The 72,089-nt window shown below is 43.6% G+C and overlaps 1 protein-coding gene across 2 annotated transcripts; it reads right to left on the reverse strand.

The window, feature by feature from the left end:
- Positions 1-11,437: 11,437 nt before the first annotated feature.
- Positions 11,438-58,087, reverse strand: LPIN1 (lipin 1). 2 transcript variants are annotated; one of them, XM_066611982.1, is made up of 21 exons: positions 57,908-58,087; positions 46,704-46,904; positions 46,080-46,175; positions 43,390-43,718; positions 42,249-42,356; positions 40,684-40,791; positions 34,999-35,128; positions 32,697-33,015; positions 30,084-30,177; positions 29,147-29,337; positions 27,796-27,889; positions 27,583-27,652; positions 25,304-25,396; positions 23,436-23,491; positions 21,359-21,503; positions 20,079-20,227; positions 19,294-19,380; positions 17,949-18,101; positions 16,034-16,148; positions 14,893-14,996; positions 11,438-13,944 (listed from the first exon to the last, which is right to left on the reverse strand). In XM_066611982.1, the coding sequence occupies exons 2-21, from the start codon at positions 46,893-46,895 to the stop codon at positions 13,785-13,787; spliced, it is 2,793 nt and encodes a 930-aa protein (XP_066468079.1). In that variant the 5' UTR covers positions 46,896-46,904; positions 57,908-58,087; the 3' UTR covers positions 11,438-13,784. The 2 variants fall into 2 exon arrangements, with proteins under 2 accessions (XP_066468079.1, XP_066468087.1); XM_066611990.1 differs by lacking the exon at positions 40,684-40,791.
- Positions 58,088-72,089: the final 14,002 nt, after the last annotated feature.

The following is a 72,089-nucleotide window of genomic DNA, read 5'->3' on the forward strand; positions in this document are numbered from 1 at the left end:
TCATGGCTGGAACTCCCTGCTGCTTTCTCCGTTGGAATGCTGGCCCCACAAGGATTTCCATGCCACAAAAACAGTAAGCAAGCATACTTAGACACGGTTGAGTCTGCACACATGGGGATGAGTGCCAAGTCAGGGAGCCTCTGACTCAAATGTTTTTCAGAGTCTTCCATGCATGTGACTCACAAGTCAACAAGTCACCAAAAATTATGTGTTTTTGCGACTTGAGTCCAAGTCACTGACTCGAGTTCCCATCCCTCTGACAAACCACCTCCACCAAACATCTCTCTTCTACACAACAGTTAAAGATACAAGAACCTTGCCCTCTTTTGGAAGCAATCACCCTTCTCATTGTCAAGAACAGGATACAATGTCATTGCAACAACAGGCCGAAAACCAGCACGGTGCTAAACACATATTAATTGTAGTAGGCTTATGTGCACCTATTTGCTGTTGGGGTTGCCAAATGATCATAAAAACTAATCTGGCCTGGTCCTATGCTTTTAACAGCAGGCTAATCTGCTGAAGCAACAGATGAAACATTTTATGACAGCGAGACCAGCATTACCAGTGGCTACGTTCTGGAAATGAATCTGCCGTTAAAGACACACTCAACAAAGTTGGCAATTCTAGTTGCCATAGATCTACACTACTAACTTATATTGGCTTTCTGCATTGTTAGTTGTGTCAACTTCCTCTGAAGCACCTTGGGAATTGTGGTCTGGTGAGAATAATCTGGCATTCTCTGTAAAAGGACTTTCCCCTTGTTGGCCCCTTCAGAACCAGGCCCTTTTGTGAAAAGACTACAACACTGGTGTCGCTAGGGCGGTGCGGGCCACACCGGGTGATGCGCCGGGGGAGGATGTGCTAACTTCACGGCGTCAGGCACTACGGCGTCATGCCATACACCATTGGATGCAGAATGGCCAGTGGAGTGCAGTGCAAAAACAGAATTGAAATAGCTCCTTTTGTTCAAAAGTTATGGCCAGAAAACCAGAAAGAAAAACTGCATGGAGCCCTATGGAAAGTGAAAGTGAGCCGTATTGCGCGTTTACTCATCAGTAGGCATACTTGCCATAGTCCGTCGGAAAGGGCAGGCTGAGAGGAATCCAATGACACCAGAATGGATTCGATCCAACGAATGCAGCCCCCAAAAACACAAAAGGGAGAAGGAGGTCCCTGCCTCACTCCCAGCTGCAGTCTATTGAGCCCTATGGAAAGCCAAGCAGCCTCAGGGTCGCTTTTCCTCACTAGTTGGTAGAAGTGCCTTGGCTGCTGGTCAGGCCAGGCAAAGGGGAATGTGAGGTCATCAGAATGGTCCGGATCCAATGGAGCTGGAGTGCAACTGATGCTCCAGAAGGCAGGCTCCCGCCCCCCACTAAAAAGTACAAAAAAAGAAGCTTGAACTGGTAAGAGGAAAGTTTTCTATTTTGCACTTGTAAAGCCAGGTGGGTCTTTGTATTGATGTGCCTGAAATAGGACAACTTTAAACTGGGCACTGGGAGGGTTGGAAATCTCACTGATTCTTTTTGGGGGGTGTTATTGCAGGTAGACTACAGAGTAAGCTCCATTGACCACTATGGGACTTACTTCAGTGTAGACATTCATAGGATTGGGCTCATAGGCTGCAATCCTACCCACACCTTCCTGAGAGTAAGCCCCATTGACTACAATAGGACTTACTTCAGAGTAGATTCACTTGGTGGAACAGGACTGGCTCCCGCTTATTTAATTATTTCTTTTATTTTAATTTAATTATTTATAATTATCTATTTTAATTTGCTTGATGATGTCACTTCTGGCCATGACATCACTTCCAATGAGTCCTGGACAGATTGTCATTCTAAAAAGTGGTCCCAGTGCTAAAAGTTTGAGAACTGCTGCAATAAGCTGTTAGTAAGTTGACACGTGTGTGTGTGTGTGTGTGTGTGTGTGTGTGTGTGTGTGTGTGAGAGAGAGAGAGAGAGAGAGAGAGAGACTCTACAAGTTTTCAAAATCACAAAAATCAGAGTTTGGAGGAATAAGACCATCATGTTATATATCAATCAATGCGTAATTTCATGCAGAATGCAATGAAACAAACCACATTGAAATATCCGTGTTCTAACAAAAAGTACAGCCAAAAAACCAGTGGGGGCGGGGCGATGGTATACCACCTTGCCCACCACCTGGGGCGTTGCCCCGCCCACTGCATGAGGTGACGCGCAGGCCTCCCACACCTGGTGACGTGAATCCTAGTGACGCCACTGCTCTACTTAAGACCCCTTGCCTGTCCTTTCTATTTCTAACCACTCTGGCAGGGCAAATAACATGTCCTGATTTTGTAAGCACTACCATCATGAGCATTTGACCCAGACTCCCCCCCCCCTTGGTTTTTGCTACTTTTCCTTGTCTACATCACCAGATCCCATGTGGTTTATGGGGGAAAGGCCTACATTCCCTCCAAGCCACAGGTACTGACCAGGCAAGCAACCTCATAGCTGGCTTCTCTCCTTTTCATCTTTACATACTAAAAACAGCCATACTATATGTGCGTCTTGCACTGCTGCAGTACAGGCAGGGTGCTTGCCGCATGTGTATGCTTCAGGGCCAATGTTGCAACACAGGAAATCTGCCTTTGCTTCTAACACCTGGTGTTGTTGTAGGCGGCCAGATGGCTTCAGCTCCAGGCTGCTGTGATTGATGAGCTCGCTTTTGTCTAGCCCAGTAACTGTCTCTCGCTTTGGGTGCAGATGTTGTCGCCATGTTCATGCTCCTGCCTTCCTCTTTGGCCTTGTAACTTCCAATACCTCAAAGAGCAGACCTCAAAGAGTCAGAAGCCACAGCTTTATTACAGTGCAGTCCCTATGCATGTCTACTGCAGTAAGTCTCATTGCTAGCAAACAATGCCAGACTTGTAGTCTTCAAGTTCACAGAGCCAGGTTGCAGGAACAGGTGGCAATGGTGTCACTTAGCAAATCTTCCCAGCAAACACGTAGAAGGAGGTTTGGATTCAGATGTCCCTTTGTACTTTGTATGTATGCAGCAATACAAACTATTGGCAGTGGGTGAGCCTCAGACACAAAGCCAGACTTGTTCTCTTGGGTTTGATATATGTTCCTCATTTGCTCTTTGTTCCCAGCAAAGTAATGATGCTCAGGTTATGGAAGACTGACTTTTGCAGAGAGATCTGGAGGCATCTTTTAGCAGAGCTTACAGGGATTAAAGCAGTCCCACACAGAGCAAAGTGACCTTGTTAAAAGCTTTCCTGAAACAAAGAAAAGGCTTCAGCCATTGCTACACTCAGGCAAAAAACAAGAATCAGGAAAAAGAAGCTGAACAGAGAACTTGTAGGAGAAATCAATCCAGAAGTCTTTAACCAAGAAAAGTTACCGTTTCGCCTACTGGTTTCGCCAACATTTACTGTGCACCCTTTCTGATAGTATCTAGGGTGGCTCTGCACTCAAGGTGTCCCTCTCCCCACAGCATGAGCTCCAGGTCATTCTTCGTTAGAACCGTGATCTTCAACCTTTTTCATCTCACAGCACACTGACAAGCCTCTAAAATTGTCTAGGCATACCATCAGTTTTTTGACAATTGACAAGGCACACTGCACTAACAGCAGGAGCTCGCATTCCCCAGTGGCCCTACTAACAAAATGATCCTTCCCCAAACTCCCCTGGCATACTTGCAGACCATCCGCGGCACACCAGTGTGCCATGTCACAGTTAGAAGGTTAAGGCTTCCCCACTGTGCCACAGGTGGGATGAAATCTTGTGGCAGGTTGGATGTGGCCCATGGGCTGTGGTCTGGAGACCCCTGACTTCTAGTCTAAGGCACTGCTCATTGTCCTGGCATCATTACTGATACAGTGGATGGGTAAGAGAGATAGAGCCTTTTTCAGTCACAGGGCCCCGAGTGTGGAATATCCTCCCCTTGAAGTCCCACTGGGGGCCTAGAAAAGACACTAGAAGATAGGTACTCAAGACTCACCTATTTATGCAGACTTTGGACTCAATGGTAGATGGCTGCTTGAGGCTGCAATCCTAACCTCACTTTCCTGGGAGTAAGTCCCATTGCACACAAAAAGACTTACTTCTGAGTAGACCTGGTTAGGCTTGTGCCATGAATGTGTTTTAATCTGATTTATTCTAATGCAGTGTCTGAGGTGTTTTAACTCGCTCAAGCAGTTTTGATTGTTGCTTTTATACATGTTTCTGACTGATTTACTGGTTTTAACGTTTTGATTTATTGTTAGCTGCTTTCAGTGTGCTTGCCTAGAAAAATAAGAGAGTCATGTATGGAGAAGAGCAAGTACCTCTGCAAGTACCTCTTTCACAGGCACTTCCTGTTATAGGGGCTTTCACCCTGCAACCATCACTACTAGGAGCTACATCTGCAAGTGACCTTGGCATGCAGATACAGAATACATCTTGTCCCTCAGAAAGTCTTATGATGGGACACCTGGAAACGAGCTGCGCAGATGGAGCAGTCTGTGTCGATGTGTGGAGGAGGAGACATATCTGACAACACACAGTAAATACACACCAGGGAGCATTAATTCACAACAGTAATAAACATAAGCTAATTTGATGCTTAAAATCGCCATTAATGCCATTATATTCAACTGAGAACGTTGATATATACAGCTTCCTTGTAATGCATAGCTATGTAATATTAGGGATTGCCATTTTTATCATTTCAAAAGACTTCCACCACCTTTCTGCGTCTCTTCCTGGCCTTTTCCCCACCCTTTTGGGGTAGAATTCTCTCAGAAAATTGCCCTTGGGAGCAGTGCTATCCAAGCACTGATGATCTGTTAGGAGGAGAGGATATTTGGACTGAGTGCAGATACCCACAGACCAATGGTGGCTCCTGATGAGGCTAGGACCTAGTAGGTCCACCTAATTTTTCATTGCTAGGACTAGCAATTAGCATGCGCACTGAAGGGCTACTCCAAGGCCAGTAAAGTGGAGCGCTACCACTGTCTTACTGCTCCTATGCCTTTTAGAAGCAGCGTGACATGAAATTTGTGCAACACTTTCTCCATACCCTCTGTATCCATACCAGGAAATACATGACCTGCTTAAATTCTATAGGCATGCCCTAGTCTACATTTAAGCTTTGATTGAAATGGAAGTTAAGCACATTCTTCCATGAAAGTCCCATTCACTGAAATGAAATGAATGGAACTTTAAAATCCTTAAGATTAGCTCATTAGATCCTATATGCTCATAGGGTCAGGCTGCTGTTAAGGCGCAGAAGCAGTATCAATACACCCCCCCCCCCCAAAAAAAAAGACAATTCTACCCAGGTGGCAAACTGGATACAATAGTATTTGACTGAAAAACCAGTTAACCGTAAGCCCATGGAGCTCACTCCCAGATAAATGTGCATAGGATTGCAGCCTTACAGTGTAATCCTAAACATGTTCATTCAGAAGTAACTTGCACTGATCCCAATTTTCTAATGACTGCTGAGCCTAAGTTCCTACTGAGGGCTGTTAGCAATAGAACAAAAACATACCCCTGTAGGGAAAACTTAAATTGCTGTTTTGTCATTTGCCTTTTTGCACACTTATTAGTTATAAATCAAAAAGATTTTTGACTCCGAGACAGCTTCATCAAAATATTTTGTTTTTCAACTGTTAAAAGCTCAACTACGAAACCAACCCATTATTTGAGCGCTTGACATCACCTCAGCTTGCACAGTTCTTTTTAACTGTCTTGGGAAAAGGATGTTTATGTAATTTGCTAAAGAAACCTGAACAACTGTTCTAGTCAATTTACATTGCTGTCTGCCAAAGAAAACAGTCACCTTGTGATGGTTCCAGCAGACAAGAGGAAAAGGGGCATCAGGATTCTTTTTTTCAATTGAAACTGAATACCACCGCAAGCTCCTGCTCCGAAAACAATGAATGAGTAACCGGAAGGGGCCACTTGCTCACAAACCTCGTTAAAAGCAAGGCAAGATGGATTTCCTGAATTGATAAATAGACTTTTGGCAGAGAGAACACATGACATTGCAAGAGGCTTTTAGAAAGCAGAGTCCAAATCACTCCTGAACCAAACCACTCTAGATAACATCCAACTTCTATTTCCCTCAATTATGCGCAATAATAGCTGCCAGTGGATTAGTTTTGTGTTTTTTTTTTAAGTATGTAGGTCCACTAATTGAGGGTGTAGTCCTAACCCACTTTCCAGCACTGACATAAGGGCAATGCAGCTCCTAGGTAAGGAAACAAACATTCCCCTACTTTGAGGAGGCCTCCGGGAGTGCCACCCAACTGCAGGATGCAGCACACGCCCCATTGGCACAGCTATGCCAGTGCTGGAAAGTTGGTTAGGATTTGGGCCTTAATCATTCTAGGACAGTACATGTACATATGTGTGGCATGTGGTAGAAGCATCCCATTCAAATTCAGAAATGGTTCTATGAATGGAAAAGCAGAAAGAAGGAGCCTCTCGAGAGTGTGGTGTGATCACCACAAGGTAGGCCCTTTCAGAGCAGTAGGATAAACAGATAGCCACATAAAAGCATGTTGTTTCTTGTTTCCTACAGTGGAAAACTGAGGCACTATTACAGCAAAGACCAGATCCATGAGACATTTAGGACCTTTCTTGACAGACAGATTACGCAGTCAGGAGAACCAACAGAGAAAGTTGTGTGTGCAATTTTTAGCATCAAAAACTGCTTTATTATTAAAAAAAACAACTTCAATTTAGTCAAAAGTAATACTGTGTTCAGTGGGGCTAACTTCCTCTAACAATCCAATCCTAAGCTGCGCTGGCACAGCAGGGCTGCCTGGCCTCCACTGTATTCAGCTCAGCTTAGAGCAGGCTGTGTAATGGAAGATCAGAAGATCATCAGGTGGATGCTGTGGTGTTGACAGCGATTCCATGTTTTGACAACTGGCTGACAGCTCTGGGAAGGGCAGGGCTGGCTCCACAGCTGTAATCAATACAATACAATACAATAATACCTTTATTGGCATATATACGGGAATACAACAATCAGGCAGGAGATATTTTGATGATTTGAGATAAAAAAACTAGCAACTGCTATAGTAATGTTAGCCTGGTTGTCGCCTAACAAAACAAAAAGGGGATCAATAAATGGCTTAGTAGGATGCTGTAGAAAAGGGTCCAAATACAACTTCCGAAGTGAACAGTGCGCTGGGCAATGAATCAAGATATGCTCTAGTGTGTCCGATTCGAGGTGACAGAAGGAGCATAACCTGCAGTTCCGAGGGAGGGGGGAAATTCTGCCGAGATGATATGAAGAGGGAAAAATATTAAAACGCGCAAGCATAAAAGCCCTTCTTAGAGAGGGGTTAGTTAGGGTAACAAAATATTAGGAGGGCTGACCTGGTAAAGGACAAAAACCAAAAGAAAGAGGGGAACAAACTGGGTTAAGATCAGCAAAAAGAGAGGAAAATTCAGCTTCCCAGAGCCTAGTTTGAATTAACTTATAGGCACTGTTGACATCAAGGCCCACTACAGATTCCAAAGAAAGATCTAGAGAATTCAATTTGGAATCAATTTTTTAAAACCAGCTAGACAAAAAAGGGTCTCTTAACAAATCATTAAGGAGGGAGTCAGATGGAAGGGACAGATGGAGTTGGAGCCAGAATTTAAATGTAATAGCCCATGCTATAGTTGAAGGGACACAGCTGTAATCAATCAAGGCCAATGGAGACCTGGTTCGACACCTGAGTTTCATTTGACCTTGATGGGACTTTGAATGAGCTAAGGAGGTAGCTCACAGCTGAGCTGCATTTGCACTTAATGGGACAACAAGGATAAAAGGCAGCTTCAGAAGGACCAAAGGCTACCCTGACCCAGAGGAGACCTGACCTGACCTGACCGGAATTTGACCTTGGACTGTGACCTGGCATATCATTTCGGGACTCTGATTTGGAACCTTGCATTGACTAACTGGCTTACCTGGACTTTGACCTTGGACTGTGACCCGGCATATTGACTTTGGACTGTGATTTGGCAATCTGCATTTATTGGACTGGGACTTGACTCTGACACGTGCTTACTACCTGGGTGAATTAGCACAGGGAAACTAACCAGCCTTAAGCGGGCACGATACCTAGTGGGGAGGAGCTGTGACACAACAGGCTGGAGGTCTCCTCAGGGTAAGAGGATATTTGCCCAATGGAGCTACTCAGATCTGTGCCAGCTATTTAGCTGGCACAAGTCAAAGCAGCCCAGTGTAGGGCATTCAGGCTTGGGAGGAAGGATAGGCTATGATGAAGGCCTGCTCCACCGATCCCATCCTCCTTGGGCCTGATCCACCCCTTGTTCCACCCTCCTCCCACTCAGAAATACCCCCTCCCCATTTCTTCCACCCTCCCACCACCCCTCCGCTGTATTTAGCAATGATGCCCAACTTCTATCAGTTTCAATGTCAGAGCTATGCCATGCACAGATATCTTTTTTTAAAACTAAAAATCTCACTTCACTCCTGAATTTTCAAAACATTTTTAATAGAATTGCAGTTATTACAATATATATTCTTTGCATTCAGCCCATCATCAAAATGAGATATTACTTTGTTTTCTATATTTCATTGCACCAGTGCATACTTATACAGAGGAAATAGTATCCAGAAACAAACTCATCAACAATCCTAAAATTAAAAAAAAAATACCCCTGTACTCTCAAATCACAACAGCAGTATTTGATTTACATCATGTTATGCATCTCCACTTCACATAGCACTGGTGGAGCTCAATGGCCATCACATGTATGAAAATAAACAGGGATTCACTTGCATATTCTAGTTTAGAAGACGGAAGAATATATAAACAGAGCCTATACTGGTTTTTTGTCTGTGCATTTATGGTACATTAGAAAAGGTACCTTTTTCTGTAACAGAAAACCACAGAAAGCAAAGTCATATAAATTTTTTTTTTCTTTCATAGAAAGAATAAGAATCCATTCAGCCATTTCATGCTTCTTGTGTTCTTTGGGAATTCAATGATGCAGTTTTAAATGTGCATTAAACCTGCTCAGCCAAAGTGAAACTATTTGGAAATTGTGTATTTGCAGCCAAATGTTTCTTCTTCAGTAACAGCAAAGCTTTAAAATGTCCAAACCATTCTCCTTAACGCCCATCAACCAGTGTCATAAATATACGTTCAGTGAAATGTACCTGCAGGTTCTCTGTGAGACTACATTCAAAGGTTGCTAGGGTAGCAACTTCAACAGAGTATATGCAGGTAGGACTTCAGATTTGCTTAAAATAGTGACACAAATGTGTTCACTGCAACTGCATTTATTAATAATCTAATAGTGGCTAGGTGTGCTAAGGTTTTTGTGAGATGCTTTACACGAACTGACAGCTTCACATCTTCACTCAGATAACATCACTGTGTTACTTCCCAGATGCAATCATTCTACTATCTCCTATAATCACATAAGACCTAAGTAGTTTCCAGTTCATTTGGAAGGTTATATGAGTACTAGAGTCTTACAAACATTTATTGGTGAAACTGAAAGAGTACTAAAAATATAGTGAAGGGCAATCAGCCTGCAAGACTCAAATGCTTTTTTTCTTCATAAATAAAGATGTTTTTTTCTTCATAAATAAGGCTACAAGGCAACCAAAGTAAAACAGTACTGAGCTGAGACCCACTAATCTGTTGGAAGAATTAAGAACCTCTCGTACTCTTAGAAGTAGTCAACTTTGGCTGGATCATGTTCAAATAGATCATGCCACTGTGAGAACAAAACTATTTTATAAGGTGGCAAGTCTATTTTTACAGTTCAACAATGAGCCATTAAACAATATCAAATAATATATGAACAAGAGGATGCAATAAGAGAAATGTCTCTCAAATTAACTGAGGTTATCCTTGCAGATGCTGCCCTTGGCTTCATGGTTCCCAGCCTTATATTCTTGATTTATAAAGTTCTGAAGTTTAAAACAATCACCTGAAATTTGAAAACTAGAAATTGTGTTCCTTCTTATTCCATTCTTACACAATTTATTTATTAGGTGTAGTATATGGAATAAGGTGTAGGTTTGTTTTCCAGGCAACAAAGAAAGGTTTCTATGGATATATCGCCAGCTGGAGGGGGAACTGCATGTGCAAATGGCATATGAACTGCCCCAGTCCAGTTCAATGACTTGCTAATTGGGTTAGAGGCACTTTTTCAAGTGGATGCTCCTCTTTTATTCAGCAGGGGGAGAGTAACTGGCCCTCCTCACCCTAGTACTGTCTTTTCTCATGGCTGTCTGTTGGTGTTTTACATCTTTTTAGATTGTGAGCCATATTGGGACAGGGAGCCATTAGTTATTTGATTTTTCTCTGTAAACCGCTTTGTGAACTTTGTGTTGAAAGGTGGTATATAAATACTGTTGATGATGATGATGACGACTTGGGCTACACATAAGGAACTCTTTCAGAAATGCAAAAATTCTGCCACAGTTTGAGAGAAAGAGCTGGATTTGGACTGCCCCCCCCCCCCAAATAGCTGATCATAGTGGGATATCAATTAATTTGAAAGGGCTCTGTGTACACTCCTTTGGAGTTGGGACTGCAAGCAACATGACAAGCAGATAATTTGCTTTAGGAAGTGGGCATCTATTCATAGATGACTACAAGAAAAACCCCACATCAAGCATTTACCTTCCAGCTAGGCTATCAGGGAAATAGGCTAAAAACTATTCTTGTGAAAACATTCAGTTCTGCCACTGCAGGCCAGCCTTTGGATCAACCTTAGCACTAATCCTGTAAAACCAGCACAGATTTTCTAAATAAATACATATATTTATGCACATACCTACACTAATAATGAATGCAGGTTAAGTTAATGAATGCACAATTAAACCTAGCAGGATAATCGTTTGGCAAGACTAGATAGCACAGAAGGCAAAGGTGACTTTACTCCATTAAGTTTCATGTAGCCTAGTGAGATTGTAAAGAGCTCACCAATCCTGAAACTAATTTTACTGTCAATGGAAAAAGCACTACTGATGTTGACAGGAAGACAAACTTTGATCACAATCTAGTACAGAGTTAGGCATGCCTAATTAGATCCCTGTATTTCAATGGATTGAGATGCACCTAACCTGCTGGATTGTGGTTTTTTCATCCCAATCCAGATAAAGTCAGTCATGATTTAGGGCACAATCCTAACCTTCCTTGGAACAGGCAGGCTAGCTGGCCTGCACTGTATCCAGCGTAGGTTTGGTGCAGGCTGGGGCATAGCTTGGAGTAAGGAGAAACACTTCCCTTTACCCCAAGCAACTTCTCAGGGCTACTCAGATTTGTGTCACCAATTTAGGTGGTGCAGAGTCAAGCAGCCTGTGTAACACCCGGGAGCAGGTTAGGATCCAGCCCAAGTGCCAGATTCTGGTACTACCCCCCGCCTTGTGTGCCCACCAATCTGCCTGCCGTCTACCCTACCCCTACCCCAGAATGCCCTCCCCACACCCTCCCCAAACCCTTGCACCGGCAGTATACTGCCAGCGCAAACTTACTCCACCTTGGCATGTCTCTGGTGCAGCATGTACCAGCCTCACCTCCTCCCGAGTCAGCACAAACATGCTTTATGGCACATTTGCAATGGCCAGAGCCTGCACAAGGGACTTGTGCCAGCTTGGGAAGGGGGGATAGGATTGCGCTGTAAGTCATACCTAAATTATTAGAACCCAACTAATATAACCAGTAGAAAACAACTTAAACACAAATAACTTAAGTCCTTTACAAAGTTATGGGGCAGTCACAATTAAGTGCAGCTGGATTGAGGCCATTGTATTTACTTAGGAGATACTGAAGTGTAATTATGAAGTACAATAAATAGAACACCAAGACATCCATATTAGATTGGATCTAAACATTGTGATGTTATCACCTGTCAGAATGTGGCTCATACTGAATCCAGAAAGGGTATCTGGGAATGGATTGCTCAATTCTCCCCAGATTGCACTTTCTCCCCTCTCCAGTCATTTCTCTGCCAGTGGGGATTACATCTGGTCTCATAGCCCAATCAGGAAAAAAATGGCAAGGGAGGAGTTTAGAGGACAAACTATGATTACAGGAAAGAGTCAGCAACTCCTTACATGCCCCCCACTGCGCTCTGCATCCCCCAAACTCACCTCCTTGCTTTTTGCAGGATCAAGACAACAAACTGATTACAATATACACATCCGCCACCTTCATATTCAGATCCCCTACGGTTTCTATCTGACAAATGTTATACTTAATCCGATCCTTCCAATAAATGCTGGCAAAAAGAATCAACTTAACAAACATATATTTGAGATATTTGGTATATGATCAGTAGAAGCCTGTGTTTTAAAGATGGCCTACAACTTGTCAAAGCAGTTCTCTGAAAAATTATCTAAAATTTTTACTCATAATACATACTGTTAAATCTCAAACCAGCCAAACATCAAAGGCAACAAAACAGAACCATAACTGATAGTAAATGTGCAAATCAGAGAAATACAGAGTTGAAAGGAAAAAGGGGGAAATTCTCCATGATGCCTGGTTGTGTTATATGTCCTCCCAAAGCATAACAATATAAAGCTGAAAAAAATACAGCAAGATACATTCTAAGAGCATCCACAACCAGCAGAACAGTTGCTATCATGGTTATGGATAGTGCAAATAAATTGTGTTGGCCCAATGTTGCAGCAATGAAGAGTCTATTCAGCAAATAAAAACTGTGTCCTGAAATCCATTTCCTTGCACTTAAGTATAGATACCCACACATGACATATTGTGCATTTAAATGGCTCCACTCATCTTTGTGAATGCACAGAAGGAACACCCCAACAAGGTACAAATCCATGTTTCTGCAAATCTTTCACTGATTGCAGAGCACGTATATCATTCTTATCTGATCCAAGGGTATATGTTCGATTCAAGTATCTATACCTTAGCACCAAAAAAAGAACACCACAAGGCATGTTCTTAAAGGTATTGAAATGCAGGACAACAGGTATGTCCAATTACTGCAGTGGGATAAATCCTTGAATAAGGACAGCAATTTCAGACCCAATTCTTACTGCCAACACAAGGATGGAGATGAGCCAACAGCAGCATCTTCATGCATCAGACAGCATAAGTGTACTCACTGCCTCTGCTCAACAGTACGTGTTGTTTTCTCTACAGTATTTCCCATACTGCTAACACACAGCTTTTAAAAGCCCCTCAAAGTATGCTGACAGTTCCACACTGGTCTATATCATTAGGGATGCTAGAAAATGGAGGACAGCCAATGCAAAGGTGTACAGCTCTAATGATTGCAGCCATGCTACATAAGTTCAGATGTTCTGAAGATAATAGACCACTTGACAGTCATTCAATAGATTTGATCATTTTTTGTGGATCAAATATTTATACTGGTTTTTTTTCCCCTTTATGAAAATGGGTATCTCAGCTCAGAGGCTAAAATTACTGCATTCTTCTCTATCCTGAACAGTTAGGATTACGAGACCCTGGTGATGCCTTCACCATTATCCCACCTTTGATACTGAAGTTAGCATGGAAAAAATTGAAGACTATATAGGATTTGCCACTGGGAATCCTGGTATCATGGCACTCAAAATGTCCTTTCATGATAAGACTATATGGTATATCTTGAGCATGATGCTGGAGAAGAGCTGGGAGTGCAGCATTCAGAAATGTTACTTGAAAGGACAAAAAGAAATTTCTGAACTGACGTTTAACAAGTGTTCACTACATCCCAAACTCCCAAGTGCATGGTCAGTGGCAAAATCCACTTAATTCACTGTTTCAAGGAGAAAACACTTGGTCCTTCTGCTGGGAAAATTCAAAAGCATTACGGCCCATTAGAATGAACATCCTGGTTTTCAAATGGTGGCAATGGTTCCCTCCAGTATGTGAACTGACTGTAGGTGTCAGAGCATGGAAAGTCTGAAGAATGGCTTCGTTTCAGCAAGGGAAATACATGATCTACCACTTCACAGAGTCTCACATACCTGGGAAAAAAACACACACACCAATATATTACTTAGCATTTTTGTACACACTGATCATAAAAATCTCAAGAATTGCAATTAATGTTTTTGCCCAACTTTTAGGATACAATAATTAGTAGGGAAAATACAATAGAACCATAGATCCATTGTGCTGGATACCAAACTTTCATGAAGCAGTAGTCCAGGGGTTCTCAAACTCCTGAGGAGTACAACTCCCAAAGTAAGTTCTTGCAGAGGAGGGGGAAGTTAGCGATTCAATCCCCAGAATTGTGCTGCTGTCAGGGGGCCCAGGGGCTGTTCTTTACTAACACAATTAAGTGGCAGCATCCCAGTTTGAAAAGTTCATATGAGGAAGCTCTTGCTTGCTTCTGTGTGTGTGTGTGTGTGTGTGTGTGTGTGTGTGTGTGTGTGTGTGTGCGCGCGCGCGTGCACACAATCTGGGAGTTAACCATTCATTCCCAAGAGTTTTTGATGCTACAGTTCTTTTGCCTGCCTAATTAAACAGAAGAATATCTTATCACTGTCATAAGATGTGGTGATGGCTTTCAAAAGGGACTGGACAAACTCATGGAATGCAAGTCTATGAATTGCTGCTAGGCATGATGGCTATACACTATCTCCAGGTTCAGAGGCAGTGTGCCTCTTCTTATGCTCTTACTATGTTCCTATATGTCATGCTAAGTAACTACAGATTATTTTTTAAAGAAATGTGTTCTTTTAAAATACTAATTCAAGTAAAGAAAATTGGGAATGCTGTAAGTAGGTACAATTTTTATAAATCAAAGATACATTGCTGGTAATCCTGTTGATATGTGGGTAATCTGAAGTACATTATTGCAATATGATTTCAAAACAGTCCTGTTAATTCTTGTTGTACCCTTCAGCTTCAAAGGGCTTACAAAAAGGGATATTTGGCCCGTGAGACATTAGAAGCCAGTGGATACTCACGAGGAGATGTTGGTTTTTGCATGCTCTTGAATTAGCTCTCCTTTAGGATTAACCGTGAATATTCTGTTTAGAGAAACTCCCACTTGTTTGTATGAATATACATCCTGAGTAAAATGAAAAAAAAGTTAGCTTTTCTGCCAGAACACAAGGCAAAATTAATCTTCATTCATACTAATCCATCAAAATATATAGTTTAGATAGTATATATTCAAAAGCTATGCATACATCTTACTGATCATCTTGTAATGTGTTATATATAATCCTATGTATGTCTACAAAACAAGGTCAACCCCTAGGCAGGGTCAAGACAGAAAATCAGTATACTTCCCAAAGCTTACTGACTTTTCTCTAACACAGTTTTCACTTCACTTTTCCATAACCATATTTAAGTCCATACAAGATTCTCAACACACAAGGGAGGAAACAATGGAAATGATAGGATTTTTACAAAATGGCTGCCATTTCTGATATTAGCCCCTTTTATCCTGAAGATCAAGCAATGTCCTTTGTCCCCAAGGTCCCCCCCCTCTCTCTCTCTCTCACACACACACACACACACACACACACAACCCTATAAGAACACATCCAATTAGCTCAACATTTGGAGAAATGAGTCAAAAAGAATCACTTTTGTACTAATCACATGGAGGTGTTTTGGAAGTGGAAAGAAGAAGCTTGGGCACCCAGATTCAGCATGACCAAGACTGACAAAACATACAGTGCTTGTGCTAACTAACTTCCCTGCTCGTCTTTTCTAATCCAAATGACAAGACCAGGAATTGATAGGTTGGCAAAGGGCCCAATCCTATCCAACTTTCCAGTGCTGATGCAGCCACAATGCAGCCCCAAGGTAAGTGAACAAACATTTCCTTACCTTGAGGAGGCCTCTGTGATTGCCCCTCAACTGCAGGAGGCAGCACGTGCCCCATTGGCACAGCTGCACCAACACTGGAAAACTGGATAGGATTGGGCCCAAAGTCCACAAAGACAAATGCTGTGTACACCCTACATATCATCTTACCATTCGTATTTGTATTTTTACAGGAACTGCTTCCAGTACTTCTAACTAAGGCAGGAACCAGAGTACAGGAAGTTGCCATTTGATGAGACCTGAAGAAATAATCTCATGACTGGTACTTACAGCAGGCCTGTTGCCAAAGGCAGCATAAAAGGGTTCTATGTTGGGGTGAAACAAGTTTTTGATATCAGTTAGACACTGAACTTTAAACTTCTCTGGCTTCTTCTCTATCACTTCTCTGAAATAAACCAGTACAGAAAAAGAGCTTGTTTTAGGAAATGCAGCTCAATCCATTTTCTTAGGCTGTATGAAAGATTTCAACTGATCAGGTTCCAGGAGCCAGAAACAGGATCTAGACCTTCATTTATTACACTCTGGCAAACTACCCTTCATGGGCTGTTTCCACCAGAGTCATTCTGTTACCACTTCATGAACTGTGGGCACAAAGGTGATCTTAGGGTTCAGCAGTGAGTCTTTCTGAGAGCACTAGTCTACAGGCAGTTGTCTGTCAGTGCTGAACCCTGGCAATGGCGCTGCCTCTGGAAGTTTCCTTAAGCTTCCACAGATAGATGACATGATCAGAAACCAGGAGCATAATCTAATCCATTCTTTTAAATCTGCCTCATTTCAATGAAAGAGAGTGAAATTTAATTAGTCCCCGGAAATTATGGGAATTTTAATGTGCCTCTTGGTTGAACTATGATGAAGGGCTCAATCTAAAGTACATATTTCACCTGTGTAAATAGATCTGTGTATTTCTAAGTAAGCCACCACATTGTTCAGAAAGAGGCACAAACAAGGTCTTTGACAGAACCACAAAATCAACGTTGAGTTCTAAGAGCTATTTCACAAATGTTTGTAGTTCACAAATGTGAAAAATCATGACTCAGAGAAAACATTATCAGTACTTGGGAGTACTTGGGTCTGTCCCTTTACGGGGAGGGGCCAGGGGGATTGCAGCAACACAATCCCCAGGGTCGCACTGCTGCTGGGGAAAGAAGGGAGGTTTCTCACTTATCTGAAGCTAGTGATGGGGTGGGGAACCCCAAGGACACCTCTACAGGGCTCTCTAAGCCTGGAAAATAAAGAAAATTGAGATTGGAAGTCACTTCCGGTTTCTGATTGCAAAATTGTGATTGTGATTTTCTTCATTTTCCAGGTTTGGGGGGCAATGCGAAGGTGTCTGTGGGGCTCCCCACACCCCCCAGATCCTGTCGCTGGCTTTAGGTAAGCCTAAACCCCTCCCCCTTTCCCCAGCAGTAGTGTGATCCTGGGGATCGTGTTGCTGCAATCCCCCACCCACACAAGCACTTAGGTGGTTCCCTCCTCCTAAGGAGGACTTTGAGAACCACTGCTATAGACCGGGGTGTCCAAACATTTTGGCAGGAGGGCCACATCATCTCTCTGACACTGTGTTGGGGGGGGGGGAAAGAATTAATTTACAATTTAAAATTTGAATAAATTTACATAAATGAATATATTAGAGATGGAACTTATATGAATGAATGAAGGTCTTGCAGTAGCAAGGCCAGCCTTTCCTTCGCTGCCACTGCTGAATCACACATGTGAAACAGCAAGTAGTGAAGGGAGCCCTCATCCCACAGCTCAGGTGAGAGGTTGAACAGTCATCCTCTTGCTGAGAGCAGTTGCATCAGACCAGCACAGGCTCCAGCAAATCTCTGGAGGGCCAGAGGCTCATTGGAGACTGGGGGCTCCCTGAGGGCATGACTGGGAGCCCCTTAGGGCCACAAGTGGCCCCCGGGCCAGGGTTTGGGTACCCCTGCTATAGACCAATGAGACAATAACTAGCAGTAGAGGCCATGCAGTCTGAAAGTTACATTGGTTTTTCAATTAATGGATGCCACAGGCATACTCAAGCCTCATCTTGTAATAAAAATGAACAATCTTTCTAGGTGAAATGATGCAAATATTTCAAACAATGGAAGCAAACAACAATGGAAATTGCAAACCAACAGGACAGTCACCTCATCACCATCCTGGGAATCTTCTAATGTTACAAGATTCAACATAATTGTACCTGTGGAAAGCTGAGAACAAACTGCTGGGACTCAGCAAGACAGGACCTTGAGGTAGCACTGTTCCTCGCTCATTCACCCAGTGCAAATATCCGCGGGTCATATCTGCCATTCCTATAGCACGTGCTGAACAGTACAGGAACTTGTACCCATTTCTGTTTTAAAAAGAAATAATTTGCTATCATTCATCTTCACAAAAATATTGAAAACACTTTTCACAATCAAACCACGAAAGCTATTTTTTATTTAATTCACAGCTATTATCAGCCACTTTAACACTTGTGGGCTAACACTGCCTTTTAATACCTACCATGTAAGGAATAAATTGTGTGAGGCATAGCAACATAGGGCACAAGCCTAACCAGGTCTACTCAGAAGTAAGTCCTATTTTGTTCAGTGGGGCTTACTCTCAGGAAAGTGTGATTAGGATTGCAGCCTTCCATCTCAGGGATGGCTCACAGCAATATGATGCTGGGGCACCTTGGTAGTCAGGCCCACATTACCACAAAGGCAGCAGTGCTATTCACAGACATGGGCATGAAAAGTCTATTTCCATGCTATTTAATTATACATGAAATTACAGCTCAGAAAACAGGGCTGGCCCTAACTTTAGGTAGTCATCTCAAACAGCAAATTTACCAGCACAATCCTTTGGGGGGGGGGAGTAAAGTGGGAAGCTTTAAATTCCTTTTCCCCTCCAAAGCCTCCCACTCCACTATGCCTGCAATTTCACTAGTGCAAATCTGAGGAGAAAATGCAGGCATGGAGGATACTGCCAGAAAAGATCAGATCTGGCATGTGCCATTGCTTTTGCTGCCTTATCCATTCCCTCCTGCAGCCTCCAAACCCTCCACACCCCCATTCTAGCAGAGCAGGTAAGTCTGGCACTTGGGGTGGAGGTAGGAAAGACAGGGAGGGGTGAAACAAGGTGGGGGAAAGGCAGATTGGGCCCGGGAGGAGGCAGGGTCTGCGGCACTGGTGAGTGCTGTGTCCTATCCCCCTTCCCGGGCCTGATCCATCAACAGGGGTCAACGCAGACTTGCAGCAACTATGTAGGTGGCACAGGTGTGAGTTGACCCATTCTGGCTGCTACAGCTTACCCCAGGGCAAGGGGACAAATTTCCCTTGACCTTGAGATCTGAAATCCAACTGAAATTCCCTTGCAGGATGTAGCAGAAGCCATGCTGGTGCCACTATATCAGCATGGGGGAACTTAAGTAGGATTGGGCTGTTTGAAGTATGTATTTTTTTTGTGGAATAGTAGTACTCTGTGTGCTGATGTCTGCAGAGGATACGAACATTCTCAGAAAAGCCTGGTTTCAGTAGCAGATGAGGTAATATACTCACTGGCTCACTTTATGGTACAACTTAGCAATGCCTTGATGCGTCCAGTCTTTGCCAAGAGTGGGTAAAATATGGCCTAAAGTATCTGACCTGGAAAGAGAGTAGATAAAACAAAACAAAAATAAATAGATTCGAAGAAATAAACTAGTGAGTTAAAACACAGAACAACATTATTTTGTCTTTGTGATTATTTTAAAGCAACAAGAATATTTCTTGTGCCATTTCAATCGTGATATATAGGCAAGTTCCTTACAAGGAATTTTTATATCAAAGAATGAGTCATGGTCAACCTAAATGTTACTGTAAGCATGCAATAGGGATGCCATGCTTTGTTTTTTTTCATAAAAATGAAGAAAACATGAAATGCCATGCTTCAATAAAATGAAATGAAATGCCATGCTTCAATAAAATGTCTGGTCAAATTAAAATGTTTTCAGCAAGCACAGAAAAGAACACAAAATGGTGTCTGGTGAACGTCTTTGGGGACAGTATTTCAAAGACAGCGTGCACAACTTTGGGCCTAATCCTATCCAATTTTCCAATACTGATACAGCCATGCCAATGGGGCAGGTGTTGCATCCTGCAGTGGGGGGGGGGGGGAGCTGTCACAGAGGCCTCCTCAAGATAAGGGAGTGTGTGTTGCCTTACCTTGGGGCTGCATTGCGGTGCATCAGTGCTGGAAATCTGGATAGGATTGGGCCCTTAATTTTTCTTGCTTTGTCAGAAGGTTTTTAAAAATTATTTATAGAAGAGAAACTTGGTAGCACTAAGCCATGATGCAAATATACCTTGTGATTGTGCCATCAATGTCAGAAATAATAACCTTGTCATCCCAGTTCCACAAGTAGATGGTGCCTTCACAGCGACAAGTTCCTTGATACTGAGTTGTTACGCTAAAAATCACATCGTTGGGACCATTCTTAAGATTTAAACTTTTCTGTTAAAACAACCACACACACACACACACAGGGAAAACAAAGTTATAGTTCAAACCACACATGATGACAAACCAGATGAATCATAATAATGTTAAAACAAATTCTCAATGCTGAATAATCAGTGGCCTGGTCTGAAATGTACAAGTCAGAAACAAACAAGTCTCAACAATGAGAATCTTACTGTTGGTTTTAACCTCCTGCCAGTATACTGACTAAATTTCTAAAATAAACATATTTTCCTAGGTTTGCTTTTTCATCCTTGCTGTCTTATGACACAATTAACAAAAAGGAATGTGGCAGCAAGGGGGTGGGGGTGAGTGGAGTGCGATGGCGATGGGGCGGAGGAAGGACAGATCAGCTCTGGGGTGGATTCAACAGCAGTTGTGGCTGCCAAATTCTAGCCCCCTTCCCAGATTTGATCCCGTGGCTTGCGTCCACACAGACCTGTGCCAGCAATTTCGCTACAGCAGGTCAGAGTAGACTCCAACACACTGTGGAAGTTTACACCCTTGGTAAAGGAATGAGGACACATCTGGAACTGTCCCCGTCCCGTCCCCCCACCGCAGGATGCAGCACAAGCCATTTTGGTGTCTTTGCATCAGTGGGGTGGAAAGGATAGGATTGGCTAAATTCTTGGAGCGTCTTTAACCAAAGAGTTTGTTTGTCTTTCTTGGCACCAAAACTGTCAGCACAAATAATTAAACCACTTTATAAAAAGGTTATAATATAACCACTTTATATAACAGGGAGGGCTCATAAGTCAGTGTTAGAGCAGATGTGCTTTGCATATATGACACTGCAGGTCCAATCTTTATTTCCAGATAAAGAATTTCAAGCAGCAAGAGCTCTTAGTATGTAGCCCTGGAAGACTGCTGCCAGTCAGCAGAGATAAGTTGAGCAAGATATCCTAGTGCTTGGCTCCTTATCTCTTCATACCATGGCAAGGGCAGGGGAAGTTTGCTATTTGGTACTGTAAAGCTGCAGTCCTATGCACACTTAACTGGGAGTAAGTGCCACTGAGCACAATGGAACTTGCTTCCAAGTAAACACACACAGCCTTGTATTGTAAGTCGCGTTACTGTCATATGCAAGTTCTGATCATATAAAAAGTTGACGTAAAAATAACTCACAAGCTGTTCTGAACTGAGCCGGAGAGTCTTTTTGTAACCTACTGCAGGCAATAATGAGATATGACTTGATGTTGCTGGCAATGACCCCAGGGCTTGTTTTGATGTTCTAAGTTCATCATCACTTGAGGAAGACTCATCTTTGATTCTGGAACATCACACACACAAATCTTTAGCAAACCTATTTTGGCACGTAGTAAAATGTATTAGAACAACAAAATGCATGAAATGATTTTCTGTACTGCCTCCTGAGTAAAGTCAGGTGTTTTGATCAATTTAGCTGTTATAATTCTTAGTTCTTCATACACACTATTATTTGATTATTCATAACTATTTTTCTCTAGGCCTTTAGGTCTTCATACGTATTATAAAAATTCCATAGACCTATGCATGTACACCCCAATATGCTAATGCAACAAAGAAGGAATTTCAATCTTAAGATAAATATAAAGAAAAATTCTAAAGCTCAGTAAGTATTTAATGGCCCAATCCTATCCAACTTTCCAGCTCCGGTGTAGCCACAATGCAGCCCTGTGGTAATGGAACACATGTTCTCATACCTTGAGAAGGCAACAGTGACTGCCCCTCTACCATAGGATGCAGCGCACACACCCTTGGCACAACTGCACCAGCACTGGAAAATTGGATAGGATTGGGCCCCAACTCATTAGAAAAAAACCTGTAGTATGCCTAATGGAACTTTCTAATAACCATCTATTTTTCATCCAGAGCTGAATTTAAATGATTTTTTGAATTTTTCTCTTTGAACAGATACAATTAAGTCTCACCAACTTGTCTGCTTGTATATACAATGCTAATTCAAATGAGTCATTGCTGAATGTTTGAAACTTGACAGAGGAAGAACCCTGGCTTTGTACAAGGAATGGTTTAATGACAAACAGGACTTTCATCTTAATAGCTCATTGATAAGTCCTGCTGAATTAGCAAAATAACTGTTCGAACCTGATGTTTCAACATCAGTTTAGCAATGCTTTGCAATGCAGGCAAAAGCTGCCTCCCAGTTCTAATGACAGAGTTCATGCAATAGAGGGAGAGACCCTTACCCTCTTAACATCCCAATGGTGAGCATTTTGCTAATAGGGATTAGGCCAGCATTTGAAGCAGGTGTGAGTACTCTGCTTGAATTGTTTCAAGCACAGTAAGCTTCAAGAAGTCCCCCCACTTCAATTCTGCTCACAACCCTGCCCTCTACTAACTGTTACCTCACCCACCAAAATGAGGCTCTTATGTCTTTAGGGGAGGTAGATAAGGTAGCAGATGATGAAAGGTTCAAATGTGCACTCTTCAAAGTTTGAAACCAAGTGCCTACAGAGTCACTTCAAGGCTTTCTGTGTGTTCAATTTTAATTGCATTCAAGGGGCACAGCTCATTTTCAGGACAAGCACAAAGCAGGTTACCTATCTCAATTTGCTAGGTTGTGATAGCAACCTTATGTTTACCCCCTGGATCATTTATTTATCCCCCTATCTATTTGTATAGATAAATAAATAAGAATTATCTATTTGTATAGATAATAAATAAGCTGGATCATTTATTTATCCCCCTATCTATTTGTTTTGTAAATCTGGTTTCAGCACTTCTAATGGTGTGACTAGTGATTTCTAAACTACATCCTAGAGGACATCCACAGTTCTTGGTCATTTGACTCTGGTTGAGGTGTTTGTTTCCAGTGAGTAAGATAGGGTTATATTCTTATATCTTACTGAATACAATGGGCTTACTTCAGAGTAAGATAAATAACACTATTTTCAAACACCCCTACTTGAGTGTATAAGGCACTATCCAAACACATCCGCCACCACAGGGAGGATGTTGACAGCATAGCAGCTATTATTAAGAATTTGTCACATCCTCAGACTGAGAAAGGGACTTCCCAAAGGGCAAACCTCATGAGGCCTTTACATGGTTTGGGCCTTTAAAAGGATCTGGTGCTTTGTCACAATGCATTCCTATGCATGTCTACTGAGGATTAAGTACTATTTTGCTCAATGGAACTTACTCCATATAGGCATGTATAGGATTGCAGCCCTCTGAAAGCTGAAAAGCACATGATTAATACCTGTCTGCAATGACCGAATCTTCTTTTCCACTCAGACGTTGAACTGGCTTGGTTTCCTATAAATGAAATATACGAAGACTAAGAATAGGATACATTTTGAAAACAACAGACATAAGTCATGTTCAAACTGTCCGGGTGCAAGGAAGAGATGAAACTGCGTCTCACGGTCACTCTGACTTTTGAATGGACAAATGGACAAAGCTCGAATGAGTAAAAACTGTGGCATGAGCCAAGACTAAGGTCCATTCTTACTGATGGACAATTGGTACTATCTAGTTAACATCAGGGTAAATGCAGAAGAGTAGCTTTGGGTTTGAGGAAATGCTTGGAAGTGCCCCTGGTATACCGCCCCACATATGCCCCCCCCCCCACAAGAATTGTGAGTTACCTTGGAAGCACCAGGGCTACTCATTTTTTCCCCTACTATGTACTTCCTGGGAATTGCATCCTTCTTCAGTATTGTTACAGAGATTTGTGAAGAAAAAATTGGCAGTTTCCAGTAGTGGGTGCCATTCTTTTCCTCCCTACAATGCCACAGAATGATGCTACATTAGTGGCATTGTGTGTGTGTGCGGGGGGGGGGGGGAGAGAATAGCAACCCTCAACAGCTGGACCAAATCCTCCCACATCATAGAAAACCATGGGCAGATGTCAGTGGTGAGTTTTATTGACCTCTGGGGCCCTGGCAACTGCCTGCCTCGTAGTGGCTAGGCCTAGTGCTGCATGATCACAATACACATATGTGGAAATGTAGGCATGGCTAAAAGTCACAGACAAACTCTCCCCTGTATATTTAATGAAGGAAATGTCTATCAATTTGGATAACCACTGCTGGAGACAGAGTGCTTGGTGAGATGAAACCTGTACTAAATTAGCAAATCAATTCCACAATGCAGAATTCAACTTAAAAAAAAGTTTCTGGTTCTTACAGCTCTAAGGGTAATTTTAAAACCATGTAGGCAAGACCTGACAAAGGATGCAATCCTATTCTGTGCTGGAACGGGCAAGCCAGGAGGCTTGCACGGTATCCAGCACAGGATAGGGGCCAAAAGTGGCTCAGCCAGAGGCAAGGGGAAACTTTTGCAATTGCTCCGATCTCCCCAGGAACTGGGGTTAAGATCTGGCATAACTGCCAGATCCCAGCCCTGCCTCCTGCTCCCTGCCCGTCCCTGGGGCCGCCTGCCCAAGAACGCCTCCCTCCCACCTCCTCCCTGCCCCCCGCCTACCTCAGATCCTTGCGTCGGCCCATGTGGGCTGACGCAAGCCTCGGTGCCTCAGTCGGTGCAGAGGCTTGTTCCAACCTCCACAGGCTGGTGCGCAGAGGCGTGCCTGCTTAGCCAACTCCCGAAAATGTGCTTGCGCTGGCCCAAGCCCAAGTCAGAATTTCACCCAAAGTCTCATAAGCCAGTGGGGTATATGAAGAAAGTTTCTAGTACTTGGGCCAGAACTTCAATGCCCTGCATCTTTATTTACTTATTACAGCTACAGTTTGCCATTCTTCCTTCATGGTTCTTAAGCCAGCATATATGGTGTTCTCAGACAACCTCTCATCCAAGCACAGGCCAAACCTAGTTTCATCAAACTATGTTATGCACCCTCAGACCTGGCTTATTTACAGCTCCTTGATACTCCTGATATTTTATTATTTTATTTTAAATATTTTATTTTTATACAGAATTTTACCTGCAATTTTTATCCATAAATCTGCACAATTTTATATGAGTTGCAGAATTCAGCTGTCTTTCTGCACAGTTTGGATTGCTTGGGTGCAGAAATGTGTGTTTTTGAAGCACGGGCTACACATGGCTCTGAATAGATGATGCTCTATGGTGGGAGAATAATTCAGTCCAACTAGTTTCCAGACTTACCTCTTTGATAGCGCTGTTCCTCCCTCGCCATGAAAACCACCATCTTCCACCTTTTTTCGGCATCTTATCCCTCATTATAGAATCCACAGTGGCCTGTGATAAATGGATGGGAACATAAATAATGGAACAGAACAAAAAAAAAAGCAATAATCCAACTCATGCAAACAAATGAGGAAAATAAAACAAACAAACCACACACAATTTAAACTCAGGCAAATAGAGTAAAAGGAAACATACTATCTGTGGACCACAAATCTTATCAAAGCAAAACCTAATGGTATCCAGAACTGCACTGAAGTAACTCAAACAAGAACACTTAGGAAATTGGAAAAGAAGGGGGGAAAAAAAAGAAAATGGGGAACAACCAAAAAGAAAAGCATAATATGATGTTAGTATAAGGCATAGGAGAGGGGAGAGAAAGAAGTGTCTACTTTGTTTAATAAAAATCATAAGTGGGATATTTTGGTAAAGGACAGGGGTGGACTTGCTAAAAACTAATTAAACGTAGCAGGTTGGATTAGCATTTCTTAAAGTCTATTTAGTTGAAGAAACAGGTTAAATAATGTAACTGAATCCATAGAGCATCCAAATATCCATAAGCCAATGATGAAAAAAGATAGAGAAATGTCTCTAACAACTGTTGCAACAAATATTTATAAGTACAGATACATATTGTCCTAACTAAAGCAAAAATCTGAAATAGTAACTTTGCACTTCTGTGGTCGTATATTAGTCTAGCTATAATTAATAGTCCCATTTATTCAAATGTACTCCCAAGCCATTTGGATGAATTCTGAAAAGGAATACTTTTTTCTGGACTAATTCAGAACCCAATCTTGAGCTCGGCGCGCTGGCTTCCTGACAGCACGCACTATCACAAACGTGCCATAAGGCACATCTGCGAGGCTTACGACCCAGCCAGCACCTGTGCTAGCCCAGCACTGGCTAGCGCTGGGCTAGCGCCGGGCACGCACCATCCTCTGCTGCTCAGCGGTCTCATAGACCGCTGAGCCGCAGCATGGTAAACGGGATGGGGAGGGGGTGGGGAGCAGGCGTTCCGGGGAGGAGGGAGGCAGGCGGAGGGTGGAGAGTGGGCAGGGGGGAGGTGTGGTGGGGAGGATGTGCCGGGGGGGAGCGAGCAGGGAGGCAGAGAGGCAGTCCATTGGTGCTCCGCTCCACTGGATCCTGTCTGTTTCAAAGCCCATTGTGGGGCTGCTTCCCTTAACCGGGAGAAGGAGATGAAAGTCCCCTTCTCCCAAGCTGCCGCACGCAGTAGCCTGAGGCATGCAGGATCCGTTGGCAGCCATTTTCAGTGCCACCGAAGCTGCGCACCCTGGGTAGCTCAGGATTGGGCTCACACACATACATGTTCATTATCTGAAGACTGTTACATAAGTGATGACCTACATGTGTGAAAGGGTCATCACTGAAGAATAAGGTTTTCTTCTCTCATATCCAAATGTGTTTCAAATGTGTCTACTTTCAAGGTGGAAGTCATCAAAATGCACAACAATAGTGCACAGAAACCAAGAGATGTACATGCTTGTGTGAAACAGCTCTAACTGTTCCATTACAAACAGTGGCACAGAAAAAGAATGTGGCACATAAAGTCCAAAAGTACAATTCAGCCCAAGGTTCCAGTAAATCCTAAATCAGTATTAATGATAGCCAACGATTAGTTAATGATTCCTCTCCTGCGCCAGAGCCTAATAAAAGGCAAGTGTTTTTCCTTTGTTCCAGTATCTGTTTGTGGAGATTAACCTTGTCTTATAAATGTATTTGCAGATTTTTGCACATTTTGAACATTAAAAATAAAAACAATTGGATATGAGAAGCTAAGACAATTCTTATTACTCATTTATCAAGTTTGCGAATAGGAAGATTACCAAAGTAGAACAGCCACATGGCTATGCAGTGTGTTTTTCTGTATGCTAGTCACGAGCAGGGGTGGGCAAACTTTCAACTTTACGGATCCTGGCCCCTTAACAATTGTATAGAAGAGGGAATTTCAGCAGGCGCAACTTGTCATATCACAGATGACAAGTTGCACCTGCTGAAATTCTCTTTCCGACACAATTGTTAAAGGCTTAGGATCCCTAAAGTTGAAAGTTTGCCCACCCCTGGTTAAGAGGATGGGGAAGCACAAAGCTGTCGGGTGTGATTTTTAGTGTACACTTGCACTGTCAAGCATATGGCCAATGCCTCTTTGTTCTTCCTTGGAAGCAGAAAAATGCACCTACTCTCCTTTTCTCCAGAAAGGCTCACATGGTCAGTCTCACCTTTGGCAATGGTTTCTGGAATGCTTGCATCGCCAGCAGGAGGGGAGCTGCTGTAGTCCAGTTGTAATATCTAGGAGGTCAAAACAATTCATGTAACATTGTTGGAGGTGTCTGAAAACAGTGTTATTTATTTTACTCAGTAGTAAGTCCATTGTGTTCAGGTAGCTTTTGATTTTCAGCAAAATACATTTCTTGCTACTGAGCTATACTTACTTGTTTCCAATCTTCACCACAAGGTTGGGGTCATCAATGAGTGCTGGATTGTCTACAAACTGCTGATATGTCACTTCATGTTCTAAAAACATTTCTGTTTGGAAGACAAATAAAATGCATGAAACCCAATAGGTGACCCAAGTGAGCACTGAACAATACAGCAGTCAACCCTATCCCTAAACTACTACTAGGGATAGGGGAACTAAGGAAGATCAACTTTAAAATAATGCATCCTTTAGAGAGGGATAAGGAGGGTTTGGAGAAAGTGAGGACCTTTTGTCATTATTGACAGTTGTCAAGGCACTGATTTGCTATGTGATTATCCTTGAGCCAGGCAGACTTGTCTCATGCAAAGTGAGCTAATGTTATTATTGTTATCTTGTGCAGAGCCCACAAGAAGTTGGTGGCCTGTTGAACATCGGGACCTTCTCAAGGACTTAAAATATGTCACATACATTTTTGTAATATGTAAGCTTTACTACTACTACTATGACAACAACAACAACAAAAGGGGCAGGAGGGAGAATGCTTTTTCTGAGAGAGAACCATGCAAACAACAATCCCTTAACAGTGCTAAAGAGTCAAAGGCTACACTCCTATATACTTATCCAGGATCAAGCCCAAGAGAAACTGAACAGCACTGATTGATTGGTGTTTGTAATCTCTCTCTCTCTCTCTCTCTCTCTCTCTCTCACACACACACACACACACACACACACACACACACACACACTGTGGAACCACTCTGAAAATCTTTAAATGGATGAAACAGACACACAAGAATAAACATTCACACAGCACTTAAATTAAAAATAATAATAATAAGGCACTAGGGGAGGAGCAAGATGGACAACTGAATCAACATTTGAATTGCTTAGTAATATGCCTATCAATGCACTGAGAATATGGAGAGAAGCCAGCTCACTCCACAAGAGAAACAGCCACAGTGAACCCTAGTTAAAGATACACTATACCGGATACTGGATACACTATAAACATGGCTAGGGTGTTTTTTTCCTCAGTAGCAGAAAACATTGTTTCTTATATAGCAATCTACCAAGAGCCTCAAATTTTAAATAAAAAGGCAATCTTAATGGCAATACAAAAGCCCAATGGAACCAACAATAGAAGATGTCAAAAACCCCTCTGATATCACAGGGATAAAAATTACAGTGTTTCAAATTCATCATTTAACCTTACTTGTAGCAAACAATGGACATTCTTTATGAGGTAATGGTCCATTGTGCCATAGCACTCGATAGCCACAAGAGGTCACTGTGCGGTTTTCCAGAAGCAAATCTGAGTATTAAATGGCAAGGCACTGTCAGGATGTGCAAGTACATTTGCAGACCTTTAGATATTTCTTTGTTGTCACTAAGTCCTCCACAAAGTGAAATGGCAATGGATGGCAGGTCTCTTATTCCATCTGAGGTGCTCTCTGCCCCACTGTCAACACCTGAGCTTCCAACCGACTGAGGGGACTGATTAGCTGAGCGATGTCCATTTTCACTTGTGCTTTTTGAATGGGCAATCTGTTCACCACTGAAGAGAAAGAAAAAAAAAACAATTAGCTGCCCCTACTACCTTTCAACTCATACAATTCACAAATGCCCTTATCTCACAAACAAAAAACTGCAATACTCTCAGCTCCTGGGTACTGCTACTGTATCAACCAAGGTGCTGATTATCTCTAATTTTCTATGATTAGTTTTCAAACAAGGTTCGTTTTCTGTTTACTTGTACACATCTGACAAAATGTGTTTTCCAGTACTTCTAGGTTTTCATTCCAATGTCTTTGGAATTCTCATTTATCAGATCATGTACAGTTCATAACCCTGCATCCCTGAGGTTCCACTGCAGAAATTTCTTGCCCTCATAATTACATAGATAAGTAGGGTGATGACAGCTGTTTCCTATGATGCTTTATAAGCAGAACAAGTTGCCCTGCCCTATCATGTCTACTTTTTCTTTAAACACAAGGCATCATAATTTAAAATGCAAACATCTGTCCCTGAGTTTTGTTTATTCCTATAACTGCCAAACGAGGACATGACACCCCCCCTAAAACAACCACCAAAACAACAATGGCAACATGAACTGGTAGAATTAGATTCTCTGCATAACTTCTCTCTTCCCACTGAAAAACAGTACAATAAAAAGATACAACATCTCCACCAAAGAATAAACACTACCCTAAAACAGCCACAACCACCTGAAAACTGTCTCCTTGTGCATGTACATTACGCAGTAGTGAGACCAGAGAGGTACATAATTTATACTGTGCATACTTTTTAGGAAAATAGAGTGCAGCAACCTCTGGATCCATGCCTGTGAGGTCATCTAAATAGACACCATCAGCACCAAGATGTCGGCTCCGCTTATCTGTGAAACGTAGAATAAATTTTGTTATTACTACTCCTACCACCACCACTAAAAATATATATTTATATACTGCTTTTCAACCCAACCTCCCCCCTGCCCAAAAGTTCACAATGCAGTTTACAGATATGGTTTTCTGTATCCCAATGCCTCCGAATCTAAAAACATGCAGAAGAGACACTGAATTGGGGTGAAGAGAGACAGGAACTCTTCCACTGCTAAATATAAGAACTACAAAAAGAGCCTCTTTTCCTCAATTAGCAGGGGAAAATATGAAAAGAAAGCACTCTAGACAAAAAATAGTCATTTTTCCCCCAGAAGAAGCCCCTGATTCTGTTGCCTCTTACTTTAAAAAACAAAAATAAGTGCTGTGTCAGTCAATTGGAAGACATCTAGTTTACAGGACTTCTCCAGCAGCCCAAATCTCCATCAAGGTCACCTTCACAACAGAGCTTGCCCTGGTGTGTGAATGTGAATCTTCCCTCCATGCTAGGATATTATCACAGAAGCTAAGGAAGACATCGCACAATTGTCTCAAAACTATTAAGAAAGGATGGTAAGTCAGAAATTTTGGGTGAGAGGGTCAACCAATGGCTATTAGCTGTGATACGAGCTAAGAATGGAACTGCCATGTGCTAACTCGCATTTAGCTAATGCGGGGGCTAACAGGTGAGGGCTGCCACCACTGCAGCCTCCTTGTGAACTTTCATGGGGCTGTCAGACTAGCCTGTGGGAATCAGAACTATAGGGCCCTTTAGGATGATCCAGCAAAACAATTTTCAGGCTCTTAAAAAAGTGAAATTTTCCTCATAGGGAAGCAGAAAAGTACAGTGGAACACCTATTGCACTGTGGGTAGAAACTGCCTTACTAAGGCAGACTATTGGTCACCTAACTCAGCACTGTCAAGGCTGACTGGCAGCAGTTTTCCAGGGTTAAAGACAATAATTTTTTTTTTGTCCTGCCTGGAGCTGCTGGAACTTGAACTGGAACCTTCTACATACAAAGCAGGTGCATTAGCTCTGGGCTATAGCACCTCCCTAAACCCTGGTGGTGCAGACTGGGGTCAGCAGAGGCGGCACAAACCATTCATTCCATGGAGAAGAGCCACTTAACAACTGAGAGCCCAATCCTGTGCTTGGCGGCACGTCTCTGTGCTGCCAAGCACAGTCGCAAACGTGCCGTAAGACACTTTGCAAGACTTACCGCCAGGCTCCTGCCTGTGCTAGCCCAGCGCCGGCCAGTGCTGGGTTAGAGGAGGGAGGTTGCCCAGTTTCCGCAGCTCAGCGGTATCCCAGACCACTGAGCAGCGGCATGGTAGGCAGGGGTGGGGAGGAGGCGTTCCAGGGAGGGGGAGGCCGGTGGGGGGCGGAGAGAGGGCGGGGGAGTGATGGGGGAGTGATGGGGAGATGTGGGAGTGATGGGGAGATGTGGCGTGGGGAGGAGGCGGGCTAGAGGCATGCTGGGGGGGAGGGAGGTGGGTCCATGGAGCTCCACTCCGCAGGATCCAAGGCGCTCGTGTAGGGCTCCACACCCTGTAAGAGTGCCTTTACCACAGGTGAAGTGGGTAGCCCCATTGCGGGGCTGCTTACCTTACCTGGGAGAAGGGGATGAAAGTCCCCTTCTCCCAAGGGGCCTCCCACGGTAGCCCGGGGTGCACAGGATCCGGCGGCAGCTGTTCTCGGTGCCACCGAGCCTGGGCGCCCCAGGCAGCTCAGGATTGGGCTGTGAGTCCAGTAACACTGCAATTCAATTGTCCAGTTTCACTGACTTTAATGCACTAGTACTCAAAATGGGCATTTTATTAGAAGAAAAACATAGCTATGTGGGGTGGAGGGAGTAGGTCAATTACATACAACTGCTATATATCTTTTCATTCTATAAATGCTGAAGATCAGCAAGAGTTGTTAGAGACAATTCCATTGAATTCAATGTGGCTTACGAAAATGCACATAGGGTTGTGCTGTAAGAAATGTTTTCAGCAGGCAGTTGCACATTTCTAGGTCACCTAAATTAAAATTTGAGACAAGTCTAGAGATTTCTGCTAGGACAAAACATCCAACAGAGTACAAGGAAACTAAAATATGCTTTGATATAAAATGGCAACATTTCTTAGGAGATCTGATAAGTGTCTCGTTGCAACTGAATGTTCTCTCTGCCAATTTAGAAGTACTGGCACAAGTCCAGGCAGCTCCAGATTATCTGAGTCCAGGCAGCTGGACTCAAATAATCCTTCTCAAATAATTGCTCCTCCCCTTCCTCCTAACTTTGCTACTTAGGACAGGGTTAATGAAGAAATCTCCTGTTCTTCCTTTGTCTTTCAGAGAAAGGTATCTTAATAAATACAGCCCTCAGTTCCACTACAAAGGTGGTTACAAGATGTAGAATTACTTTTTTCTGGATATCAAGGAAGTTACAATTAGGTTCTGTCTTCCAAACCCCTTAAACATTTACAGTACCTGAGAGTGCAAACAATGAAAAGACAGCCATACAAGCACTGGAGTGAAAAGAGCAGCTGTTATACCTTTTTTCCTGGAGGGAGAATCTGTTTTGCTCCCTTGCTGCATCAAACAAGTTGGAGCCTGTTTTATTTCTTCATTTGCAGGGGGTGGAGGTACAGCTGCCCCTATAGTTTCTGTGTTGGGCTCATTTATTTCGGCTCCTGACGCCCGAAGGTCAACTTCTTCCACGATCATCACAGTATCATCCTGACTAGGGAGAGGGACAGGAGACATGCTACCAAGCTCTTCTGTTGTATCACTCAGAATGACTCGAAAGTGGGTGCTGTTGGACGGATTCACATTCACTGCAATGGGTTCTTTTGGCTTAAGCATAGAAGTAGACTAGAGAGGACACATAAAACACATCAGTTTAGAAAATGTTCCCTGAAGAAAAGGTGTTAAACTGAATGGCGAGAGACAAGCTAAGCAGGGTCAGGCCTGGTTAGTACTTGGATGTGAGACCACCTGGGAATACTGGGTGCTGTAGGCTTATACCATAGTCTTTCGAGACTGAAGGTTGCCAACCAAGCTTGCTGTTACGTGCCACTCTGCACACGTGCTGTTGATATGATACTCAAGTCAAGAATTAGGATCTGGTCATACAATATACAATGAGATACCCAGTTTGCCACTGAAAGCAGGAACACAGCCAATTCCAACTCTCTGAGGAGTGTACCTTAATGAGTCATATGTTTTACAACAACTGTTTGCCACATTCACATCTTGCATCATTATGTATATACAGGTACTTGAGATTTTTTAAGTGTATGCCTCAGAAATGCAATATATGAAAAGTCCCTTGGTTGAGATAGTATACAGTGGATTGTAGGATGCAAGCCCTTGCATTCTCAAGTTTCATTTTTGGAGTACCTTCTTTGTTTACCCTGTAATCCAGTGCTCCGACCAGAGAATAGTGCTGGGCAGGCTTGCAAGAACCACACAAACATGGTGGCCATATAGATATATTAAAGTTCTAAGCCCAGTTGGGCTTGGCAGGAGGCCAAAATTCTAGTTTCTCTCACATTCACCAGAATCTTGTCATCTTTCACAGTCTCACTCTAAGGGGATCCAAGCAGGACTGGGATGGTGGAAGGTTTTCTAGCACCATCAAGATCCAGAATAAAAGAAAGCCCTTGAGAACTTTTCTCAGAAGTTGTGACAAGGTCAAAAATAGAGTAAATATGTTGGAATACTAATTTATTTCAATGTTATTCATAAATGTGTCAAAGCAGATTACAAAAGTAAGAACAGAAACAATAATAATATTATGCAATAAACTGAAACCCTAACAAAACAAGGAAAATCAGTGCAACAGAAACAAAACATAATACCAGAACCAGGGGACATCCACTAAAATTGAGTGTTGGGCGGGTTAGGACAGACAAAAGAAAATATTTCTTTACTCAGCGCGTGGTCGGTCTGTGGAATTCCTTGCCACAGGATGTGGTGCTGGCGTCTAGCCTAGACGCCTTTAAAAGGGGATTGGATGAGTTTCTGGAGGAAAAATCCATTATGGGGTACAAGCCATGATGTGTATGCGCAACCTCCTGATTTTAGGAATGGGTTAAGTCAGAATGCCAGATGTAGGGGAGAGCACCAGGATGAGGTCTCTTATTATCTGGTGTGCTCCCTGGGGCATTTGGTGGGCCACTGTGAGATACAGGAAGCTGGACTAGATGGGCCTATGGCCTGATCCAGTGGGGCTGTTCTTATGTAAAACAAAGTGAGGAAAAGAAGCAATCAATTCTCAACAGTCAACTGAAACAAAATTGCTTTTGCCTGTCTTTGGAAGGCTAACAGGGAAAACAAGGTACAGATCTTCTCCCTCACAAGGGAGTTTCATAGCTTCCAGCCTGCTAGAGAAAAATCCCTGCTACTGTCTAACCTAGCCTCCATAAAATGGTATCTGGAACAAGGCTTCATGAAAATAAGTGTTGGGGATACTGCTTACAGAGGGAAGCCAATGTCTCAGAACTTTGACAAACTGGTCATAGCTCAAACACTTGCTTTGCAAGCAGAAGGCACCAAGTTTGATCCCTAGCATCTCCAGGTAGGACTAGGAAAGGTCCCTGTCTGAAACCTGGACAGCAAAACAGCCTGTCAGTGTGGACAGTATTGAGCTATTGAGATGGACAAATAGTTTGATAAGGAAGTTTCATGTGAACTTAACAGGACCATTCATCATTAAGTGCAGAATTTCACAAGGGACTAGGTTGTAGCCTTCAGGACCTTTCTAGCTCTCTCACCTCTGTCAACTTAAATCAATCACCACTAGAAACTGAAGCCATTTTATCAACAATATCATTTTTCTTTCTTTTCTCATACCTTTGTAGCTTGAGGTAGTTCTCCCCAGTCCCAATGCATCTGAGGATTATTCTTCTGAACACCCCTTTCCATTGGTTTACTGACTAACTCTGAATCACTTTTAGGAGTGGGAGGCCGTGAACCTGAAGGGCTTGGGTGAGAAAAAGAGGGAGAAGACCAGAATTAAAGTTTGAGAAAAACATAGACAACCTCAGGCTGATTTATGATACATTACAAATATATCATTAGTGTCAATTTGCACCCAATACATTTCAAACCATTTATAAGATACAGGTCCAGCCCCAAAGAGGTAGCCAATATGCAAGGTGAGGTGAGTAGTTTACTGTATTTTAAAAGGAAAGTTTCAAGATCATGCATTTCAAATCCTAAGGCTGCAATCCTGGACACACAAATGAGAAAGTTTTATTAAACTCAGTAGGACTTCTCAGGCATGCATAGAATACCACTGTAAGACTCTGAGAACAACTGCAGAGCAATTAATAGGACCACTTATTCTGCCTGGGTACTGTGCACACATATACAAAGCAGGTGATTTGCACTGTGTTTCACACTGCATGGAGTGTAGACAGCAAAGGCCACTGAACAGGCGATTTACGATAAAACTCCCCTCCTACAGTCTCTCTCTCTCTCTCTCTCTCTCTCTCTCTCTCACACACACACACACACACACACACACACACACAGAGGCCTTCCAATGCATTATAAAGCATTAAAAAGTCACTTCCAGTTTCTCAGTGAAATGGGAAGTCGTGTTTTTTTGTGGGTTTTTTTGCCTCCCAGCTCAGTCTGAGCTTGGCAGAGGCCAGCTCCCCTCGCCTCCAGAGGGTGTGCGCATGCTTGGGGGGGGACACCCTCCCAATCTGTAGATAAGTGAATCCATGGATATGGGATCCACTATATATATAGTAAAGTAGGAAAATAAACTCTGTGTGACCTTAGATTAACCTTTCACTGGTATAAGAGTTGTCACTGAAATATGAAGCTGTGTGTATGGAGTACTTGTCTCTAAACTAAAGTGATGTCCAAACAAACACTTCAAAAGGGACCTGAGAAGGCTGAAATGGCTCCTCCTTCCAAGAAGCCTCTATATCAGCCATTTTCAACCACTGTGCCATGGCACACTGGTGTGCCGCGAATGGTCCCCAGGTGTGCCGCGGGAATTTGGAAGAGGGTCATTTATTAGTAGGGCCATTGGGGGATGTGAGTCCCCCACCAACAGCACGGTGTGCCTTGTCAATGGTCAAAACACTGATGGTGTGCCTTGAACATTTTAGTGCCCTTTAGGTGTGCCGTGAGATGAAAAAGGTTGGAAATCACTGCTCTATATCCCTTTGCACACCTGATGATGTCAGCAGGGATGCTCCCAGTCCATCATATCCCTGCTAGCCTTAGGATGGGCAACCCAATCCTGAGCTGCCCTGAGCACCCAGGCTCAGCGGCACAGAAAAGTGCTGCTGCCGAATCCTGCGCCTTCTGCGCTACCACAGGAGGCTCCTCGGGAGAAGGGGATGTTCATCCCCTTCGCCTGAGTAAGGTAAGCAGCCCTGCAATGGGGCTACTCACATTACCGTAGAGTAAAGGTGCTCGTGTAGGGCACGCAGCCCTCCACGAGTGCCCTGGATGCTGGGGAATAACAACACTGAGTAGTAGTCATCAGCTGAGTATCTAGTTCTTTAAAAAATGAAACTATATGTGGTCCCTTTAATGGTCTTTCTAAAGGGTGTGTCCCTTTGCTGATTCCTCTTTGTCTATATATAGCTTATTGTCTGCTGACCTCAGTAGTACAGGAGAGTGTATTTTAATCTCTGCTTTAAACCATTGTTTTATTATACTTACATGCATCCAGGGGCAGCTATTTAGGGCTCCTGGTCTTCTAGTTTTAAGAATCTTGATGTGAGAAAAATGTTTGTATAAGTCTGGATCAGATTGTGAGTAAACTGCCTTTGGTCTTAAATTTTTGGGTCTGAGTTTTTGTGCCTTGGTTTGCAAGCAGCCTGGGTAGAAGAGAAATAATTTTTCTTTGCCTGAAACCAGCACTGGATCCTGTGGAGCTCAGCTCCGCAGACCCTCCTCCTGCCCACCCCTCAGTACGCCTTCCACCCACCCTCACCGGCCTCTCCCCTCCCCGGAACACCTCCCCCACGCCCCCGTCCACACCCCCACCTCTCGTTCCACAGCGGGAGCCCGGTGATGAGCCCCGCAAACGTGCCTTACAACACATTTGCAACTGTAGTCGGCGGCATGGAGCCGTGCTTCCGACCACAGGATTGGGCTCTGAATTCACAATTAATCTGCTGCTCTCAATTTAAATTATTACAGACTGGGAGCTAGGGAAATTTCATCATCAGAAAAAAAAATCAATTAAAAATATTGAAATACAGCGATCAGGAGCGCTTCCATTGCCAGGCACTTGGCTCAAACATCATTTCTCAAAAGGGCACTCAGCATCTACTGTACTGAGGTTCTGGTAGATTTAAAGGGCCTCAGCATATCCCTGACAGCCCTACATCAAAAACAGGATATGCACTGTTACTAACTCAAAAATAGAGCATAACCATGAACAAACAGCTCGTTGTCTGCAGAGTCTGTAAATGTACACAGTCTACAAAAGACAAAGCAAACTCAATATGGAACCTCCTTGTGTCTAATCAAAAAACAGAGAATGGCTCTCCTTAGCCTATCTATTTCCCCCCCCCCCCCAATTTAGAAGTGTATGGGTCTAGTAGCCAGTTGTTTCAGGAGAGGATAAATATTGGTAAGGCCAGCATCCCCCACCTATCTATTAAAATGGACTGCCAGCAAATTCTGTAGTCCTTCCTGTCAAGTCAAGTCAACCTTTATTAGGCATAAACATTTGGTAGGTGAAGAATCTGTACGGAAACCGTAGAGAGAATATAAACCTAAGTAGTACACAAATATATGTATATGTGCACACCTATGTGTACACACAGATACAAACGTACAATACATTTTACATACAAACATGTATTATTTAAAAAACAAAACAATCAGTTACTCTGCAGATATTGCCAAAGATGTAATGTACTCAGTGATTACTTGCTACAGAAAGCTTGGCTGGATTCAAATTACTCAAATTTAGGAACTGTGCGACTGAGAGGGTTGTATGCTCTACATCACCTGCTAGAAGGAATTGAATTATAGCTTTCTCAGAGTGCCCTGTTTTAGCATGGAGCAAGGGAGAAAGAAATTGCTGTCTTAGTGCTTGACATCTGGGACAGTGCAATATAATGTGTGTGGATGATTCTACTTCACCTAAATTGCAGCTACATAAACGATCTTCCCAGGAGGCGTTTCTATAGTCCTTCCTGTCACTGCTATTAAGAGAAAAAAAATGAGTGTTTCGCTCATTTTGAATCTTATTCTGTAGGACACTTTGTGATTTGCAAAAAGTAAGAGAGAAATTATACAGATAATAAAAAAACTTAGAGCCCAATCTTCACCTCACCACCCAAGGTTGGGAAGACTCCTACAACAGCGCTGACTATGGTAAAGCAGCCAGCACGTGTTGCAAAAGACACTGCAACAGCATGCTGATGGGAGCATCAGCAGGAATGCCTGTGCCAGTGGCAGGAATCCTGTCACGGGTTGATCCCCAGTCCTGACAGGTAATTTACTGGCTGCACAGTAACAGGCCTGAAGCCTTGGCCAGACCAGGACAGCACAGCATCCTGGGAGCCTCATGCTGATGCAATATCGGGTGACATGCATCAGGTGACATAATGTGAGTGTGTGTGCGTGTGGCAGCACCTGCACAGTCAGCATGACTGTGCAGTATTTCCTGCACCCTGATTGGATGTAAGAAGTATGAGTTCCAGCAGGGACAAGCAAAGAGTGTGGGAGAAGCAGAGCATTGTGAGCCGGAGGCTACGTTGGTTGGAAGAGTGGATCGTGTACCGTTTGTACTATTTGGACTCTGTAAATATCTGTACATAGTAAAGGAGGAGTGTGGTGGAGAACGTCTGCCTTTGAGTCTTCTTTGCCGCCGAGGGTGATAGTGCTTGGCCTTGAGGCACAGAAACGATAACTGCTGTGCAGCTTCCTGTGTGCCAAGCCATTGGCGGAGCTCCAGCAGCAGAGCGGAGCAGTTCCGGAGCGGCCTGGGCACAACGCAGCTCGCAACAAATCCCCACTCGCCAGAGCAGATAGGTGAGGTGGGATTGGGTGGCGGGGCAGTGGAATGGAGGCGAGGGAGGTGAAACCGTGGGGAAGCGGGTGGGGAGGCCGCAAGAGGGGGAGGATCCATCGTAGGAGGCCCGCACTGGATCTTATCCTCTCTGGCACAAGCCTCCCCATCCCCTTTCTCTCCTTGGCCTTGCGCAGGCAAAGTTGCCAGGACAGGTCTGAAGACACCCATTGTGGGTCAGAGGGCTTAAGTGGGGGTAAGGGGACTTGCAAATTGATGTTCCTGTTGCCACAGCAATTGCTCCCTCCATAGTCTTCTCTTGCTTCTGAGCTGACAACAAGCTGGAGACACTCAGGCGGTCAGATGTGGCCCAGAGCCTCTAGTTGTTGATCCTCAACAAACAGTCAAACATTCCCTGCTCCTGTCTTATTTCTAGCTCTCATGTAGAAAGTCCCAGACAAGCCAAATAGAGCTGACTTCACCTCAGTACATCAACACATGTTGAAGCCTCTTCCACAAGTTGGGTCAAGGCAAGGACTTCCAGTAGCCTGTTTTCACTGTTTCCATCAAGATAACTTATTAAAAGTTATGACTACATTTTATACTGCAAGGACGCCTCAGGGACTTTGCTTCCATCCTCTCCTGTGTAATTCAGCACAACCTTGCACAACTTTCAATGAAAAGCACTGTTGTCCTATAAATAGTCTGTTTTCTGTTTTATGAGTGATATCTTTAGCCACTACAATTCTATTAAAGTTTATGGAAAGAAAGATTTCTAGATATTTACTTTCGACGGGAGACTAGCAATGCAGCTTTTAAGAATGGTAACCTGTAAACTGTTTTAAAATGTCAAGCACCCTGCAGTCGCAGAGATTTGAAATTAGATCTGAAACATAATATCTATTTGCAGTTCTGGTTCTTTCTTACACTGATCTACAGCTCAACATACATTCAGATAAAGATAGTTCTGTGCACAGCAATTTTGCAGGCTTAGATCTGCACCCCCACACTGAAGGAATAGGGGGAAGTGGACAGGGGAGCTCCATGGGTGTGTTGGAGCCCTTGTGCTTGTAAAATAAAACTGGAAATATGTACTGTGTTGTCACAAAGGAGCTGGACTGGCAAATGAGAGCCTCATGCTGGAGAAGACAGGGACTTACAGTACGAAGGAGAGGTAGAGAAAGCAGGGGGCAATCAGTGGATACTATAGTGAGAAAAGGGTGACCTTGAGGAGACAGACAATCCTAAGAATCTGAAAAGGAATGGAGAAAGTACAAGGAACTGGAAAAACAAGGATAAACTCAATTGCGTATAATAACCTTCCAGTCATATCTTAGGCTGCAGGTTTACAGTTTCAATATAGAGTAATTAATGCTTTGACAAAAAAAACAACCAGCCAAAGTACTATCCCTCAGTTTTCTGCCAAGCAACTAAGTTAGTAATAAGCAGTAGTGTGTTAAGTTCCACAATATTTGCATACTGTTATGGGATTAAAGGGTTAATCACCATTCCCAAAAAAATGGGAACAGTAGTTGTTCTACCTGTATGTAGCAGGATACTTAGAAGACTGATGAGGACAAGAACTAGATAAGCCTCCATCTGCTGGAACAGTAAGATGAGAGGACTTCCCTGCGCACTCTATAGAGTTACTGGACAGTGTAGTGTACAATAAAAGAGAGAACAATCAGGCATTATTATTCACAATATGCTCCAATCAACACATGCTATTGGGACACACACTGGCCCTGTGGAGAACTCAGTTTTCAAAAACAGAACTGAGTTTCCAAACGAAAAGCTCCAGAACTGCTACAGGCTACCATACAGAAAGGAAGTGCACGGAACAGAAAGCCACAGAACCACTGCACACAAAAGCTCTGCAACAATGGGCAAAGATTACAGACATCATTGCACTGTGGAAATGGTAATCAACACCTCCATGGTGGGGGGAAGGACTAGTGAAATCCTTCAGAATTTGGAAGTAAGAAAAGCGCAAATTGACACGTAGATATCAGAAGAAGAAAACCAGAAAACAGGGCATCTAAAACAAGTGTGCATGTTATATAAAGATCGATATAGAAATAAACACATGAATGCTATCATTTAGCATTTCTTGAATGTGTTACTTAAACATAAAATCCATTAAAATTCCCTTTATTTTTTAATTATCCTAAAATGCACAGAGACGTTTTTGCACTATGAAAAATTCTACATTTAAAATAATTTCCCTCCACTCTGAATCTTCCTGCAACGAACGACAAGAATACTACCTAAATAACACAGTATCATATTATAATAACATAATTTCATATTATGCCTAAAGCCTTTCCATGCAATGTCTCACAAAATGTTGACTTCTGATCACAGCTGGGGGGGGGCAAAAATGTGCATGGAGTGTCTTTTGGGGCTATGGCAAATGACTTCTGTAATGTAAACTGACAGCTAACATGGGGGTTAGGGTTTTGGATGGATCTGAAAGACTTGGGTTCAAATCCCCACTCAGTGATGAAGCTTACTGGGTGACCTTGCACCAGCCATCATTGCTCAGCTCTGACCTATCTCTCATGGTTGCTGTGAGGATAAAAGGAAGGGGAGGATCCATGTATATTGCCCCCTGTGCTCCTTGGAAGAAGGATGGTAGATCAACAAGAATGCTAAGTTGCAACCTGATACAGGGGGCTCATCTATCCATCATCTGCAATACATGTAATAAAACCGACAGCACATGCACCCATTTTTAAGCAAAAGTGGGAGAGTAAAATTTGGAGCAAAGAAACAGGGAATGCTCACTCAATCTACTGCTTTTACCCTGAAACTCTGCTCCAAATCAACTCACCTGATGCTGCTTTTGACATTAAAAAATTCTTACGTAGCATGCTGTTGAGCACTCTGTTTCAGGCTGAAAACATGATGTGCTTGGATGATCTCTACTATGGGTGTGTGGAATTTCTGGTTGAGTCCTGAGACCCAGGGTTAAAATGTGAAGACTGGAAAGGCGAAAAGAGTCGCCCACGTTTCAGTTGTGACACACTGTCTGAAACTGTTTGTAGAAGGCATTTGGTAGGTAGATAGGAGACCATCTAAAACATTCTAATTACACATACTGTACCTTTGCGTGGGTGTCCACTCTCCATCCGAATAGGGGTGAGAGAGTACGTTGATCACAGAGGATTTTACCTCAAGCACCTCTTCTCTGCACAAATCAGCGACCGATGTTCTGTGTATAAACAAAGGGGGGGGAAACTACTTTTAAAATGACTCTCTTTTATATCACAGCTCATAGCTAGAAGAATGTTGCAACACTACAAAAGAAAGCCAGGGGAGTTATTCCCCTACAATTCTCTGTGAGCTATTAGACTCAATTCTTACAGCTGGAAAAAGGCTATGAAGACAGTGGCCCAGAGAATGCTTTGCATGCAAAAAATCCCAGCTTCAAACCCTGGCATCTCTAGGTAAAACTGCTGCCTGATGCCCTGAGGAGCAGCTGCCAGTCAGTATGGATGCACAGAGTTAGATCAACAGCACAAGCCTATGCATGTCTATTCAGAAGTAAATCCCACTGATTTCAATTAGACTTACTCCCAGGTAAGTGTGTACAGTGTTGCAACCCAACGGTGCAATTCAGGTCAAGGCAGCTTCATGGGTTCCTATATGTCAAACACAGTACTGAAATTCAGCTGTCTTTTAAAAAAATACACAGGTACAAAAGCTGTCGTGAAAAGTTGAATCCCACCTGCTGGCAAGTAAAGACTGAGAGTTTCCTAGCAACAATGCTGGATTACCCCAATCACTTTGGCTATGGGCCTTGCTCAAATTACTTTTCATATTATTCAATAACTAAAATGTTAGTTATTTGAACTGAAATGTCCAAAATACATTCCCTAAAATAATTCTGCGCAACGTGACAAAGCGTATGTGTGTCCAATATCAGCTCTAATAGCTACAAATATCCGATCAATCTTATGTTGCATGAAAGCAGACTCAAATTCATCATTCATCATTCAGTTACTTGCTCAAAGAAAACCAATATCTCTGAGGGACTGATCCTATCCAATTTTCCAACATTAATGTAGCGTGCCAATGGGGCAAGCGCTGCATCCTGCAGTGGGGGTGGGGCAGTCATGGAGGCCTCCTCAAGGTAAGGGAACATTTGTTCCCTTACCTCGGGGTTGCACTGCAGCTGCAACAGTGCTGTAGATAGGATTGAGCCCTGAGCAAATCAGATCTCTATTTTTAAAAAGGATCAATACCTTGTGCTTTCCAGTAGTTCATTCTCTTCGTCAGAACTCATTTCTATAGAGAACATATTTTCATCTTCTGTAGAATCCGCATCTTCATCTCTCTTCAAAGTTTCAGCTTTGTGGGTGGATTTCCTTCTCCTTTTCCTCCTTTTCTTCACAGAACACCCAGCAGAAGTGGATTCAGCTGTGAATGTAGAAGCAGAGCTTGGTCCCTGCAAGGGACCCCCAGTGTCCAGGTTTCTTAGCCTGTCTGCCGAATTCCTCTTCAGCTGTGATTCCATGAGAGTTGCTCCTTCTGACAAAATGGGAGATGTAGCTAAGTGGCACGGAATAGCCTCCTAGGGAAAGGAATGGACAAGCCTGGTCTTAGTTTCCTGTCAGTAGAAATATGGGGCGAGGCCAGTGAAACGTTCTGTTCATTATCCCCCAAATGTAAGAACATCTCAAGTTCACAAACTTACATAGCTAAGGGGGGGGGGGGGGCAAGGGGATGCTGTGCTCCTAGGCAGCACAGTTTTGGGTGGTGCCTAGTTTTCCTAGGCAACACCCCCACCCTATTCTTTGTCCCCTGACCTGTACCCCTTTGGACATGACTGGAGCACGACCTTCTGAGAACCTTAAAATGTCACTTATGGTTTTTCCTGAAAAACCAGAAGTGACATTCTAAGGTCTTCTGCAGGCCTTCAAAGGCCATCTGAGGGTCAGGAGGCTGCATGTGGCCTCCCTGGGTCTCAGAATACCCTCCAGACATGACTGAAGTGCAGCTCCACAGCCCAATCTTATCCACACTTTCCTGGGAGTAAGCCCCATTGACTCTAATGGAACTTACTTTTGAGTAGACATGCATAGGATTGGGCTCCCAGTCATCTCTGGAGGGGTTCAGGTCAAGGGGCAGGTGTGGAAGGTGTGCTCCTGAGCAGCACTACTTCCAGCTATGACACTGAGTTCGCATTCTCAATATGGGCTCAATTCTCAAGATGGGCTCCCCACAAGAAGATCTTGTGCAAATACTTTCCCTTTGTACAGTTTCAAGTTTTGCAAGACATAAGCCTGAATTTAGACTCACAGCCTGATCCTAGCTATGTTTACATGAAAGCGCTTCCCTCTGATTTCTTACTTACTCTTGTGCTAGCATGCAGAGGTCTGCAGTCTCTTGCATGCACCCAAGGGTGATACATGCTGTCTCCCCGATAGCTCCTTGGGAAGAATCCACCTCTCTCACATGCCACGGCAAGCTCCTCTTCCTGAACCTGCCTTCTTCCTGTAGAGAGGGATCAATCTACTTCTGCACTAAATAGCCCTAAAGCAGGAACGTGGATTCAATCTTAGCAGAGGTCCTTCTGGCAAAGGAACACTCAGAAACAGGCACAAACCAGAAAAGTGCTGAGGATCCAAGCATTCTCTCTGCTTATTGACCCACCCAGCTCTGGCCTATCACTAACAAGCAGTTTCTTACTATCAAGTAAGGAGTGACATCATAATAGTCTCATCATATATGAACTGGCTTCTGTTGATGTCTACTGCTTACAGCAGCTATTTTCAACTACTGTGCCGTGGCACATTGGTGTGCCGCGAATGGTCTCCAGGTGCGCTGCAGGAGTTTGGGGGTCATTTATTAGTAGGGCCGATGGGGGTGTGAGCCCCCCAACAGCAGCATGGTGTGCCTTGTCAATTGTCAAAAAACTGGTGGTGTGCCTTGACAATTTTAGCACCTTGTCAGTGTGCCATGAGATGAAAAAGATTGAAAATCACTGGCTTACAGAGAGGGAAAAGACCATCAGACAGAGACTCATACCATAAAATGACAATTTTAAAGATCAGGGTATCCCATGGCAATGGCAAGAATTGCAAGAATAATGGAATCACGTGAATATGTCTTTAGGTAGGTGTTGTCATCTATCCATCTGCGCATAATTCAAATCTTGTACAACACTGGAAATGGTGAGAATAATAGGTGATCAACTGACTGTGTCAGAGCAGTGGGTGAAGTTAGAGCTAGGAGTCTTCTCTTTGCAGTAGACATCTTTACAGCTCCTTGCTGCTTGGAGCTTGCAACCCCATCACTGGACCTACTGGCAGGCCTGATGGAAGCTCTGGGGCTACCTGAGGCAGGGCCACCACTGCTGCTGCCTTGGCCATCTGGCTGCTTGAGAAAGCAACCGTGTAGGTATAGAAAGGCCGAATGCGGTGATCCTGCCCCCTTACCTGTGTCTCCAGTGTGGCCTCTCTTCCTCTCCATCAGTCCTGTTTAAAATAATAATAGTAAAGTTCCTGTTTGTTTATTTTAAACAGGACTTGCACAGAGGCAATAAGGCCACACTGGGGTTGCAGGTAGGGTGCAAGATCAAGGGCAGGATCACAGTACTTAATCTCTCCCTGCCTGCCTGGCTGCTTTGGCAAGCAGCCTGATAGACGAGGCTGAGGTAGCCAAGGGGATGGGGCTGATGGTTTGTTTTTTTTCCCCTTTTTCCTCCAGCAGCAGAGAGCCAAATGAAGTAGCTAAATGAACAGCACTGTCCGAAGGTGGGCAGAGGTGGGGTGCAGAAAGCACCCTGTTTCAGTTTGCCACTCCTCTCCAACTTGCCACTTGACATCAAGAGTTTTAGAGGGCTTCAAGGACAGGATGGCCTTGTTTATGGGCACCATCATTTTTCACAAACAAAATTAGTCTTTGTGGGAAGAGAAGTGACAAATCTTACCTGGTCATCCTCTGTCTCCTCTACAAAAAATGCTTCACCATTGTCCCCTAATTTCATGTGCAAATCCACAGATTCACCATTGATCTCTATGTCAACCTTAAGGGGACAAAAGAAATTTAAATAACTTATACAGAAATTTACACAGATGGGTAACACAGTTTGACATTGCATTTTGACATGCAAGCATCAGAGCAACCACACAGTAAAACATTGCAGTAACTGGCAATGCTGAGTCATAAATACTTCCAAGTATGTCAAACAGTTAATAATATAATTATAAATATATTTAGCATTTATATGATGCTTTTCAAGTGGCCAAAACATTTCACATTGCCTCCATAAATCTTACAATAACCCTATTTTCCCCCCTATTTTCCCCCCTATTTCAGGTTTTCCCCCCTATTTCAGGTTAGAAATAGACAGTATTTTAGAAATAGACAGTATTTTCCCCCCTATTTCAGGTTAGAAAACTGAGGATTGGCTGCCCACATTAAAGGCCATAACAGGTCCTTATGCTGCCAAAGCTTGTGTCCAGGAAACTTCCCTGCTCCAGTGAAGTATCTTGAGCACATGGGTAAAGACAGTGGACCAACAAAAATGTGAGGGAAAATTTCTGTTCCTTACCACTTTTTCCTTTGAACGCAAAACTCCCATCTTTCCAAAGCGCACATGAAAAGGGGAACACTGGAGATTTCCATCTGGTTGGCGGACGACAATGACATCAATGCATCCAGACAATGTGGCAGGATTTAATCCTTTATAGAGTTCCTTCACAGTTACAAAGACTTGGCCTGCTAACTGCCCAACGTAATTCATGGTTTGTGCCTGGAGAAGGAAGGAAGAAAGAATAAGAGAGTTTTCAGAATCCAGAAGACTAGATCAGGGGTGCCCAAACCCCGGCCCTGGGGTCACTTGCGGCCCTTGAGACCTCTCAATGCGTCCCTCAGGGAGCTCCCAGTCTTCAATGAGCCTCTGGCCCTCTGGTGATTTGTTAGAGCCCACACTGGCCCGATGAAACTGCTCTCAGCATGAGGGCAACTGTTTGACCTCTCACGTGAGCTGTGGGATGAAGGCTCCCTCCACTGGTTGCTGTTTCACATCTATGATGCAGTAGTGGCAGCAAAGGAAAGGCCAGCCTTGCTTTGTGCAAGGCCTTTTATAGGCAAGACCTTCATCCATTCATATAAGTTCATCTTTAATATATTCATTTATGTAAACGTATGTAAATTTATTCAAATTTGAAATGTAAATTAATTTTTTTTCCCTGGCCCCATCCTATCTTACATCAAATGGCCTTGGAAGCTTACCCAGGCGTATGGAAAGGTGAGGCTGTTTCGAATCTAATGTCCAATTCAGCTGTATCAAAACTCTCAACAAAGTTCAATTCTTGAATGGAAAAATGTGCAGGAAAAACTATATTTCAATTCTTCTTGATTCTTTTCCAGATAGACACGTATGTGAACCAGATGCAGCACATTTCAAATGATATGAGTTGAGAACTGACTAGGAGAGGAAGACCAGGTCCATGTCTCACTTCATCAGTTAACTCACAGCACAATCCTAGACATGTTTACTCAAAAGTGAATCCCACTGTATTCAGTGGAGCTTATTCTCAGGCAAGTGTGTACAGGATTGCAGCCCTAGATTCTTGGCACATATGTAGCGACAACAGTATGGTGGAAAGTTTAGAGTTGCTGTTTTCAAACTCCCAGGGAGTTTGAAAGCCAGAGTAAGTTCTTGTGGGGGTGGGGAGGGAGCAGCGGGGGCAGGGGGAAGGCAGCGGTGTGATCCCCAGGATCCCCAGGTTTGCGCCACTCAGGGAGGCTGCAGGGGCTTGGGTACACTTACCAGAGCCTCCTGCAGCTTCCCAGGGTGCAAGGAGCCCCACAGGGCTCCCTGATGCTTCGCAAGTGCTTCCACAATGCTCCCCAATGCTTCCGATTTAGTGGAAGCAGAGTGCAATCACTCCACTTTCACTTGTGAAGCTTCGGGGAGCCCTGCAGATAGCTGCACAGGACTCCCTGCACCCCCTGGAGGCTGCAGGAGACTCTGGTAAGTGTACCCAAGCCCCTGCAGCCTCCCTGAGCGGCGCAATCCTGGGGATTGTGCTATTGCCTCCTCACTGCCTCCTGGCTGCCCCTGCCACTTAAGGGGAAACAGGCCAGGGCCCACAGGCTGGGGCGTCTGAAAGCCCTGGATTAGAGTGCGGGACTTTAGAAAACAAGGTCCAGATATCTGTTTAGCCATGAAGCTAACTGCGGCAAGTGAGGGACTGGGTAAGGGTCTGACTTAATCCCCCTCCTCATACTTGAGGAGGAGGAGGAAAACATATATAGCAGCTCCCTACCAATGCAGTCCTGAACTCCTTGGAGAAAAGTTGGGATGCAAATGTAAAAGAACAGCCTCTCTGCTCCCATACCGACTAGTAAGATGAGAATAGTAATATTAGTTTACCTTTATTGGTTTACATTACTATCGTGAGGCACTTCAAATGCTTGGAAACAGTTCTATGTATGCCAAGCATATACAGCAGGCTGGGACAGTAGAAAAAAATGCTCAGAAAGAAGACTGGCATGGCTACAAAATTCATTCTCTCCTAACTGCTAGATTAACATTGTGAGACTATTCCCATCTCCTTAATCTTACACATGTCATACAGTCAACACTGGAATAGCATTTGTGGGTTGCTAAAGGATGTCAGTATACACAGTAGGCCCAGTGTTCTTTAAGTGCAGCAGTGGCATTTCCAGCAACATTCCTCAATTCCCAGAGAGGCTGCATGTGGCTTGCAGGACACATTTTGTTCTGACAGCTCCAATACATCTGGCCTGGCTTGTAGAAAGGAGAAGAGCTAACAATAATGGCCGAAGTTACCACAGTACAACAACTGTATTGTGTGCAGCACGCACCTCAGGTTCACATCACACATCACACAGGATCACTACTGAGATTCTCCTCTCTTACAGCTTATTTCCAAAAATAAAACATGCCCTGCAACTTTCAGGTCTCTATGTCTTGCTCCAGACATCAGAAGTTGCCCTTTAAATCTCCAGTAAAATGGAAGAAAAGCACTTTAGAACTACCTCCTTTACCTGGCAGCAACCTGCTTGCCATAGCAGATGAGGAAGGGAATGAATGACAGGACTGGAGCGAAGAGTCACTGTGAAAAAGACTGTGTGACTGCCTTTGTTCCAGTTTCAACAAGAAATTTATAGATCGAGATCAAGCACAGCTTAGAAACTGACATTGTGTGCTAATGGCTCAGAAACCACAGGAAGAAACTCAGGAAATTGCCTTATATTAAGTCAGATGCTTGATTCACCTAGCTTAGTACAGTCTGGCAGTGGCTCTCCAAAGTTTCAGATGGGGGTCTTCTCCAGCCCTACCTTAAGATCCCAGAAATTGAAACTCAAGCCTTCTGAATGCACTCCGCCACTGAGCTCACCCTCCACACACACACACACACACACACACACAGAGAGAGAGAGAGAGAGAGAGAGAGAGAGCTTCCTGTGTTCCATTCCAGCATCCCCTGTGGCAAAAGATTCATTCCTGGTACAGTAGAGTAACTATGAGCAACAAGGAGGAAGAAGCATTCAATCCCCTTAAGGCTTCACGAGTTTCTACACCATTATTTCTCCTCATGAAACCACCCTAGACACACAGATTTCACCAATTCATACAGCAAGCAAGGTTTCTCTCATCCTAACCCTTGGCAGAAAACATGACTGAAACAATTCTCTGGGGCATCCTGCCTTCCTTTTCATTAGCACAGGTCCCAGATGGAAAAGTGGAAGGGTTCTCCTAATTTCAGGTGGGAAAGTTTCAGGTCAGCACCTGAAAGAAAGTTTCTGTAGTGTGTGCAGCAACATCTAATACTATCTTAAAGCCTCTTTATACACTGTGGTTTGTCACTAGAAGCATACTGTACTCCAGAGGGAGCCACAACCAAATCAATTCTGCTTCTCTGACAAATGTATGTTTGCAGACACAAGTTTGCCTTCACTGTATTCTCATTCACACTTGATGTTCCGAACACAGAGGTGAGGGACACGAAAAGAATGGTGTTTGTGACTCAGCCTTAATGATAGTACCTCCTCACTGCATTCCAGTGTATTCTAATGTACAGTACAAATAGCCAGCAGGATGTTGTCGAAAGACATGCTTTGCATATAGGAAGCCCCAGCTTCAATCCTTGGCAACTCCAGTCAAAAAGATCTCAGGTAGGAGGGTGGGAAAGACCTCTACCTAAGATCCAGGAAAGCAACTACCAATCTGTAGAGATGGTAGTAGGCTAGACACAGCAGTGGACCTACTCAATATGAGACAGGTTCTCATATTCCCAGATGAAACGGCAAGTTTCAAGTGTGTAAAGAAGGCTAGCGCAAGGTCAATGCAGCGCACAAACTTTGTGCTGAAAATGGTTACTCCACATGCTTAGCTCCTGCACCCCACCTTCATCATACCTGCAATGGGAATTGTTGTTAGGAAGAATCAAAATTAATTCACAAAGAGAGTTGGGCTTATTTGGATATGATACTCTTCAGCACTTGCTTAACACATCAGATCTGGCTTGCATGCCATGCCAGTCAAGTGGTGCTGTATGCACAACACATGGGACACAGTTACTGAGCTCACATGCCTCTAAAGCATGCTTAATAATGATTTGGGATGTGACTTGGGACCCACCAAGTCAAAGGCAGCCAACCACCAGATGTTTGGTAAGTCTATCGTGCTGTTCCAAGCAAGTCTATTAAATCCCTTTTGGGTCCCCTTCTGTAGCTGCTGGGCTGCTTTATATTTGGTGCATTGAAATCTACATTGCAAGGTACTTGGCAACCCCTTACTTTAGCTTGCTACTAGAACAATGTTGTGCTAGAGGCAGACAGTTTTCAACCTTGCCACCTCCAAACCTCTCCTGCCCTCTTCATGTAATGGCCTTCAGGTTTCTCCTGAGCGCATGGGCAGCCACACCAATGCCTGCAAGTAGCCCACTATAGGGAGCAGAAGCCAGTCAGTATGAAAGAGCAATGAAAAGGAATGAGATCCTTAACTGTGTGCAGGTCTGTATACATGTGTCTGAGTTTCCATCCCATACAATCAATGATGCTTGCATTATTAAACAGAAAATCCTCTGCAAGTATATTAAATGATGTTTTCTGAGATGCTTTTCTTTGCCAACAGTTGACTAAGCATAATCTATCCACAATGCAGAATGTGGTGCATTCTGTGCAAGGGAAGGAAATGTTTTATTTTGAACGATCCCTGGATGAGTATTTTCAAAATGATGATTAAATGTTGCATGCCTGGACAGAACCCACTATAATAGCTAGATCAATCAACTCAAAGCATTCACAACTTTTCGCTGGAGAGTGTTTCTACTGAAACACAAATTATGTATATTTGCGGTAAAACTTTCCAAGAAGTAATGAACGAAATAATGTGAATTACCGAGTTCATTTTAAAGCAGCAAGGGATCTCCACTGCCTAAGCGCACAAAACTGAAGAACAGGGACTTTGGTGCCTGTATTGTGCAATACTCTTGCTGCCAAGTTTACTGACAAAAAAAGACAGAAACTTCAAAAAGTAAAATGTGCCCTACAGCCTGAGGGCACTTCAATATGGTCTCGCTACTCTCTCAGTTTTAGCAAAATCACAAAGAAATCCCTTTTAACACATAATAACACCAATTTACAGAAAGCTCTTGAAATTATGCTATCTAATGATGTTCTGTGCTATGCCAGGAATCGTGACAATGCTGTATATACAACAAACGCCATTGGCAACCACCACCCCCCACCGCCCCCCTGTTATATGGAAGCAAGTATGAATTGTGACAGAGTTCGTCTGGATTCATGGCCAGAGTGTAACCAACTTAATAGACAATCTGCAACCAATCCTGGGAACTCTGATGAATGGACCGGTAGAATATATGATCCAAACATATATTCATTTCATTCACACATTACATTTTTCAGCATATGCTTAAAGCAAATCATGGGTGCCATACCATGCCAATCAACCTTAAATGCCTATTAATCAGAGTGGTAGATCTAAATATGGCTTGGTCATGTCGTGAGAATGGATGATGGCCGGATCCCAAAGGATCTCCTCTATGGAGAACTCGTGCAAGGAAAGCGCCCTACAGGTAGACCACAGCTGCGATACAAGGACATCTGCAAGAGGGATCTGAAGGCCTTAGGGATGGACCTCAACAAGTGGGAAACCCTGGCCTCTGAGCGGCCCGCTTGGAGACAGGCTGTGCAGCATGGCCTTTCCCAGTTTGAAGAGACACTTTGCCAACAGTCTGAGGCAAAGAGGCAAAGAAGGAAGGCCCATAGCTAGGGAGACAGACCAGGGACAGACTGCACTTGCTCCCGGTGTGGAAGGGATTGTCACTCCCGGATTGGCCTTTTCAGCCACACTAGATGCTGTTCCAGAACAACCTTTCAGAGCGCGATACCATAGTCTTTCGAGACTGAAGGTTGCCAATACAATACTAAGATCTAAATATGCAACTATTATTAGCAGAAGAACAGCTGCCCAGGTCAGAAGAGCCCATACTACATAGGCATCAGTTCTGACCTGAGAGAACTATTGGCCTAGCCAATATTCAGTGTTGGGGCTATTTAAGATCCACATGCCATGAGGGCAAGGCAGAAGAATACTTGCTTAGGTCCAGACCATGCGATCCCTAAGGACCACCACTGGTTTGAGACAACAAATCTTTTGTAATATACTGAAGCACTAGCTATGGATTCTACCACTGAATCTCAGTCCCAAGGTGATGGAACACCACCTGTAATGGGCTCTGTATATGCTGTGCTCTTGTAACAAGGATTTCTCAGGCACTGACATACTGTAGCGCTTGATCAGATAAACACTCCCCTCACCATGTTAACAACATCACTGTGCTACAACACCATTGTTGCAATGAAAGCAATGACAGTAAAAAATGGCCCTATCGAGAATGGCTTGGTGGTGATTCTACAGAAAATAACCACATACCAGGGTCCACTAGTGCAGGGGTGCCCAAACCCTGGCCCTGGGGCCACTTGCGGCCCTCGCGGCCTCTCAATGCGGCCCTCAGGGAGCCCCCAGACTCCAATGAGCCTTTGGCCCTCCGGAGATTTGTTGGAGCCCACAATGGCCTGACGCAACTGCTCTCAGCGTGAGGGCAACTGTTTGACCTCTCGCGTGAGCTGTGGGATGAGGGCTCCCTCCACTGCTTCTTGTTTCACGTCTGTGATGCAGCAGAGGCAGCAAAGGAAAGGCCAGCCTTGCTTTGTGCAAGGCCTTTTATAGGCCTTGAGCTATTGCATGACCTTCATTCATTCATAGAAGTTCATCTTTAATATATTCGTTTATGAAAACTTATGTAAATTTATTCAAATTTTCAATGTAAATTAATTCTTTTTTCCCCCCAGCCCCCAACTCGGTGTCAGAGAGCTGATGTGGCCCTCCTGCCAAAAACTTTGGACACCCCTGCACTAGTGTGTCATAACAGGGGCCTTCAAAAATTAAACTGCTATGTTAGATGCAGCCTCTCCTCTGTGGAGGAGGCCTCATGCAGCACTGATTTCCACTGATGTTCCCAACAACATATGGGCAGTGACACTATCCTCAAAGAAAGATGAACCCAGATTCTCTGCAGCCTATACTGCAATGTAAAAGTGCTGATGAGACTCAGAAGAAGCACTACCATCGATCAGAAAACACGGTCCCATCCCCAAACCCCAAACAACTTGGCAAAGAGAAAGGTCATGGTGGCACCATTAACTGGGCCATCCACAACTACAGGGTAGATTTGCCCGTTGTTAAGTGACCTGCCAAAGATCAGTATCATTCTTGATATAAAAGAGTTACATGTGCTTTTATTCCAGGAAAAAGTGCTCTGGGTTCTCAAGAGTTTGGGAGACTGTTCTACAGCAATTCTAAAAGAAAGGAGCAAGAACGGTCTGGAAGAAAAACATTTGCAATCAGCAGCATTTTGCTACTCCTTTTGAACCATTGCCATTTTAGTCTTGGCAATGACTGTAGTGCTGAATGACTGGCTCTGCATTCAGCTTTTCCTCTTCTGGCATAGAGCAATTCTCAAGACAGAAAGAAAAGCAGGAGAGAAAGGAACCAAACATGGTACGTTGAAAAGCAACCTCAATGCATTTACAAAAGAGGATGCCAAAAATAAATCTTGAAGTTGCCCTCATCTCCTCACTTTTAAGAAACGATAGACGTTGAAGAGAGGAGCATTAACCTGGCCCTTCCACAGAGGAATACTAGCAAACCTTACCTTCACCCTGCAAAGGACATAAAAACAAACTAGACTCAAGTGTACTCTTTCATTAATGCAGAAGTTGTCTGTTTAACCATGTAGGAATTAAGGTGTGCCTGTAATTTAGAAATACAATTATAGATAATGTGAAAGGTAAAAAGCAATTTGTTTTGACTGCTCATCCCAGGAAGCAAGCTAGTTATTAGAGTGGTGGGATAGCTTATATCTGAACAAGTGAGTGCTTGCTTCCTTCACCTCAACGCCAAGCCCAAACCCACTGACAGTGTGCAGTTGTGTACTATTCTCTCTCTTCTACCAACACTTGGAGGAAAACTTTGGTTCCAGACAGTTTGGGGGCTTTGAAAATTGTCTTTTTCTAAAATCCTGTGAGGGATCCCAAATTGTGGGAACCCATGGCTGGCCTGGCCTGACTTTTCCCTCATTTTCCTACCTAGCTTAAGCCCAGTTTAAGAACCCCCTGATTCACTGTGGTTGGCTGTTAAAAAGCAATTGCTAACATTTTCCACAGCACACTTTTGCCTTGTGTGCGACTATTATGGTGTGCCACAAGTTTGAGGCACAATGTTACTACCAAAATAATTAGAGTATTCAATGACACAGCTGCAGGCTTGGTAAGGATCCCAGATTCCTTCTGCATCGTCCTGTTTCTACAGCCAAAATTTCAAACAAAACAGTCCTCATTCCAATACAGTCCTTGCATTTGTTTACTGAACATGATAAACAACTGCAAGAGCATGTACAGGCATGTTTGGAATTACTAGCATTTTTAAAATCCACTAACACTCCAAACTCTTCAGAAGAGTTCTTGTTTGTTATTTGGTTACATAGTCCACAGATAATGGTATTTCTTTAAAACATAAGTGCTCTAAAACCACAAAAGTGGTAAGTACAGTACTCTTGGAAGCAAGGGCAGGCAGGAGTACAATCCACTAGAGCATAATGAGTGCATAGTACCCCTTCTCGTCAACGGAGCTTTGTTTACAACTAAGGCTCTGTGAATTCTGCTTAGTGGTTCTCAAACAGGAAACTTCCATGTACAATACACACTCAGGCTTTGAAAAATCCTCCACAAAAGTTGCAAAAAACAGAGTCATTGGTGGCTGAGCTTGGCCAATACCATTCTGCTAAGGTCAAAAAAGTCAAACATGAATCATAATGGGTGAGTCAAAGGACAAGATCATATCACCGCTCATCTGGTGTGTCTCTGAACTTGAGTCGAGTCTGCTTCCTACAACACAACCACACTGTGTATTAAGAAACCTGAACTTCACAGTAGCTGAAAGGTGTGCTTTCGAGTTGAGTCCTATGCCCAAAGATGGCAAGAAGAACCATGGCACTCAGGAGGACTTACTTCCAAGTATACATGTAAGGAGGGGCTGTAGCCCAGTAGAAGAGCATCCACATTGCATACAGAAGGTGCCATGGCACCTCCAGGCAGGTCTGCATAAAGCTCCTGTCTAAAACCCTGGAGAGCTGCTGCCATCACTGTAGATAACACTAACCTATAATCTGACTCAATATAAGGAAGCTTCCTATGCTCCACTGTAGAAGATCTGGCTGGAAAAATGAAAAGGCCGGTATGCTAAGAAAGTTAGGTGCACTTCTCCTAGAACTGTTATTTGTTCTATTTATAGCCCACTCTTCCTGCAAGCAGTTCAGGGTGGCATACGTGGCTTCCCCCCATACCCACTGCATCCTCACAACAACCCTAGGAGTTGACCATGCTGAGAGAGAGTCACAGGCCCAAAGCTACCCAATGAGATCCATGGCTAAGCAAGGACCTGAATGAACTGGATTTTAAATCCAACACCATTGCCACTACACCACACCAGCTATTTGCAGGACATCTCAATTGCCATTAACACGTCCCATTGATTTCAGAGGGATTTAGACATAATTGACTGTCCCTGGATTGCTGTAAAAGTGCATCATAAAGTATAGACCACTATTTTTTGAACAGTTTATCTACACAGATTAATTACAAAAACCAAGCTACAATAGAAGTCCTAACAATCACCTGTTACGGTGATATATCTCATGATATAAATATTGACCAATTGTCTAGCCTCTGGCATTAAAGTTGTTTAAAAAGGTTAAATGCAAACAAATAATTAAAGCATAGGAACAGCAAAAAGTAACCAAAAATTCCTCTTATTTTCTTTTTTCTGTACTGAGAAATCAGCAGATTGTTAATGAAACAGTAAGCAAATTCTCTCCAGTTCTACATCTATTTTCCCAAAAGCACAATCCTGGCAAAGATAAACACTTTTAAATCCTATTGATTTTAGTGGCTGATTCAGACATGTGCTGAATGCTCGCCTATGGAAATCATGGGACAACTTTAGCTAGATCCCGCCCCAAAACTCTAGTTAGCGTTCTGCTAGAAATGCTGACAATAGCTTCATGAAAGTGCTTGAACACATTCTGGTGATATTGCCTTTTGCGGCACTGAAAAAAGATTTTTATTATTAAAAAGTGGGCTTCATCAACAGACACATCAGGGCAAACAAATTAGATTAAAAGTAGGGCTGGCCCAAGATCTCCTGAAGCCTGAGGTTGCATGCCATATGCTGTCCCCCTTACCTGATGATGTGCCAGCCTCCATTTCTCCCTCTGCCCAATGCTCTAGATCAGCATTTTCCTGCCATCCATATTTCCTCTTCCTCTCAGTCTCCCTCTTCCTTTTCCAATCCAGTGAATGGAAGGAGAAGGAGGAGGCAAATAGGCAGACAGAGATAGGCGCTCCCCCCTCCATCAATCTGCTGCCAGATGTGACTGCTTCACTTGGCTTTCTGGATGGGCCCAGCCTTGATTAAAGGGCTATTGGGCCCAAAAAAGTATCTACCAAACTCTGGATACGCAAATGCCCTGTACAAATGGTACAAACACATCTAACGGTCTCTATGGGCCATTCCTCAATTTGCATTAGATAATTGTGCAACTAAACAGAACACACTGATCAAGAGGGCACAGGAATCAATGGCAGAGTAACAATTTCAACACTGTCACAACAGAGACTCTGCCAAGGCCTGCAATCAGCACCAGGTCTGCAAATTTACCATCACAGAGACTTGAGAATTGATAGCCATGGGTTCCCCCCCCCCCACACTACTGAAGGCCACCATCCCACGATGCCTCAATAATGCACATTAAATTGGCCACAGAATAGGAGAAATGGAAATTATTCCTCCACTGCATTTATTTTCATATCCAAGCTGTTATTAAATTCAAATTAATATCAAGTTGCAAGAGAAGGGCAGACGAAACAATTCCCCGGAGATGCTAGCAGGGAAAGATGTTCCTTTTCAGGCGACACAAATGCCCAGTCTTGTCCAGGTCAAGAAAGGACAGCTGACAGAAAGCAAAGTTACACCCTTGCCTTCGCTTAAATACCACAAACATTTTTATTTAAACAAAGCAGCCCACCTTACTGGCAAGATTAAGTGCCTATCAATATTACCACAATTATCCTACATTTCCTCCCATCTGCTCAACAGTTCCCCCCCCCCCATAATATCCTTCATCAGTTCTGTACCTGTCCTTGCTCCTCCTCCTGTCTGCAACAAGGAACATCAGCAGCTTTCCCAGGGAAACCAAAAGGCTGTTGTCTGTACCTCTGCTGTCCTCCTCCAGGGTGAGGAGCGACAAGATTATGCAAGTGGGAAAGTCACTCACAGGCAAGAGCTGTGCACTGCCTTGCTTTTGTGTGCAAACAGGCTGCTGCAGGGATGTCAAATCATCCCACATCCGCAGCCTGATACCCGCCCTGGAGGAGGAACCTAGAGAAGACAGGCAGGAGAGCAGAGGGGGAATCAAGGGGAAACCAGCACAACATCACAAGGGCTGCAGCAGCCGTCCCAGGACAGCTACAGAGGGGAGATCTTTCTGCTACATCAGAACTGGTCTAAGATGTCCTGGCGCTGAAGGCAAACTGCCAAATTCTTCCCCCCTCTTATGCAGTGATGTGACAGATTCTGAAGATGTGTGGTGGAGGCAAGTGGGACAGCCTGAGGTGGGTCCCCCTGCCTAAATGCTGCCTGACACAACTGCTCCCATTGGCCCCATGAATAGACCAACCATGTGTTACATCCACCTTTATGTGTACCTCACTCTTCACCCACCTCATCTCTCCTGCTCCCCTCTTTCTTTTTTTTGCTGTGTGTATTTGTACACTGCAAATCATAAACTCACTGAATATGATCACATTATCACAGCTGATGAGTGACAAATGCTGAAAAAAATGGGAAAAGGTCTACCATGAGAGCTACACAAAATACAGAAGCAGGATCAAAGTAACATTAAAATATAAACTTTGGGAGGCATTCTTTTGTAAACATAAATAAAATTAGTTTCATTCATAAAATGTCCAGAGCACAGAAAAAAAATATACTGCAGCATTTGTTTAATATGTAATCTGATTATCTCTTTTATTGTGGGTGTTGTATGTCTATTTGAGATCATGTAAGAGTGATGGTTTGTTGGAATTTTTATTCCTTCTACAAATTTAAATGCAGAGCTAGAAGAAAGACAGGTCTGATTAACATAATTCTTTTTATCATATGTCTGGTTAGAGTTGACTTTCTCACTGGATCTGCATACACTGCTGAACTGCATACAACTGCTGAAAAGTGGTTGCAGCGTAGAAGCCTGAAGAACAAAACAGGGGGACTGATATTTGCTACTCAAGACCTGCCATTACAAACCAATGTTATGAAGGCAAAAGCAGGAAAGATCTTGAATGATGCCATGTGTACGTTTGGTAAATTAAAAAAATGACATGACTGATCACAATGTAAGTGGGTGCAGCAAAATTGCACAAGCGATTACAAAAAAAAACAACACCATAATAAAGTTGCAGTGTGATGCTCCACTGGAATTTGTGCAAGAAATGTGGAATAACATCAGTAAAGAAATGGTGAGAGCACATGGCTGGAAAGGTGGTAAAAAAAATGAACAGGTCAAAATCCTGTGGGACTTCAGAATCCAGACAGATAAAAAAAATTGGAACATGACACACCAGATATATGTGATTGAGAAGAAACAAGCGATGCTTATTGATGTGGCCACTTCATGTGATGATCCAATGGAATTACCCCATACCCACAGCGCATGTCCCTGGTACAGGTACACACTACAGAGCAGAGAATAGAACTTACAGCCTGTACCTGCACAGTTAAGTGGGAATCAGCACAGGACCTTCTAGTGTTCACATTACACAAAGTTTAAAAAAAAAAAATTCTTGGACAAAAATGTCTGGATTTCAGAACAGTATGGATATTGGATGTCTACCTGTACCACCCCACTCGTCATGGGTGCACATGCACTAGGCGCGATCCACAGGGCCCTCAAGAAATACCTGGCCGTGACCAATTTAGGTATAGACAAGTTAACATCTGGAACAACCGCAACAAGCCACAGTGCTAGTAACACTGAACATTGTATGGTGATACCTCACCAGTTCTTAAAACTCTTGGGTAGAGTTGGATAGTCTCTTGGGACTACCTGCAGGCATTTTTACCTCTAGAGTGGGCAGCTACAGGGAAGTGTCAGTTTTCTAACCCTCACCCCATGACAATCCGCACCTGCTAAAATCCACACTTGCACATTTCCCCTTTTATGAGAGAGAGTCCATCTCGTATTTGCATCAGGCCACTCAAAACCTGATCAGGCACAAAGTGTTTGGTTTTGGCTTGCTTAGCAATGAAACAAAAGCACTCTGCACATGTTAGCTCCACTCGCACCACCACACCACTCCACTCTCTAAGGCAGGGGTCTCCAAACATTTTGACTGCAGGGCCGCATCAAATATCTGGCGTGGTGTGAAGGGGCAGAAAAAAATTTAAATATAAAATTTAAATAAATAAATTAGAGATGGAACTTAGATGAGTGAATAAATGAATGAATGGGCTCATTCATTCAACCTCTCTGGCCCTCAGAACACCGTCCAGACACAATCAGAGCACAGTTCTGGTCATGTTCAGTTGAGTGGGCCAGAGGCTTTCATGGGACAAGAGGTTGGCCGCGGGCCGGAAAGAGGCTTGCTGTGGGCTGCATCTGGCCCCCAGGCCGGGGTTTGGCGACCCCTGCTCTAAGGCAATGATTTTCAACCTTTTTCATCTCATGGCACACTGACAAGGTCCTAAAATTGTCAAGGCACACCATCAGTTTCTGGACCACTTTACAAGGCACACATGCTGTTGGTGGGTGGCTCACATCCCCCAATGGCCCTACTAATAAATGACTTTCCCCAAACTCCCGTGGCACACCTGCGGACCATTCGCGGCACACCAGTGTGCCATGGCACAGTGGCTGAAAATGGCTGCTCTGAGGGCAAAACAGAAAAAAGCCTTTTGACCACAACCAAAGTCACAGCTTGGCCATCATGCTCCCCCTTTGGCAGGGCCCTTCCTTCCCTTAGAAGCTTTGATGCCTTCTGCTTGGCTGTGGCATTGTGACTCAGCACCAGGAGGAGGAGAACTGAGGTGATCCTCCCGGCCAATCAGGGGGCTCTCTGGCCTCAGTCGAACACAGCTGGCTGCAAAAGGCGTGCCTGCAGGAGCTTGTGAGCATAGTGGGTGGTGCGTTGGAATGTGGTTGGCATGAGCTGTGCAGGCACGTGGCATGTAAACAGCTCCGTGCATTGTGTCATGCAAACAGCACTGGGAGGACTTTAGAAAGCGGTGCAATCGTTGGAAAGTGGGAATTAACCTCCAGGCAGGGTAGTTAGCCGCGGTATAGTTGTGAAGGGAGGACAAACACACCCATCATGATTTAATTTTGGGGAAAAGAAAGGATGAGATGGCGTGTTGGCAGCAGTAATGAATGATATGTCCTAACCTGCAGGGAAGTCTCTAGTGCAGAGGTTCCCAAACTTTTTAGCACTGGGACCCACTTTTTAAAGTGACACTCTATTGTAGCGATTTTCAACCTTCTTCATCTCATGGCACATGGACCAGGCGCCAGAATTGCCAAGGGACACCATCAGTATTTTGACCATTGACAAGGCACACCATGCTCCTGGTAGGGGGCTCAAATCCCCCAATAGCCCTACTGATCAATGACCCTCCCTAAACTCCCACAACACACCTGTGGACCATCTGCGGTACACCAGTGTGCCACAGCACAGTGGTTGAAAATGGCTGCTCTGTTGGGACCCACTTAGATTTACCAGACTTTAGAAACAAATAATATTTTATTTATTAATAATAACCAGAAAAAGACCCTCAGACATTTATCTTCCTATAGTTACACATGCTTGCAAAGTGCAAGAGCTGAGCTCTTTGCAGGGTAATTAGCAGTTACAGTATCTAATTTTTGAACAGCCTCAGGGCTTGAGGCAATTAGTTATCTGATCTTTCCATCACCCTTTGGGGACCCACCACAAATCAGGTCGTGACCCACCAATGGGTCCCAACCCACAGTTTGGGAACCACTGCTCTAGTGTCACCTTGAAGACTTAATATATGTGACATGGGTGGCACCTCTTGGATGCTACAATAAATCTGATAATCTTGAAGGCGCCACCAAACTCTTGGATTGTGTTTGCCACGGCAGGCGATGCCTCTGGAGTCTGCAACTTAGGGAGTGATCGCTTGCAGAAAAGCAAAGAGCATCACACACGTCCCTGCTCACTTGGACTGCTCTTGCACCAGGCTGAGCCCAAGCGTATGAAGGTCTACTCAGAAGTAAGCCCCATTATAGTCAATGGGGTTTACTCCCAGGAAAGTGTGGATAGGACTGCAGCCTAAACAGTGCTGGAGAGCTGGTCCCCCCCCCCTCAAGAAAAGCCGCGCTCAGCCAAAGATGACGAGCAGACTGCAACACACGTTGTTGACTTTAGATTTCCGTCAAACGCTTTTTCTCTTTCGCCCTTAGAGAGTGGAGCTGAACATGCGCAGAGCGCTTTTGTTTCACTGCTAAGCAGCTGCAAACAAACACTTTGTATCATCAGCTCGGGAGATGTTGCAGCGCAGCGCAGCCCTCCCCTCCCGCTTTCAGGACCAGCCTTGCCGGGGCTTCCTTCTAGATTGTTTGCTGCTGCTTTTGAGCCATCGTTTGCCCTTGTCTGCTGGAAAAGGACGCAACAAAAAGTCCCCGTGGGCTCAGAGGGGAGGATCGCGACAGAATTGCCTGCTACTGGCTCGCCCCGTCGTTTGAGAGAGGAAAACAAACCAACCCACTCACCCGCCCACCGAGAGAGAGAGAGAGAGAGAGAGAGTTTGCTTGCAGTGGCAAATAGGAAAGGGAAGAACTTGGTCGAAGCCCAGGAACAAAGGACGGGGAGAGCCAACAGAGAGCAAACACCTCAAAGGAAGGGAATCAGAACACCCAGGCTGATTAATATCCATGCAGGGATCAGGAATGCCAAAGTAGTGCCATCTTTGGAGGGCAAAATTTGAAGGAACTTTTTGCCAAGAACTGGCAGTCAGGAATCATCTCTGCAATTTGCAGCTGGGTGTGCTACGTTTTGTGTCATTTCTTTCTGTTTAAATAATTTTTTTAATTATTATTAAAATAATAATTAAAAAATAATGATTATTTCCTGTACCTGAGGGCCCTGTTTGTAAAACGTTTCAGGCACATCTGGGTAAAAAGGCCTGGGGACGTTTTAAGCCTCAACGCAGTGATTTTAACCCTTTTCGTCTCAGGGCACACTGACAAGGTACTAAAATTGTCTGTACTAAAAAAACTGATGGCACACCATCAGTTTTTGGACCACTGACAAGACACAGCAAGCTGTTGGTGGGGCTCACATCCCCCAATGGCCCTACTAATAAATGATCCTCCCCAAACTCCCATGGCACACATGCAGCTAATTCGCTGCATGAAAGGATTTGTGCCTTTGATCTGGAGCTCTAACACAGAAAGACTGATCAGTTTGTAACAATAGGCACGTAAGGAGGTGAGCCAGGGAACTGGCCAGCATGCAGCTTATTTTGAGGAATTTTCACATTTGACCTGAAATGCAGGGAAGGGGACTCCCTGCCCTCCCTAACTGGTACCATGAATGGAGTAATGTGCTTGTTTTAAAGAATAAAATGCTAAAATTACATGACATTCAACATTCTGAGCCAGCTAGTTGTTTAAAATGCTTGCAGACTTTTATATTCCTCTATGGCAGGGGTGCCCAAACCCTGGCCCTGGGGCCACTTGCGGCCCTCAAGGCCTCTCAATGTGGCCCTCAGGGAACCTCCGGTCTCCAATGAGCCTCTGGCCCTCCAAAGACTTGTTGGAGTCCACACTGGCCCAATGCAACTGCTTTCAGTGTGAGGGTGACTGTTTGACCTCTCGTGTGAGCTGTGGGATGAGGACTCCCTCCACTGCTTGTTGTTTCACGTCTGTGATGCAGTAGCGGCAGCAAAGGAAAGGCCAGTCTTGCTTTGTGCAAGGCCTTTTATAGGCCTTGAGCTATTGCAAGACCTTCATTCATTCATATGAGTTCATCTTTAATATATTCATTTATGTACACTTATGTAAATTTATTCAAATTTTAAATGTAAATTAATTCTTCCCCCCCCCCGACACAGTGTCAGAGAGACAATGTGGCCCTCCTGCCAAAAACTTTGGACACCCCTGCTCTATGGCGGCATTTCAGGTTTCTGATGCTGATTCTTCTCTTTTTCTGTCAGTCGTTCATACATACATAATAATAGTCATTTACAGAGAGAAGGCAAAGGTTTGTGTTCAGACTCAAGCCACCAGACATTTTTGGCAATAGGTTCACCTTTGTGAGCCAAATTCTCTTTCAGGCAAATGAACTTTCTTGATCTGAGTTATAATCAATGGCTGCTGGCATCCCCTGCTCAGAAACCGAAGGCATTTCATTAATGATTTAATGTGACCCAGATTACGTATGAATCTGCTTTATACCTCATCACACCATTGACCTCCAGTATGTTCAACTCTAGTGGGTGACTACCTTCCAAAGTGGCAAAGGACTTTCCCACCACTGCTGAGACATTTATAGGAGATTCCAGGGAGTGAACCTGGAAAATTCTGTTTCCATGTGTTCTACTTGGTAGGTTATAGGTCTTCTCAGGAGCTAAACTTTTCATTCACTGATCAGCTTAAATGCATAGATGTCTCATACCAAGATTCTGTGCACACATTCAGCAAACCTGAGTTTACTGAAAGTGTAGTTGCTGGGGAGCTACACATCATGTCCATATATTCAATATGGTGTCTAAAGAGTGTACATTTCAAGAAACATAGGAATGTACACATATATGCCCAATTTAGACATTACTCTGAACATGTTGAGGCAGGCTGTGACACAGTTCCACACTACTAGGGTTTCAGAGAGTCAAGCTGCAGTCCTGTATACACTTACCTGGGAGTGAACTCAAAACATGCCTAAGCATTGTGCTGTCAATTACATGTTTGCCAAATGTATCCATAGACCTTATGATAAATCCACTGCCAAGCCTTAACTTTAGAACTTGGTGCTAAATTTCACTCAAACTAACATGCTTAGGGGTTTACTCTTGTTTTTTCTCCAAGGCTACAGTACCACAGTACTACAGTAGTACATCTCAATTATGTACATTCCTGATATAACCAGACTGATTAAATTCTCCATACAGCTTCACTGGGCCTTTCTGCTGTTGCTGCTTGATCAGCTGGGGAGGCTTAAACAAGGAAGTTCTTTAACTGATTGATCTGGTTGCTCAGGGAGAAGAGCAACACAGAAAACAGCTGAGAAGTACAGACGGCTGCTGCTAACAGGTGGACAGAAGATGACCCATAAGTGCTTGCACAACTTCATTACGAACATTGGCATTCCAAGGAAGCAACCTGTGTTCTTGGTGACATTCACACAATTCCAACTGTGACACACTCATTCGCAAATGTTTGATTTTAGAACCTGTTAGCAGTTCTAGTGCCCTGATGTGGAAAATGACTGCCCCTTCCTTGCTGGCCTTCCTCAGGGGTCTGAAGACCATTTTATTTTGCAGTGCTTTTAATTGAGGTGTGACTGGGGTTTTTTATTGGCTGTTTTTATTATATTGTGTTTAATTGATTAGTATTGTTTTTTATTATATAAGCTGCCTTGAGCTCCTGGAATGGTGGAAAGGCAGGGTATACATCTTTTAAATAAATTAATGGTATATTGTATCATTGTGGGGTTTCTTCCTTTTAAATGTTCAAATGCTTAAAGCCCAAGTCATTTTGATTTGATTGCATCAAAAGACACACCCAACTTTATCAGCAGAATGTTGCACATGTGCAGTGCAATTCTAGGCACATTTACCCGGAACTGCCTCTGGCTGTTCAATGGGGCATGTTCCAAGTGAATGTGTATAGCACTGCAGCCTTAGTTCTCTGCCCTTTCACAAATGGCCTGCCCATGCAGAGTTGGCTCATCAATAAGGCCAACTGAGATGGTCGCATCAGGTTGGCAGGGGCTGTCCACTACATCCTTCCATTCACCTCCATTGCCCCTCCTCCCTGAATTTGAAAAGGAAGCAGAGAATGGAGCACAACAGGAAGTGTGAAGAAGTGGAGGGTGGTGGCCTAGGATATCTCTGATACCTCCACACATCCTCTTTTGCTTCATTCCCCTCTTCCGTTTTCAGAGCAGAAAATGAGAAGAGGTGGGAACATCACCAAATAAGGGAGGGCAACATTTGGTGCACCATCTCAGACTTTAGGAAGTCTTGGACTGCAGCCATGATTCTGGATTTGAATAAAATCCTGAAGAACAAACATTTTGAGAAATTGGCCAACCTGCTTGTCTTAAAAAGCAAAACAAGGACGTGTCAGTGTCTCGTTTTCTAGTACTTTGAAAAGCATTCTCACCTGATTCCTGAGGTATTCCATCTGGTGTCTATGTCATTGCGCCAGTGTGTCACTTGTACTACTGATGATTGAGAAACAGGCTGGGCTTGTCTTCACTGGGATTGCTGAGCTTGGTGAACTTAGGTGTCTGACTCCATGTAGTCACTCCTCATAGACTCTTCATTGGTCTAGTTTAGCCTCCTCCATTTCTGCAGTCATTTTTTTTCCTGCAGTGTCTTATTCTGTCCTTCCGTTTTTACCCTCTGCCCCTTAAAATCCTTAAACCTGGTCTCCACTCCTCTGAACTGCCCATGTGTTATGAAAAGTCTGTTGTTAAAAGATGTCATTGTGGCATCATCCCCAGGAAGACTATGATGTTTTCAGAAGTACTTTAAATCAGAATTGCAAGAGGAAAGGAAGAGATGAGGTGAAAGAGGAATTGAGAGGACAGGAATGATTTTAACTCAAGATCCAATTAATGCTCGCAAGTACATCCCAAGAGCTGTTAAATTAAGGATTAGCCATAGGATTACGGTAAGTAAGGAGTAATTATCATGTTCTCCTCTCTTCCCCAACCAGTGAGATGTTCCAGTGTAGCACTGCAAGGTTCAGTTTTTGTAAAATGAGGCAGCACTGTAGAGTTATGGTGAATTTCTCATATTTATTTTACTTACAAATATATAATTGGAGCCTAGCGGAAGTCAGTAGCTCATACAGCAGTGGTAGAAGTGGTAGCTTGAGTTGGCATCCTTGCATGCCTCACAGAAAGGTGATTGTTCTCTCACCCACCACTGTGCTACCGCAGCTTGCCAGCATGACTTCCTAAGATTGAAAATGCGTACCAGAGGCCGCATCCCATTCTTGAAAACAGAAAGGGGCAGCACCAATTTCTTACCCACCACCTAGAAAGAGAAGAGTGTGAAAAGAGATGCCCTTGTTGCTATGCAACTCTTCAGTGTTTCCTTGTTCCACTAGAACTTCACCCTGATTGGCCATGGTGTTAAGTAGCTGTGGCAAGGAGGATCTCAAAGGAATCCAAATGCACGATGTGGTGATGTGAGAAAAACTGTGTTGGCAGGGCTGGCATAAGTCATGCCAGGTCCCCAAACTCTTGTCAAGACTAAGAGGACTAAGGGACTAACATCCCTCTCACTGAGGTGTTTTTTGGGATGATATCACAAATAGCAACCATAACTGAAAATGGGAAATGGCATCTGCACCTTCGCACTAGCTCCAGTATTCAAAATATTATATGGACAATTCTAGCCTTGATATTTAATACCGGATACTTAATAATTGATACTGCCTGATCCTATTCAAAGCTGCAACAATGACAGACAGACACTAAGTCTATCCTGGGAATGTTACATGACACTGGTGGCCAGAGAAGTGCCACCAGATTGAACTGAGCATGGGATGGGAACAGGGCCAATGGACATCCAATGCCAGATGTAGTCTGTATCTTATGCTGTGTTCCAGAAAGAGGGCAGGGCAGGGCAGGGCAGAGGTAGGAAGTGCAGTTTTCTGCTGTTTTTCCCTCTCCTATTATTCTCTATGGGGTTACTTCTACATACACCAGCTCTGTCATTGGCATAGCATTTTTCCAGAGTCAAGGACATAACTATCCCTTCATATAACTATGAAGAGGGGTTAGGATATTGCACATGTCAACTCCTCCTGGTTCCTCCCACACCCTTCTTACATTCATCCCACATTGCACCACAACCTTCTGAATTTGGCCTCTTCACCAGTGGAGTTGCCCCGATGTCTCTGACCAATGCATGAGCTACATCAACATGACAGCTTTTCCAGCACTGCACCAGCATCCATGGCATATCTGTCCATAAGCAGACTTCTATGCCAGTGGGCTGTCGTTGCACAGGCATTCACAGAGATACGCTGGCATATCTGGAGTATAGGATTGATCTGTTATGTTGGAATGAAAACAACAGTTTTAGAAAGTCTTGCTTTCTAGTCTCTTTTATTTTTCAACAGATTATGTGAAGCTTGAAACTTTTACACTTGGGCTGCCCCTCACAATGTGAGGCCCTAAGCTGTGGCATATTTAACTTGTGCATAAATTTGGCCCAGCTTGTTGGAGTAAGTCTCAAGGGTATTTGTGTGTTTCTGGCTCATGACAAAGTGGGGAGTTGCAGGAATTTCATTGTCCACGCTCCCCCAAAATCCCAGGATCAGAAGAGTTGGGTATGTAGGTTTATGGCTCAATCCTAATAGGGCCTGAAGCTTCCAAAACAATCATTCCAGTAGCATAAGGCACTTTATGGCTGCTGCAAAGCATGACACACCATTCTTCATGGCATGGCTGCTGCCACAAGTAGTGAGCAGTCAGATCCCCGCACTAGTGGACTGTCCGCGTTCCCCAGCAGGGGTAAGTCAGCATGGGAGTGAGAGGGCTACAGGAGGGAGGTGGGGAGAGGAAGGAAGAGGGCAGGGAGAGAGAAGAATGAGGCAATCAGGGCGGGAAGGAGAGCAAATTGAGGCTGGAAAGAGGGTAGTATAAGCGGCAGCACCTCTGATATCCTATCCCCCTTCCCAGCCTCTATCTGCCTTCCCAGGTCCTCTCAGACTTGTGCCACTACAGTATATAGCTGGCATAGATCTGAGTAGAGCCATTCAGGGAGTTAGGCCTTGCCCCCAAGCAAGGGAACAAATGCTCTCTTACCTGGAGGAGACCTTTGGGGCCTGAAACTCTCCCACAGGATACAGCGCATGCCCCTTTGTCACAGCTGCATTGCCACACAGGGAATTACATTGGATTGGTCTCTCAATTATGTTTACTCAATCCCTGCTATTATGTGTAGACCTGCGTTTGGCTGCTGAATCAGGAAATTCAAGTTAAATGTATATCTTATCCTAACTGCAGCAAAAATGAGGATGTGTATTTCAAAACATGTTAGTACAGATAAACTCCAAAATGACCAAAGTGCAATGAGTATTGGAGAATGAAGATGCTCCCTCCCAGTGCTGCCTCTCTTCAATCAAACTTCCTTAGCCCATTATTTGTGTGTAAGCCTGTATTTTTTGTTTTGATATAAGACATGTTGACAATAGCAAAGAAGGGATAGCAAAAAGCATAAGCTACTGAGTCCCTATCAGGCAAACAAAGCTTTCTCCAGAGTTTTAAAACCCTTTATAACTATCAGTGATTGGCATTTGCATGTGTTGCTTGTTCTCTAGCTTCTTCAATCACCATTAGGCAAAGCAATGCATTTTTAAAACACTGTGAAGTAGAATTGTGTTTTTTAGTAACTCAGGGCACAATCCTAAGCGGGTCTACTCAGAAGTAAGTCCTATTTTGTTCAATGGGACTTACTCTCAGGAAAGTGTGGTTAGGATTGCAGCCTCAGTGACAGAAGCATCTCGCTATTTTGATGAGAGAATGGGATTCTGTGCACAATAGTGTTTTGTGATGCAATAGGCTGTGTACTATACAGGATCTAAAGTGTGTTTGAGTTGTAAAATGACAGTTTTTCTACATGGCAAGAGTTGTCTTTGGCCCTGCCCCTTTGATTTGGGCCTGTTCATAGTCCCAAAGAACTGATATCTAAAAACTGCATACTGCCTTTTTGGCTTTCCTGTTTAGAAAGTAAAGTTTATCTCACTTCAGGGGTCCTACCTTCCAACATCCACCATCTGATACTGACCAATATCTTTTAATAACAAACCATGATGGTCTTTAGTAACCTGTGTAGAGGTTGTTAATCTGTAACCTGTTCTCAATGAACAACACAAAGTCTGAGCAGACATGCCTGGACTCACCCTTTCAACCCTTTGATGAATAGAGCAGTTGGCCTGTCTTCCCAATGAATCTGAATCATTTCCCACTGGCATGTTGGCATAAGCACCCTATAACATCATTCAGAATTGATGTTTCTGTTATACTTCTGTGATAAGACTTCAGTTCTGGCCTGTGGATAAATGACTGTGATTGTGTGCAAGGTGATAGATCACCCCACCCTAGAACTACATGAAGGGACAAAGATGAATCATTTAGATAACAACCTATATATAATAAGTTTTTCTTTCACAATTAGTTTGGTTAAATGGCATTCTCATGCCTGATTCCTAAATTCCAATCTCCCTTAGTTATGAGTGTGACATGATGCTGAACATGGCACAACTCACTTGACTGCCAAAGAACACAAGGAACGCCTACAGATGTTAACTCTTAGAAGCTCAGCTGCTGAAACAATTACAAATGCAAAAGAAATGACACACTCACATTTAAATTACGAGTCCAAACATTTCGGATCCAGCCAGGATCCTTCATCAGTGGGATCTGAAAGCAAAGAGAAGTAATAATACAAATTAATGCTACAACTCATTCAAATGGGGTATCAGATTAATCTGTAAACATCCTATAGAGTGCCCCAGCTAGTTCTCTCTCTCTCTCTCAATCTCAATCTCAATCTCTCTCTCTCTCTCTCTCTCTCTCTGTGCGCATGAAAGAGAGAGAGATTTCCTGAAATATTTTACCTTTGCTGGAAACTAATTTCAGATGTCTATCACTGATGTGGAAACCTCCACATCACCCTTGCCCATGCAATTTGAAAACATTATATTTGTCAATTGAAATGGAGTTCTTGGTACACGAGGTAACATTGACCATGTACATCATCTATAAAAAAAGCCACATAGGTTCTCATTTTGTAATATATGTTATGTAATGATTTCATTTGGGTCTATTATAAAGGAGATGAGAATTATAACCATGCGACCTGATCCTATGCATGTTTACTTGGAAACCCCATCATATTCAGAGAGACATCTAGATCCATGTCCAGATGACACAACTTAAGAGTCTATAACTGCAGTTCTGTACTTGGACAAGGACTTCTGAGTACACACCGCTAGAACTAAGTTACTTAACTCAGCAAAGTTCACCAAGTTTAGGTTTACAAATAAGCAGACCAACCATCCCTCATGATATGCAAATAGCTGAAACTAGCAACCTTGTGATACAGGACTAACAGTACAAGTCTATCCGTATCTACTCAGAAGTGAGCCCCATTACATTAAATGAGACAATCCCAGGGAAGTGCATATAGGACTGAAGTCTTATTTGCTACTTTTTATTGTCACAATAACTTAATGACTGAATCAAGAAGATAAATAAGCTTATGGCAGAGAGTGGAGCTGCATCCTGATGAATATATCTTTATTAGAACACATAGGGCCCAATCCTATCCAATTTTCCAATGCCGGTACAGCTGTGCCAATGGGGTGTGCACTACATCCTGTAATGGGGAGGCAGTTAAAGAGGCCTCCTCAAGGAATGGGAACATTTGTTCCATTACCTTGAGGCTGCATTGCAGCTGCACCGATGCTGGAAAGTTGGATAGGATTGGACCCACAGTCTTTTCAGCTCCTATTCAGTAGTAAGCTTTGAAAATATATTAAAAATTAGCCTGAGGATGTTAAGCCTATTCTCATGTAATGGCTGCTAGGTGGGAAGCAACTTGAAACACTTCACTTAGGGAACCATAAGAGTGATTACCTGGTTCCCCATGGTTTGGCTCAATTGTATGGGGAATCTCCATACCAGCACTGCACGTTGGCAATCAGTTTGTTTAGGGGTGCAATTCAAAGTGTTGGTGGCTATTAACTTTAAAGCCCTTACTAGACTTAACAGTTTTTCAGGCTAGATGCCATGGTCTAGCTAGACCACAATACCAAGCCTGAAAAACAATTCCAGCTGTGAAAGCCTAAGCATGTTTAAAGCCCTTATTGGTTTAGGACCAAAATATCTCATGGACCTTCTCGAATAAGATCCTGCTTCTCCAATAGGTTCCCTCAGGGAGATCTTCTCACTGGTTCAGCTACTTTCAGAAGTTCATGACCTATAAGTAGGCTTCCTAAGTGGTAGCCCCCACCTTTTGAAATTTACTCCTCTCTAAGATGCAGCCGGCACCATCCTT

Source organism: Tiliqua scincoides, chromosome 1, assembly GCF_035046505.1.
Source record: "Tiliqua scincoides isolate rTilSci1 chromosome 1, rTilSci1.hap2, whole genome shotgun sequence".
NCBI lineage: Eukaryota > Metazoa > Chordata > Lepidosauria > Squamata > Scincidae > Tiliqua > Tiliqua scincoides.

Excerpts from the sequence above, each read along its gene's own strand:
- LPIN1 (XM_066611982.1), bottom strand. The coding sequence starts at position 46,895 with ATGAATTACGTTGGGCAGTTAGCAGGCCAAGTCTTTGTAACTGTGAAG. Across the intron at positions 30,178-32,696 it reads TTCTCCCTCCAGGAAAAAAG|ATAAGCGGAGCCGACATCTT; the intron begins GTATAACAGCTG and ends TACGTTTCACAG. Across the intron at positions 18,102-19,293 it reads TTGTACCATAAAGTGAGCCA|AAATGGGTACAAGTTCCTGT; the intron begins GTGAGTATATTA and ends TTTTTAAAACAG.